Source organism: Marmota flaviventris, chromosome X (genome assembly GCF_047511675.1).
Source record: "Marmota flaviventris isolate mMarFla1 chromosome X, mMarFla1.hap1, whole genome shotgun sequence".
Lineage (NCBI taxonomy): Eukaryota > Metazoa > Chordata > Mammalia > Rodentia > Sciuridae > Marmota > Marmota flaviventris.
The window spans coordinates 116,887,803-116,959,578 of NC_092518.1; the positions used below are offsets into that span (position 1 = coordinate 116,887,803).

Sequence of the window (71,776 nt, forward strand, 5' to 3'; positions counted from 1 at the left end):
AATGGGAGCTCACATGTATCTGGGCACTCTTATCAGCAGGATGGTTGCTGGAAGTTCCCAGACACCAGATTTTCCTATTCACTGGCTATGATGCCAGTTTGGTCTATGCACAGTACATGGATGGCTTCTGACAAAAAAAAAAAAAAAAAAAAAAAAAAAACCCTGCAAGGTATTGGCATGGAAACTGACATGAAGACCAGTGGAACAGAATGGGGGACCCAGAAATAAATCCATGCACCTTCAGCCAACTGATTCTCAACAAAGTTGCCCAAAAAAACCTACATTAGAGAAAGGACAGCCTCTTCAACAAGATGGTGCTAAAGATTGAAACTTGACCCCATCTCTCATTTGGTACAAAAATCAACCCCAAATTCATCAAAGATCTCAATATAAGACCTGAAACTCTGATATTGCTAGAAGAAAACATCGAGGCAACACTTCAAGACATTGTTGGCACAGGTAATCATTTCCTGGATATGACTCCAGAAGCACAATAAACAAAAGCAAGAATTGACAAGTGGGATTACATCACATTGAAAAGCTTCTGCCCAGCAGAGGAAACAATCAACAGGGTGAAGATAAAACCCACAGAATGGTGGAAAATCTTTGCCAGTTATTCATCTGACAGAAGATTAATATTAAGAATACATGAAGAACTCAATAAACTGCAAAATCAATCAATCCAATAAACATGGAAAATGACTTGAATAGACACTTCTCAAAATAATTAGTACAGGTGGTCAACAAATATGTGAGAAAAGTGTTCAACATCTTATCAAGCAAATGCAACTGAAAACTACAATGAGATTCCATCTCAATCCAGTTAGAATGGCTATTATTAAAAAAAAAAAGAAGGGTGGGCCATGGCCCAGCCAGCAAGAGTCTGGGAACAATGGCTATGATGCACCTGACAAGACTGGTGCCTACTGCTGCAGGAGCTGTGCTACATGCTGCTGGTAGCCTCCTGCCTCTGCCTGGTGGAGATACAGAGATTGACAGGACAGCCTACATGACCTAGGTATAGGGCATCATCAATGGCATATATGATTATACACAACTGCAGGGTGACACTGGACCTCTTGCCTACCTGGCTAGCTTTCTGTACATCTTTATGGGACTATACTATGCCACTGGCTGGGACATTGATATCCACATGGCACAGAACATTTTTTTTTTTTTTTTGGTACTGGGGATTGAGCTCATGGGAACTATACCAGAATCACATCCCCAGCCCTATTTTTGTATTTTATTTAGAGACAGTCTCACTGAGCTACTTAGGGCCTCACTTTTGCTCAGGCTGTCTTTAAACTCACAATCCTCCTCCCTCAGCCTCCCAAGCTGCTGGGATTACAGTCCACTGTGTGCCACTGTGTCCAGCTGCACAGAACATCTTTTCTGTGCTCTACCTGGTCACTTTGCTACTTGATTTCTTAATCTACCATCTACTGCAAGGTATCTCCCTTTGTCTTTTTCTTCAAGTGCTTCACTTCTTACCATGTCCATTGCATCTTTGTGCTGTGGCTCTTCAATGACCCAGTGGCCATGGCACTGTTCTTTCTCAGTATCAACCTCTTCCTGGCCCAGTGTTGGGTTAGGGCTGCTGCTGTTTCAACCTGGTTGTAGAGATGAATGTACTACTCTTCACCCCTGGATTGCTATTCCTTCTCCTCATGCAGTTTGATTTGTGTGGTTTCTTCCCCAAGTTGGACACCTGTGCTGTCTTTCAGGTGATGCTGAAGTTCCCCTTCATGCTGGAGAACCCCATTGACTATCTATCCCACTCCTTTGACCTTGGCTGCCAATTTCTCTTTCATAGGACAGTGAACTGGCGCTTCCCCTCTCTGAGGTCCTATTCCTGTATCATACTTTCCACCTGACCCTGTTGGCTGCCCATCTCACCATGCTCTTGCTATGTGTCCTCTGCAGATGACACAGGTTGCTGGTGTTGGAGCACATTTTGCTCTCCAGGAATACATACCTGTCTATGTCCTGCTGCTCTGCATGTATGCCATGTTGTCATTCTGCTGCAGCTCTGGCTGGGCCCACAGTCTTTTCCCAAGAGCATCCAGCACAGCAAATAAGTCCCCTGAAATCCACCCCCTTCCCTCCAGTCCACTCTGGGGACCCGGGTGGGATGGACTCTGTGCCTTTTCAAATAAATCTTTCCAAGTCCAAAAAGAAAAGAACATATGCTGGTGAGAATGTGGAGAATCAGGAACAATTATAGGAACACTTATACACTGTTGGTGGAAATGTATGTACAGCTACTATGGAAAAGAGTATGGAGTTTCCTTAAAAACTAAATATAGAACTACCATACAATCCAGCTATACCATTCTTGGGTATATATACAAAGGAAATGAAGTCTGCATACAAAACAGATTTCTGCATACCTATGTTTATTGTGGCCAAGGTGTAGAATCAGCCTAGGTGCATGTCTATAGATGAATTCATACAGAAAATATGGTATATGTAAGGTCCTTGCTTAGTATCTGGACGGCCATCTTAAGTGACAATCGCCATTTTAAGAAAAATTTCTCTTTCCCACCCAAGGGCGTTTCTGAGAAAGGCTCACCACTCCCTCATACTAACCCCACCTCATGGTTAAGCCCTCATTAGGACCTGCTGGGCTTTAATCCCTGAGCTGGCCCCATAAAAGTCCCAAATCCCAAGCCTGTGTTGCCTCTCTCCATCTATGGAGAGATGGCCTTTATTTGTCAGCTCTGACAAATAAACTGCCATGTGTATCTCTGACTGGTCTCCATCTTTATTTCTCGCTTGCCCTTTTCCCAGTTCCTCGCTTTCCTTTAGGTATATATACACAATGGATTATTATTCTGTCATAAAGAAGAATGAAATCTTGTTATTTGCAGGAAGATGAATGGAACTGGAGGACATTGTGTTAAGCAAAATAAGCCAGGCACAGAAAGACAAGTATTGCATGTTTTCATTCACATGTGGAAACTGCAGAAAAAAGGAACACCTGTATAATCCCTATAACAAAGGGGGACAGTAAAACACCATGACCCTGAATCATCTCTATCTGTTCCCCAAATTCTTACCAAGTTAAGAGAACAATGAAAGCAAACCTGGGCTGGAAAGTCTGAGATGCATATTACCTTAAAGGATACTGGCTTTCTCTTATGCACACAGGGAATTACGGAAAGTTAGCACTATGTGTAGAAAGTTACTTTCTTAAATGTACACCAGGACAGTTGCTTCTCAGGGTGTTGGTCAAACAAATGAACAGAGCAAGCCAATGCTGATGACATCACAGCACCGGCAGCATAACATCTAAAACCCATCTCTGAGTGGAGATGGGTGCAGAACTGAAGGCATTGTGGAAAGGATATGTGTCACTTGTCCAGTCAGCCACCACTAGACAAAACACCCTGATGGAGATGAGGCACTTCTTGGCAAAGCACAGTGAGGGACAGAGGTGCTATATGTCAGCCTGTCACCACTGAACACTTCTTAGAGCAGTCTAAGCTTTCAAGTCTAAGCTTGTAAGCTTTCCCCAATACACCAAACCAATAAACCATCTATCTCCCATGCTCTCTCCAGAAACTTTCTTTGGCCTATACCACTGCCCTGGTACAATTAGGCTCTGGATAAGATATGATGGAGAAGAGAAGAGGGACTACTAGGAATTGGGAAGGAGGTCAGGGGGAATGGAAAAAAGAGAGGCTGGGGAGAGAGGGTAGAAAGGTGGATGGACATGAAAGTATGAAAATACCATGGTGAATTAAATTAATTTGCACAGTTAATGTATATAATATGCATTAATAATTATAGTTTCAAAATATATTCCAATTCTTTTTTTTTTTTTGTTGTTGTTGTTCTATGAAATCTCATCTTGAATCAGTCTTTCTTTGGTTTTTATCTATTACTCTCTGGAGAGCCAGGGGACTTTTTAATGGTATTAGAGTCATCTGTCTGGTTGTCTCACTACAGTGTGAGATCTCCTTGGGTTTCTTTTAAATGTCTTACATTCAAAATGATTTTATATTCTCTAGCACCAAACACAGCATTCCTGAATTTTAAATGAATTGGTACAGGCACTTTCCTAAATATCTACCTCTTGGTAGTTTCAAAGCTGAGGCTTTCCAAAAAACTGAGGCATTGTGAAGACCCCCTCTTCAAACCCTAGAAATGTTGCTCAGAGTAACAACAATGAGTTTATTAAAAGGATAGTAAAAGGAAAGGCGGGCTCTCTCAAGGTAGAGAGTGGGTCCTCTCAGAGAGGAAAGACACAAAGTGCCTCTCCTGCACTCCAATTTTATTGGGGATCCCAGGGAAGTGTCCAGAGAGTCTCACTCAGGTCCACCTCTTGACTTTTGACTGACAACGGTGTGACATAAGACTTTCAAGTCCCCACTACCATGAAAATTCTATGTTACCTTGCCCATGCTGAGAGTTCTGATTAGACTTTTGTAGTTGTAGATGGACACAATACTTGTATTTTATTTATTTATCTTTATGTGGTACTGAGAGTCAAACCCATTGCTTCACATACACTGGGCAAATGCTCTACCACTGAGCCACAACCCCAGCCCCTGATTGGATCCTTAACCATAGAATTTTCCTTATCTTCCAAAATTCGGTCAGTGAAAAAGTTCACGAAATTATTTCCCTTCAAAGTAACTTGGGTTCCTCTTATCAATGTTATTTTCTGCCTGTCTTTCCTTGCAGAAAACAGGTAATTTGTTGAGGAATGTGACATATCCTGTTCATGTAGGCCAGGCAGGGATGCAGGTAAATTTCTTTTTGGCAAAGAAAGCATGTGGGGGTCAGCACAGTGGACCCATTTTATAGAATTTCTCTCTCTCTCTCTCTCTCTCTCTCTCTCTCTCTCTCTCTCACCAGGGATTGAACTCAGGAGTACTCGACCACTGAGCCACATCCCCAGCCCTATTTCGTATTTTATTTAGAGACAGAGTCTCACTGAGTTGCTTAGCACCTCACTGTTGCTGGGGCTGGCTTTGAACTCACGATCCTCCTGTCTCAGCCTCCTGAGCCCCTGGGATTACAGGCATGTGCCCAGCAGTTGTCTCAGATATTATGCCATTTTTTTGCAGAAAGGTGGAGAGTGACCATTATGTAAAGCTTTAAAAAAATTTTTTTAGTTGTTGATGGACTTTATTTTATTCATTTATTTATATGCAGTGTTGAGAATCGAACCCAGTGGCTCACACATGTGAGGCAAGTGCTTTACCCCTGAGCCACAATCCCAGACTGTGTGAAGCTTTTTAAAAATAAAATTGTGCTCATATTACTTAAAGATCATTTATTATTAAAGTTTCTTTGGTACAAGTTTAGAAAGCAGAAAATACTTATGATATACATTGAAATAGAATAGTCTAAATCAACGCATATCATTTTTTCATGACAGATAAGCAAACACTTTTTTTCTGATCTGAAAATCAAAGTTAACACATTAGGTGTTATAGATTTGTGCATTATAGTTGAAATATTATACTTGAGAAAATTTACTACCATGTTACAAAGTATGGGTTGATAAATTTTAATCTGTGTCCAAAGATTCTGCACCACTATCATTGGTTTTGTTATCTGAGACTCTGTCCTTAGCACGAAGCATACAAGATGTGTTTCCAGTTATTCCTACAGCACAAACAAATCAGGTGAGTTGGCTTTCAGGAACATACTAACAATGTGGGTGTGCTGAGAATTCTAGGCTTGTGGCTCACAGTGCAGGAGAAGACAAATGCAAATCCATATGCCACTGGTCAATACATTGCTGCTCTGTTTTCCTTTTAAGCAGTGTGACAAGCTGAACTGTACCATGAAATGATTATGTGATGAAAGGATCTGAATCAAGTTTTGCACTGAAAAAACAGGATGTACCAATTATGTGGTGGTACTTATTACATGCTGAAATATGGTAATCCACGTACTTCATCTATCATTATCAATTATCAATGATGAAGATAATTCTATTTAAGCTGCTTTTTTGCTGTATGCTTAACTTTTATCTTTTTGCATTTCCTCTGCAGAATACTTTATATTCTTAGCGAGAAGAAAAGGCAAAATTAAGAAAGATCCAAAAATGATTGGCATTGTGTACAGCTTGGGAATGCAGCATTAGGTTTTTATCTTATTTAATCAGGCATTTTAACAAGTGTCCTAATAGATCAGTAAAAAGAGAATCACTTACACAATTAAATTACACAAAATTTTATTTTTCCCAGAGTTAGTAATCATAAACTTGATATAAATCACCTCTCTGTAAACTATAACAGCTACTACTCTTAATTAAACAAGCATGACTATAACACTTTGAGCTTGTAAAGTTCAAAGATACCAAAGTTTGACCAAATTCAACCAGCTTCTCCTTTTCTGGCATCTTCTAAAAAATGGGAAACCTAAATTTTATCTTCCCCACCTCTTTTGTAGTCAGTAGGGTTATATGGCATATATCTGAAAATTAAAAGTAGAAAAATGCTAAGTTTTATGCAATGGTTCTTGCTTTCTTGAAAACAGTTCATATACTACCTTCCCATCATTCCTGCAGCTTATGGCTCCAAGAAAAACAGTCAAAACACTGAGGATGGTGAAGCATCAGAAGAGAGGGAGCCTGAGGCTTTAATACTATTGAACCACACTGTATAAGCCCTGAACTAACACTTCCAGACTTCTTGTGCAACATAAGTCAACTTCTATTTTTTAAGGTGTCATTCATTATTAGATGAACACAATCCAGTTATAGTAGTATGTATGTAAAAGGTGCTGCTATTAGTGGTGTATTTATTAGAAATATATCTCTCTAATCTTGAGAGAACTAGTTAAAACCTTGCAGATGGGAGAATTATTCATTAATGAAAAGGTTCATTGTGTAGGTCATTTTTGTAACCCCTTTGATAATGTTTAATGGTTTTCTTTCCTTAATAAGCTAATTCATATTTCTTTTCTTTCCTTCTTTCTTTTTTTTTTTTTTTCCCTTTGGTACCAGGGATTGAACCCAGGGGTACTTAACCATTAACCACTGAGCTACATCACCAGCCCTTTTTACATTTTATTTAGAGACAGAATCTCACTAAGTTTCTTAGGGCCTTACTAAGTTGCTTAGGGCCTTACTAAGTTACTGAGGCTGGCTTTGAACTCACAATCCTTCTGCCTCAGACTCCAGAGCCACTAGGATTACAGGCATGCTCCACCATGCCTGGTAAAGGATATTTCTTATTATCCTAGAAATATAGACAAAGCTGGTGAAGGCTCAGCTAAATGCATAGCCCTAGATGGAAAGAAATCTGGTAAATGTGCTTTTACCTTTCCAATATATGTAGCCTGGCAAGATGACCCAGAGAAAGGTGATGAATGCCAACCCACAATGTTCAAAGTCAGGATAGAGGGTGTGGGTGTGTGTCTGTCACAGTATATACCAAATGCTAAAATGCTCGATTATTTTAAAATTAAGTCTAATTAAATAGAAGTTTTAATATTTTTTTTCTCATTCTATTATGGAAATCACTGTTTATAAGCCAATGTTTTAGACTAACAATAAACTATGATTACAAAATCTGGAAACTAAAAAGAGCTTTTATTCTTGAAAAAATAATTGAAAGTCTCCAAATGCCACCATTGTAGCTTTAATAAATCTCTTGGAAACTCATGTGACAAATAAAATTTCTAGAGAATTTTTCAACTTTATATTTCAGTAGTTTGGTAATGCAAGATCATCATGCATGACATTAAATGGTAATGTATGTTCAGCAGAAATATACTAATATGATTTGAATGAGTAGATTCTATAACAGAAGAGAGGATAATAAAAGGATATGAATAAATTTCTAGTCTCTGTAGGACAACAAGATTAGTTCCACTAGGAAAGCCCAGTATGACTATTTTTTTTGTTGTTGTTGTTTTTTAGGTAGACACAATATCTTTATTTTACATTTATGTGGTGCTGAGGATTGAACCTAGTGCTTCAAGCATGCGAGGCAGGCACTCTACCACTGAGCTACAACTCTAGCCCCAACTATTTTTTATATAATTGTTTAAGTAAACTCCCACTTCTTCAAGCCCATAGAATGACATTTCCATTGCTAATTTAAGTCTCTGTTTCACATTTACATTTGCCTTTAGCCTGAAAGAGATAGATTTTTAGGACTGTAGAGATGAAGGCCTAGGATGCAGCTCTGTGGTAGAGTGCTTGCTTAGTATGTACAAGGCCCTGGGTTCCATCCCCAGGAAAACACACACATACGCACACACAAACGATAGAGACTAAATTCTAGAAAAGAATGAACAGCATCACCAAGAATAAAGCAACTGGAAAGCATGCAAATTTGAAGAAAACTTAATGTCCCCTTTAGATGAAGAGTTTGGTAGTCACTGTCACTAGAACAGGGACTCCACTGAATCCAAGGTGTGGTTCCAGAGATGGAAGATGAAAAGTTGTTTTAGGACAGTTGAGACTGACCAAAGGTTGATTGCAGTAGGCAATTGATTATGCATTTAAGGAACTTCAGCAGTACACTTGGGTAGGAATGGAGATGGGATTGGAAGTGATATCTGATGTCATATGTGTGAACAATTCAATTTAGCAGATCTCAATATTTATAGGGTTTCAGAACAACTTGAAGAGTTGAATTTTAAAATGTAGGTAACAGAGTGACTGTATTTCTGATTCTATCAAAAATATTAAATTTAGAATCACATTTATATTTCTGCTCTGAAGTGTTTTTAAGTGGGAGAGAAAATGTTCTAAAATTAAGATTGTAGTAATGATTGCATAACACTGAAAATGTACTTTAAAAACTGAATTCTATACTTCAAACAGAATTATATGTTATGTGAATTATCTCAATAGCTGTTTGAAACAGGCACAGCAGGCCAAATTTGGCCCAAGGACTATAGCTTGTCAACTTCTGGTCAAGATTATTGTCTTCCATCCCTTTCCTTATTGTATTATACTATGAGCATTATATATTGGGACATAGCACCCCATTCATAACATGCTATTTGGAAGCTGTACTGCAAAATGCTGGTGACCCAGAGACTTTGGGTTGTAGATCCTCATAAATTGCATGTTACTTTTGAGTCACCTGCAAAAACCACGAATCTAACCCAGCTCACAACTTCTTGCTTTCAGGAGTCTTTTAGGAAGACCAGCATGACACTCCAATGAGTATGAGATAACAAAGGACCCCGCGTTCCAAATTATGACAAACCGCCTTAAAATTAACACATCTCTGAGGCAAAAGGACAGATGTGCTGGACCTGCCTATGAAAGCAAGTGCATTGTGGGCTGTGCCATTTACAAAGGTGAAGGGAACATATCCACCCCAACTGATGCTCCCCAGGGACTGAAGTGATTCCCTCTGTCCAGAGAGAAGTCTGGAAACAAGGCTGTGACTGATTCACACCCTGATTGGGCTGACCAAATCCAATGTTGTTCTCTTCAGTCAAAATCTCCATCTCAATGAATGCTGTCACCTCCCATTTGATTCTCCATCAAATGGGAGGTGGCAGCATTCATAGAGATGTATCCACGCACCTCTCAGTTCCAACCTTGGCCTTTCTGTGTAATTCCCACTGGTGTGAAGCTGCTTTGGAATGATGACTTCCCCAGGGACCTGCAGCTGCCACAGCTCCCGCTGGCCCTTTCTCTCCTGGGAGTTCCTGCTCCATGGGTCAGGAAGCCCAGGGGGCAGTGACAGAAGCCAAGTTCCATTAGGGCCTGGGATTTGGTCCTGTTGGCTTCACTCCAGTGCCTGGCATGTAAAATGGGATCGACAAGAATTTGTGAGTGGAAACACAGCCTCCACAAGCTATTCCTGACTACCCCACTCCCTTAAAATGGAGAAGTAACCACTGGATGGTTGGGAGGTCCCACTAGACCTGTAAAACAAACCCAGAAGCAAACCCTGTTTATTCCGGGGGCCAGGGAGTTACGGTGGAATTAGGAATCCCAGGACTGGGGCTGAGCTCACAGCCACTTCTCTGTGATGCTGAAAGCTTTAAAACGACGCAGTTACCTCGTTAGATGCTCTCTGAAGGCAAGGCAGGAAGCTTCATGGAGTATACCTGTGGGATTTAGGTAACATCCTTCCCTCTGGGCGAGCAACCCCCCAACACACACACACACACACACACACACACACACACACGCATGCGTCAAGGGGCTCTGTGTTTGACCCCTGAACCATGTCTGTAGGCAGGATGCACCTCTCCCACAGAGTGGCTCAAGGGGGCTGAAGGGTACCATATGGGCAATGTTTTTGTTTAAAAAATCCATTGAGGACCTAATGGCATGCTAGAAAATTTTATTCCCAGGGAGTGAATGATGAATTAACCACAGATGAGCATTATTGCCACTCAGGTAATTCATTTATTGAACTTAATAACATGCAACGTGCACTATTGTACATGCTGGCTGGTGGGTTAATGAAAACAAACAAAAACTGCCCTCTTTTCATGGAATTACCATACTAGTATGGGAAAGAAGGGACATAGGTAAACACTAAATTTAATAGGTTGAGATGGTGTCAACAGATGGAGAATATTGTGGAAAAATAAAATTTGGGCAGATAGCCGAAGGAGGACTCAAAACTGAAGGCAAGCTGTGACTTTAAATCCTGCCCATTAATGGGCTGGCCCTGCAGCCTCTTAAGTACTTTGCCTCCCTGGGTTACTTCAAAGTCATACGAGACCACCCACCATCAGCACAGAATCCACTCCTGGCCATGGAAAGCCAAGAATTCAATCACCCCCTGCTTGGGCTGACTAAAACCCACTGTTTCACTCCGAGAGCTCTCTTTCACATTGGCCAAAGAGGAGAATTAAATGGGTAGTGGTGGGATCCACAGCCCATGCATCTGTCAACATCCACTGTGGCCTTCCGTGTAATTAATAGCAACGTTACTTCTATCCTACAATCAGGAACCAGTTTTAGCATCTTTTTGAACAGATTAGGCACATCTCTAAAGTGGGACCATGGTCCCCAGGGAGCTACCCAGTAAGTCTACAAGAAAAGGCTAATTTAATGTATTGTTTGGGCTCACTAAGCTTAGCTTTTCTTTAATGGTTTAATACCAGGCCCTTTACTGCCCATGGGAATAAAGACCAACAGGAAACAAAGGGTTTTGCTTTTACAATATGTGCACAGGGGTCATAGAAACTGCTCTCCAAATATAGCAGGACTGAACGCTCTCTACTATGACCACGTCAACGATGTCATTTGGTTGAGGTACGTAACCGGCAGGAAGCTTCAGAGAATCCAAAGTGAAAAAGATGGTGTCGTCCACCACACCATGTCGCCCATGTACACTGCTAATGCAGACCTGTGATGAGAAATGATGGGAATGGTTGTCTAAAAGCACAGTCCATCCTCACCAGCTCTGCACCTCCTCACTCTGCCTCTAACCTGTGGGTCAACTCCAACCCTGGCACTGATTTCCCAACCTGCCTGGCACACTGGCAATGCCAGGGGTGCTTTTAAAACACACCAGTGCCAAGGTACCACCTCATGCCAATTAAATTGGAATCTCTGGGGATGGTCCTTGTGTCTCTGGTGAGAGACCTTGGGAGACCTTGAGCTAAATATTACCCACAATGGCCATTAACCTCTATAGTTAACGTTGAAAGAGTAAACAGGATTGAGTAAAAAAGGTTTGTGGTGGTAAGCAGACCATAACTTTTTCTGACGAATTTTTAAATTTTATTCATTTATTGGTATGTGGTGCTGAGAATCGAACCCAGTGCCTCACACATGCTAGGCAAGTGCTCTACCACTGAGCCACAACCCCAGCCCAGACCATAACTTTATCTACTTTCTCGGCCACATTCCAAGCTCCTCCCTAAAATTTTACTATTGCACAAAATGAATTTAATTTATCAACTAATTTTCAGTTTCCACTAACCAAATCACAGCCAGCTCTTATTGGTGATCTCAAGCCCCACTCCACTCTTTCCCAGCAATTCCCAGCAACACAATATTTCTATTTTTGTAGCACTTGGAGTATTTTAATACCTCCCAAATAAACAACATCATTTAGATCATAATTATATGTGTGTTCTACATTATTCTCTAATTATTTTCTTTCACAAGTGCAGCCTTTTCTTTTCTTTTTTTTTTTAAAGTTTTTTTCTTTTTTTAGTTTTTCGCGGACACAACATCTTTGTTTGTATGTGGTGCTGAGGATCGAACCTGGGCCGTACGCATGCCAGGCGAGCATGCTACTACTGCTTGAGCCACATCCCCAGCCCCATGCAGCCTTTTCAATAAGAAAATAGGCTCCTTTTTGGCAAGGAGTAATATTTTATTTTAGGTTTTCCCACATATCTAATAGAATTCTGGGCAGCAGAAATTATCACTAAAGAAGGATAAGCAGAAACAAAAGGAAAAGTACAACATGCAAACATACTACCTTGTTCACATGTTTGTGTCTCAGAGGCTTCACTGAGAGGGCTTTCCTGCTCTTTGTGTCTGGATGGATGGCAAATTCAACTTCTACTCTGTCACCCTTATATGGCTCAAAATCTAAAATAGCCACAGTGAGAAATCAAGTTAGAATAGCTTTTATTTTTGGTAATGTTACATTTTATAGTAATTTTGAAACTGCTATACCCTAAAATAGTTTCTATTTCATCTAAGGGACATTTTGAATTGAACCTCAAACCACTAACTTCTAATCTTCCAATCAAAAGGGAAGTTTGTAATCCTTCAGATGTTGATTTAACGAAGTCAAATGAGAAGAGGTGTCAACTGTGCATCTAAATCAATCTCTGGGCCTTGGTTCTTGAGATATCAAATGAGTACTACAATCATAGCAGTACTTACCATATAGTTGCAGGGACAATGAATCAATATATATAAAACTCATACAATGGTGCCTGGCACCTAATCAGCACCAAATAAATGATGATTGTGACTTGTAATAGCATTAGCCATAGCATATATTGCTATAGAAACAATTTTATCAGTTGTTTTGGACAGATAAGCATTATATACTTTATATCTTACAGTTACAAACAAATGTATACATATGTGTACAATAAATTGAGTCACAAGGTAAGAAGGATCAGGGAGGATTTGGTGCAAATATAATTCTCTGGGGCTGCGTTGTGGCTCAGTGGTGGAGCATTTGCCTAGCATGTGTAAGGGCCTGGGTTCTAACCTCAGTACCACATAAAATAAGTGAATAAAAATATACCATAGTAGCTGTAATAAAGTTATTAAAAATAATTCTCAAACACTGGCTACCAGAAATGTGTATTGGTATAACCACTTCAGAAAACTGGCAATTATCAACTAAAGTTAAAACATTTCTGAACTTTATGACTCAGCATTTCCTAGTTCTTTGTAGTCTTTTCTCATTTTTCCGCAATTTCCATTATGACTAAATTTTAGAATGCCCCATGGCATGCATTAGACCTCTTCCCTTTTGTTCTCTTTTATTCTTATCTCTTCACATTCCTTTTTGTGTGGCTTTATAGGATATCTTTGAGCTGATAGCTCCAAAATGCACATGCCTGAAGTGCTAATCAACCTCAGTTTCATACATCCAATTCTTACTCAAATCATTATGTCTGAAGCTAAATCCTTGCTAGTCTATTCATATACCTAATTTTGCTCCTCAACCTCTCCATACCTCAGAAATGGAAACTCTTCCCTTAGCATAACTCAAACTTAAACATTTAAAGTAAATTGTGACTTCTCTTTTCTTCATACCAAGTGTCTGATGATTCATCAGCTAATACTTTCACCTCTATTCTAAAATATTTTCCAAATCAAATCAATCCTTAGAGCCTCAACTATTACTTACCTTGTCCAAATACCCATTATGACTCACCAGGACTATTGTGATAGACTCCTAACTTGTCTTCTCAAAGATATCTTTGTCCCATAGAGACTATTCTGAACACCACAGTCAGGATAAACATCTTAAAATATAATTCACCAAATATCACAATGTCAAATTGAGTTAGCTTTGATCTATATCAGTTGCCATACTTGGGTGAAAAAATATAGCCCAGAGAGGCCTCCATATATAGTAAACTGCAACCTCACTTGATGTGTGGACAAGTAGTAACTTAACAGAATATACCTTGGTTACCAAGCAACTGAACCTCAAACCAATCACAGCAACTTTAGCCTCAGCCAATCCCAGGTCAAAGGCTGCCAAATTATGCCCAAATAAGGAAAACATTGAATTTTACCAGTCAGGTCATCTCTGTACTCATTCCTTTCTTTTTTCATTTTCTTCTGTTTTTTAGAATAAATATAGCTTATCATATTGGAAATAGAGGCATTCTGAGTTATCATTAGTCCAGAATGCTGCATGGTTTGAGAATATTTCTCTTGCTCAAGTAAACTATTAAATTTAACTGATATTAGGGTTTTTTTCAACAGTATTGCTTATAACCTCCCTAAAAGTCAAATCCTTACAATGACCTTCGAATCCCTATGTGGCTCATACTCTTATTCCAATCAGATTTCAGGCATACTTGAGCCTCTGAAGGACTGCTGTCTATTAATCAGCCCACCGTTTTACCATGGGAATGATTTTGTTTTTGGTGGGGGGTAAATGGTTCCTTTTCATTTTCATTAGAGTTGTATGGAAAGTAGGCTGTGAGTTACTCCATGATGACTTGAACAATTTTCAGACTGTGCCTAACCCTGAGTTATTCCATTTTATAAAGTAGTAGTTTGCCATGAGTTACTCCATTTTGAGTACAAGTGCTAAGGCAGAATGACTCTATACCGTGTTTGTACAAGTAAACAACCACCCTCTGCCCAGAACAATCATAAGGCACAGACTGATAAATAACTTATTCATGCCAACTCATCAAACTAAATCAGGAGCATCCACACATGTGGGTAACCCAAATCATATTCCAGATGCCAGACACATGAGCTTATCAACTTCACCAGATGTAACCCATTCACCTAAGACCTATAAAAGGAAAAGTCCCCCATGACTGAACATAGTGGCATCCTGATCCTATCGATTTTCCTTGCCCAGGAAATTGCCACAGTGATGAACTTCTGATTTTCTGTCCCTGGACTTCAGCTTCGCATGGTTTTTCTTGCCGTTGATGATGATGCATGGCCTACTCTAAGCTGACACTTTGAAGCTGCTGTTTGGACCCTCACCTTAACAACTTTGTGGAACTGGTCCATTAAAACCCTTATCTGACCAATTACAGTGAATCTTGCACTCATATCTGCTCTCTGTCTTTGCTCTTGACACAGCATCCTATAACCCTGAGGCTGTCTTAACTCTTTCTTAATCTTTCTGTGATCCATGTATATCACTTTCTGAAGTGTGACTTGAGTTTTTATAGACATTGGAAATTAAGATTGAAATGGATTAAAAGAATTTGTGATTATCCAGCTTATGACTGTCAGGTGTTCCACAAGAATTCAGTGAATTGCCACTGCTGAATATATAGCACACTATATATTCATAGTATAGCCTGTGAATTTGTTGTTACTCTATAAATTATGACATTGTGCAAAAACACAAACATGTTTGGTCTATACTGATGACACAGCTCACTCAGAACAGTTGAAAAATTAGTAAAATCAGTTGGAAATATTTTAGGTCTCTACTAAAGTTTTACCTTTTCAGTAACTGAAATTTCAACCCATTGCTCCTTAGATTTCTATTATTCCTTAAAGTATGACTCAGCAGTTTTAGTTCTAGTTTTAAGTATATAAGCTACATGACAAAGCCATAGTTCCACAAACAGACTTGTACAAAGAGGTTTTGGTGGGATTTTTTCAGAATAGCTAAAAGATACTATCAGCCACATGACTTTCAATAGAACAATTGAGAAACCGATGCATTAAATATAACAGAATGGACCTATAGACACATATAAAAACATAGATGAGTCTGAAAACATTCTTCTTAATGAAAAATGTCATACATAATATGATTCCATTTCATAAAATTCTCAAACAGGAAAATTAAACCTATGGTAGATAAAATATAGAATGATGTTTCCCTGGGAGTGGGATTAAGGATTGACTATGGAAGGTTATGAGGGTAGTATTTCATTACAAGCACTTGTTAAAACCCAAAGACACTCAGAACAAAAAAAAAACTAAAACAAATGTTGAACTTGAGTTGTTGATACACATACTAGAATTCATAGTACACAATATAAATGTATCTAACTTTCAACAAAATAAAAAAATATAACATAGATTGGTGAATAGATGGGATGATGAATACATGGATAGATATGTGAAAAATGTGATAAACAAGTATAATAGAATGTTACTGACAGAATTCAGGTGGTGGTTATATGGTTATTCACTGTGAAAATATTTCAAATTTGATGTATATTTGAAAACTTTCTTAATAAAAAGAATTTATCCAGGACAGGGAACATCTATTTCCTTTCCATTTTCATTAGAGTCGTGTGGAAAGTAGGCTGTGCCCTACTTTTTTTTTACTGTTACAGATAACAGAAATCTCACTAATATGGTAAAATCTGAAATACAATCATGAGTAATATGCCTCTCATGTCCATATTCATTTCAGATACAAGGCAGCTAACACCCACCTTCTAAGGAGTACATAAAATATGCTTGATCATAAAACAGTGTCCTTAGACATGAGTGACTATGGAAAGCTAACTCTAACATCTCACAAAGTGATAAGAGAGGTATCAGAGGCTCCTGGCCCAGCCAGCCCCTTAGTAGACTTCACTCCATGGTCTATGCCATGGCCTAAAAAAGGCAAGATTTTTGTCAGATCATCAAGCTGGCAGGATCACTGGGTTATTTGGGATACTGCAGGTTAGGTTTACATGAAACACTTAAGGGAAAGAACAGTATAGATGTCTTAATACATAGATATCAGTCCTAATGCTCTTACTAGGGTGTAAATTTATAACTATTTCTTTATTTAATAATTTGGCAACCTTCCTGTTGTTGTTTGGATACTAGGTATCCCCCCAAAGCTCCTGTGTTAACAAAGGGACATACAGAGGTAAAATGATCAGAATATAAGAGCTGTAACCTAATCAGTTCACTCTAGTTTGAATGGAGTGGCTGGTAACTGTAGGCAGGTGGGGTATGGCTGGAGGAGATGGGTCACTAGGAGCATGCCCTAGAAGCATGTATCTGCCCTGCAACCTCTTTCCATATCATTCTCTGCCTTCCAGCTGTCCTGAGGAAAGCAGCTTCCTTCTGCCATGCCCTTCTCACATGATGTTCTGCCTCACTTTAGGCCCAAATTAATAGAGTGAGTTGACCATGAACTGAAACTCTCTGAAACTGTGAGCCAAAATAAACTCTCCCTTCTCTAATATGTTCTTGTCAGGTATTTTGGTCACAGTGATGTCAAGCTAACACACTTCCTTTAAGTTTTCAATAAAACCTTTTGGCAACAATGAGCTTAAGAAAAGTGCACGCTTAGGGAAAATGAGTAATTAATTGGCTTTCCAAAGAGGTTGATGAATACATGGCTTGTGCAATACATCCGTGTTATGGGATTAATGTTTGTATTTCCCCTCATCCCTAAATTCATATTTTGGAGCACTGAGCCCTGGTGTGGTTGTTTTTGGAGACAGAGACCCTAAGGAAGTAGCTAAGCTTAAGTGAGATCATAAGGATGGACCCCTAATTGGGACTAGTGTCCCTATGAGAAGAGATACCAGAGAACTTGTTCCTTCTTTTTCTCTATGTATGCATGCACTGAGGAAAGTCATGTGAGGACATAGTAAAAAGCCAGCTATCTGCAATCCTGGAAGAGAGCCTTCACCAGAAACAAAACCCATGGTAGTCTATTCTTGGAATTCTAGCCTTCAGAACACTGAGAAAATAAATTTCAGTTAAGCCCAGTTGATGGTTTTATGTTATGGAAGCCCAAGCAGATTAAGATAATCTGTCAACATTTCTCCTCTACTGTGGAGGTTGTAGTGATATCACTAAACCACAGGAAAAGCAGAGGACCCAAATGTGCTGAAGCATTTACTTCATAACTTATTAAATATTTTAAGAACATCATGCCCAAAGAAAACAAGTTATCATGAGAAACTACAAAAAAGTACATTTATATGTAATTCTATGATCCATGACTTTTAAAGTCTGCTATAACATAATTTCAACAATTTTATTCCAATATTTCTTAGGTACATTAGAAAAATGAAGCAACAGCTGTGACTAGGTTAGCTCCACTAGAAGAATTCACAAAGAGTTATATGATGGCAGATGTTTTAAAAAGGAAAAAGAGTTAGGTAAATTCCAGTAATGGAAGTTCTTTCTGACAAAAGTGAAATATATGACATTACTAAGAATGCTATTGTAAATTCAGTTAAAAAGTCCTATAGTGGAGGTAAAACTGTTTTTGTACTGCTAATGCAAATACAAATTTGGAAAAAGGCATCATAGTAAACCATGTGGTTCTTAGGAATTAAGAAATTGATAGAGCAGAAATGTACTTAGAATTGGTTGTGGTACAAACATAATTCATTACTTCATGCAAACATACTATGTATGGCATTCAACTAATTGAAACTGAAGGTATAGTAATCAAAATGTACAAAATGAGTGTCCATGTATTTTATATATTCAAAATAACTGAACTACAAATCTTTTGGGACTGAATACAAAAGTCCTCATGCATGCTAGGAAAACACTCCTTCACTGAGCTACATCCCTAGCCCAGATTTCAAGCATGCTTGATCTTCTAAAGGACTACTGTGTAAGTAAGCCCAACTGTCCTACTGTGCAAGTGTTTTTTGTTTTGAAACAAGTCCTTTCAAATCAGTAAAATCAGTTGGAAATCTTCAACTGAAAATTCAACAAACAGCATCAGAATTCAGTTTTGAAGTCTTTGGAGAATTATAATTATGGATATGAAATTTCCAAAGAGAAAAATGTTGAAATTTATCTATAAAAAATGGATAAGTTGTGGGGCTGGGACTGTAGCTCAGTGGTAGAACACTTGTATAGCATGTGTGAGGCACTGGGTTCAATTTTCAGCACCACACAAAAAAAGTGGATAAAATAAAGGTATTGTGTCCATCTATAATGATGATAAAACATTTTTAAAATGTAGATTGTGAAAAAATATATACATCACAGCTCAAATTGTTTACAAATTTGAAATTAGATGGTTATATATTTATGACCCCAGGCTTTTAATTCAGGACACATGTCACATAAGAATAGAACACTGTGGTAAGACTCTCTTAATGTAGCTCTTATTTGTCATTGGAAAATATAATTTTTCATTTATATTGTATAACAAAATTGAAGGAAATTAAGGATAGCAGTGAATTTGTTGTTGTATCTAAAATTGGCAAAATATTTAAAAGTTCTAAAATTTCCATTAACATATACAAATACTTTCTCTTTCAGAAGCAATTTTAGTTTTGAAAAATGTAAAAGTAATACTAGTTTTTAATTTGTTCTTTCTAGATATACATGAGAGTAGAGTGTATTTTGATATATTATACATATGTAGAATGAGTAAAACTTGTTCCAATTAGGATTCCATTATTGTGGTTGTACATGAATTGGATTCACATTAGTCATGTATTTATATATGAGGACAGGAATGATATGTCAGATTCATTCTACTGTCTCTCCTATTACCATCCCCACATCCTTCCCTTCATTCCCCTTTGTCTAGTCCAATGAACTTCTAATCTTCCCCTCCCTTGTTGTGGGTTAGCATCCACATATCAGAGAGAAATCCATATGCAGTAGAATGAAATTGAACTCCTATCTCTCACCCTGCACAAAGCTCAACTCAAAGTGGATCAAGAACCTAGGAATTAGACCAGAGACTCTTTGCCTACTAGAAAAAAAAGTAGGCCCAACTCTCCATCATGTCAACTTAGGAACTGATTTCCTCAATAAGACTCCTAAACCCCAAGAAATAAAATCAATAATCAATAAATGGGATGGTCTCAAACTAAGCAATACTATTTTAAAGGTCCAAACATCAAACCAATCTGTCCAGGTATAAATATGTTAAAGCCTGATTTAATTTAAGTCACCTGTAAAACTCTCTTTAGTCTAAAAGATGACTCAGGTTGGACAATGGAGGTCATGGCCACCTCAAGCATATCTGTAGCTACAGGAGGGGTTGCTCAAGAGAAGCTATGAACTTTGGTAGAAGAATAAAGACATTGCCAACATGCAGCCTGGCAATGAGGTAGCTAAGGGAATTAATATCCCAACATTTCCCTGCCTAGTCCAGTCTCCTACTTGTGCTTCCCATTAGCTAAATACAACCACACAACTATTGTCACTAAAGGGCATATCAAAACAGAAAATCTACCTCTGGACTGAGTAAGATGCTAAACAATTAGTTAGGCAACCCATGACCCAAGGGAAAGTCCAAAAAGCAATAAGAAAACTGCATGGAATTTCCTTTTATTCTTTCTAGTGAGTACTTGAGATAGTTTGTTCTGGAAAGCAAAGAAATAACCATATTTATAACCCCAGGATTTTAATTCAGGACACATGTCACATAAGAATAGGCAGATGTCATAGAACTATATTAGTGCCTAACCTGAAAAATAAAGGGGGAGCAAATAGCACATTGTCTATATGGACTGTCATGGTTTGAATATGAGGTGTCCTGTCAAAGCTCCTCTGTTAATGCAAGAATAATAAGAGGTGAAATGATTAGATTATGAGAGCTATGACTTAATTAGTTCATTGTAGTTTGAATAGACCAAGTGGATGGTAACTGTAGGCAGGTGAGGCATGGCTGAAGGAAGTGGGTCACTGGGATCTGTGCCTGCCCCATCCCCTCCATTTTCTCTGCCTTTTGGCCACCATGAGCTGAGCAGTTTTCCTACCACAATGATGTTCTGCCTCACCTCAGTCCCAGAAAGTGGAGCTGGCGAACCATGGACTGAACACTCTAAAACTGTGAGTCAAAATTAATCTTTCCTCCTCTAAGTTGTTATTGTTAGGCATTTTGGTCACAGAGATACAATGCTGATTGTCACATGGTTCTTCTAACTCCACCTTTTAGTCTAATTGACTTATTTCATTTTAGCATTCTTCATTAAAATGCTTAAATATTGTATTGTATATTAATATATAAAAATAGTCTGAAATCCATTACTGGTGTTAAGCATTTCCATGAATAATGTTCATGGACCCAAGACCTTAACTCTAGTCTGAAATATGGAGCTGGTGATCACCACCATTTTGAGCAGGCAAAACCAGTGGGATCATGGGCTATGAAGCAACAATTAGAGGCCTCTTCTGTTAATGCACAAATATCAAATGCACTCAATCCCTCCCTCTCACACTCCTGTTATACACAGTCTGCAAATGTCCCGACCGGCAGGACACATCAACGTAGGCAGTGAACCTAAATGGGGAGGAATGAAGGGACAAGAGACACAGAAGGATGACAGCAAGACAGGAGTTCTGATCAAGCTGCAAACTTTTATTGTTCACACAGGGGTATTTATGGGCTGGGAATGGGGGAGCTCTCTTATCGGCAGTTGCTGGATGTCTTCACCAAGGTGAGATAACTGCAGGATGTTTCAGGAAGATAGGTGGCCGCAGGATGTCTCAGGGAGATAGATGGCTGCAGGGTGTCTCCCAGGCAAGATGTCTCCCAGGGGGCTGTTTCTTGTAATTGTCAGGCTATTCTTTGAAGGAGAACTCCCTTCTAGTCCCTGGCATGCAAATACCCCACTCATTCTTCAACCTACTTACAATTGGTTTTATTAGTCTATACCTTCCTATTGGAGCTGACTGCATCTAGGATACCTGAGACGGTTCTTCCTTTATTTTTTTAAGTAAATGACATTTTTTTATTAGATAACTTATCAAAAGGATATGTTGATAACTTATAACTAAGTACATGTATGAAGATACAAATGGTGTGAATATACTTTGTATACAACCAGAAAAAGAAAGAACAGATATGTACAAAGGCAGATACCAATCAAATTATGTATATTTTCAATTGATTTCTAAGGAAGCAATATGGTTTTGAAGTTATTATTATTATATTGCATTACCAAACAATAACTAAATACATTTGCAGACTAAATATTAAAGTAATGCAGTATTATGTGACATTCTTTTATAACTTGCTGAGAAGGTTCTTAACAGGATTCAAACTGAGTGTGTAAATTATGTACTTAACACAAAATCAGTTTTTACCTGGATCCTACAAAGAACACTGACATTGGCATTGACAATTATATTCTCATATCATCCCTCATTCAAGGCATGCCATACATACTCACCACACTCCAGTCATCCTGTCCTGTCCTCCCTTGTGTTCCTAGGTCATGTAAAGATTTTTCTACTGCAAGACTTTTTTTTTTTTTTTTTTGGTACTGGAGACTGAACTCAGGGGTACTTGACCCCTGAGCCACATCCCCAGCCCTGTTTTGTATTTTATTTAGAGACAGGGTCTCACTGAGTTGCTTAGTGCCTTGCTTTTGCTGAGGCTGGCTTTGAACTCATAATCCTCCTGCTTCAGCCTCCTGAGCTGCTTAGATTATAGGTGTTGTTGTGCCACTGTGTCCAGCTTCTACCTCAAGACTTTTACATAAGCTCTTCGTTGGTTTGGAATATTTTCCAGCTGGCTCCTTCTTACCCTTCAGGTCTCTGTTCAAGTGTCACCTCCTCTGAAAGGCCTTCTCTGATCTGCTATCTATAGTAAATCCCTCCCCATCCCCATTTTACTATCACAGTACTTTGTTCAATCCTGAAGAGCAGAAAACAATCTATAACTGTTGGGGCATGGGCAGGAGTGGGGGAACTTTACTTGATGATTCTCTATATTCTACCTCATTAGAATTCAAATGTTATGAAAACAGTATCTGGAACAAAGTAAGAAACTCAAATATCTGCCCAATAAACAATAAGGAATTGACTTATATTGGCTCTCCATGATGTGGGACAAAAACTATTAAAACTTTTTCTGTTTTCCTTCTTTTAGATTCCCATTAATTTTTTTTTGTTTTTGTTTTTAGCTGTTGATAGACCTTTATTTATTTATTTATATGTGGTGCTGAGAATCAAACCCACTGCCTCATACATGCCAGGCAAGCGCTCTACTACTGAGCCACAATCCAAGCTCCTAGATTCCCATTATTTTTAAAATTGCATTTTCTTATGCTATTTTCACTGGGTTTCATAATCAGATTAACAGCAGCTCTTCTGATCATTGTATGCATGACTGGCTGGGGGCTCAGGACTTTTTTTTTCAGTGCTGGGATGGGCAGGACTGCTTTTTTGGCCACCCTCTGTCTAACCTATTCAGGTCTACTACTTTGATTGACTGAACTGATTTTGTAGCAGTAAATACCTCCACCTATGCCTACAACCCCATCCTTTCTTTATGCTCATGGACCTTGTTCCCTTAGTCATTCCTCCTCTCTTTTGCACCTTTGATCATCCCCTTGGCATGACAAACATGTTCATGTCTTTCCCATCTTGAGAATTCTCCTAGTGAGGCTACCATTGACGGTGCCTTTCTGTTGGCATGGTTGCAGAAACCAAGAAATGGCCTTTGGAGCTTAGCAATTACATAGGCCTTTCCTTACAGAATAGATGATTTCTGACTATACAGGTCATAAAATTCTAGCCGCCACAATCAATCATCCTTGTAGTCTTCCTGGGCTAACAACTAAGATGAAGTTCTGGCTTTTACATTCCAAGAAAAATAGAACAGAAAGCTACTTGGTGTAGCTGAGACAATGTCCCCCTTTGTACCAAAATTAAATGGCAGATGATTAGGTCTTAACAGCTATACATTTTGTGTTTCTATTTGTTTTTCAAAATCTGTCCTGGCAGGGGATTCCAGAGGTATTGAGTCCAGCTTGGACAGCACCTAACCCAGGAAACCTTCCCCAGTTCTCCCAACTGCAGTCAGTCATGGTCACTGTGCTGCTCATTAATGCTATTCTCATCACCTCCTTTTAATGGATCCACATGCTTACTGTTCCCACTTGAACTATGAGCTTTTCACACACAGGGCTTAATAAAATCTGCCTTTTCTTTTTCTTTCTTTCTTTCTTTGTTTTCCTTTGGTGCCAAAGATCAAACCCCACTGAGTTACATCTCCAGTCCAATAAAGTCTGCTTTATTTTGGTCCCCTCAATTTCTAGAACTCTTTCCAGAACTAAATTAAACTAAAAAATTAACAAATCATTGATTTATTCATTAAACAACTAAATGCTACATCCAATAATTATAGATAGAATTAATAAAGGTACAAGGCTAGCTCTAAACATTTCTTACAAGCCTTTAAAGTATTTAAAAATAGTATCCCTGCATACCTACAATACTTTGTTAGATAGAAATTCAATATCTATGTAAAGAAAAATCACATAAATATTAGTAACTGCATTCAATAAATAAAAATGCAAAAGATGATGGCATGGATTTTTTTTAAACATTATATATCTGTCCCTTGCTACACATTATTTTCAAACTCCAAAGATTTACCTCAAACATTGAAGTGATAGGAGCCATGAATATTGGAAAAGTATTTCTTTTTTTATATGTTTATTTCTTAGTTGTAGGTGGACACAATATCTTCATTTTACATTTATGTGGTGCTGAGGATCGAACCCAGTGCCTTCTGCATGCTAGGCGAGCACTCTACCACTGAGCCACAACCCCAGCCCTGGAAAAGTATTTCTAATATTAAAATATTCTCATCAAATAAGCATGTTCCAAATTTGACCCTGGAAATAATGCCTTTAACCATCTTCAAAAACTTAAAAATGGTAAAACCTAATTTTCACTTCTAAAAATCAAAAATTATACCTTTACAGAAAACATCTACGGAGAAGTAAATTGTGTGATTAATGTAGTCAGAACCACCCATTAGAGTGGTAATACAGCCAAATGAAACTTGTTTACAGGAGTCTGGTGGTCCATCAATATGACATTTATCAGAGAAAGCATCCATCTGTAAAGTAAAAAAACAGTTACTTCAAACATAACACAATTTTAAAAGCTAAAAATATGTGCTTAAATCAATGAAGTTCAAGAAATAGTTTTTGAAAAATTATAATAACATTGATGAATATATTTAAGTTGACAAGCACATTATAGACATGAGTTGATAAAATAATGCCCAATAATCTTTTTCCTGTATTCTTTAGAGCAGCTTAGGAAAACTGAGCAAAAGGTACAAAAGTTAGTTCCTACATACTCCCTCTAATCAACCCTAAGTTTCTCCTATTATTAGCATTTTGAATTGGTATGCTACCTTGATTACAAATGATAAACCTATATCAGCACTTTATAAAGTCCATAGCTTACATAAGGGTTCATGCGTTGGGTGGTACATATATTTTTTAAAAAATATTTTTTAGTTGTAGATGGACATAATATCTTTTTTATTTTTTTATGTGGTGCTAAGGATCAAACCCAGTACTTCACACATGTGAGGCAAGTGCTTTATCACTGAGCTACAACCCCAGCCCAGTCATATATTTTTAAATTGTGTTTTAAAATGTTATTTACATATCCACTATTTATTTAACACACTGATAACATAAGATTCAAAACAAAATATGTACTGTTTCTACTCATTAGGAATTAACAAAGGGGAATAAAAGACAAAAATAACTAATTCAAAGTAAGTCATGATAGTTGGTAAAAAAACAAATTCAAAAATTGGTTTCTGGGAATTTCCAGGAGGAAGAGAATTTCAAATGAAGACTATAGGAAATTACTTGAAGGAAGTGATTTTGACCTGGGCTGTGAGAGGGGAGAAATATTTCACTTGATAAGTTGAGGTTGGAAATGGGGACAAAGACAGGGAAGAGAGAAAAAACAAGTCAGGGAAAACAGGGAGGAAAACCCATAAAATTCCAAGTAAAGTTGGGCGGGGGTTCTACAAAAGAGATGTCAAGGGAGCTGGGGCTGTGGCTCAGTGGTAGAGCACTTGCCTAGCATGTGTGAGGCACTGAGTTTGATCCACAGCACCACATATAAATAAATGAATAAAATAAAGGTCCATCTGTCAGGGGCTAGAAGGAAATTCTCCTTCAAAGAATAGCCTGACACTTACAAGAAACAGCCCCCTGGGAGACATCCTGCCTGGGAGACACCCTGCAGCCATCTATCTCACCTGAGACATCCTGCGGCCACCTATCTTCCTGAAACATCCTGCGGTTATCTCACCTTGTGCAGACATCCAACAACTGCCGATAAGAGAGCTTCCCCATCCCCAGCATATAAATACCCCTGTGTGAACAATAAAAGTTTGCAGCTTGATCAGAACTTTTGTCTTGCTGTCACCTTTCGTGTCTCTTGTCCCTTCATTCCTCCCCATCTAGGTTCGCTGCCCACGTTGATGTGTCCTGCCGGACGGGACATTTGGCGCCCAGTGTGGGGCTCGAGCCTTTGACTGAGAAGGAACGCCGTCCTCCGGGAAGACTTGGCCAAGCGGGAGCGCGAGATCGCCTCGGCAGACATGACCGAGAGACAGATCCAGGAGGAGAGTGAGGACGACGCAAGGTGAGTGACCCACCATGGGACAAGCAGTTTCCTCACATGAGTTGTTTTTGTCAGGCCTCAAGGAGGCCCTCAAGACGGGGGGGGGGGGGGGGGGGGGGGGGGGGGGGGGCAACGTGTTAAGAAAAAGGACTTAAAATTATTCTTTTCATACATAGGAGAATTGTGTCCATGGTTTCCCCTTGATGGTAAAAGATGGCTTAGAGTAGGAGACTGATTATTATGAAGATTATTATTATTATTATTATTATTAAGATTATTATGAATGCTTTGGCCCAGAAAAGGTGCCTGTTCCCACCTTTTCTTACTGGAACCTAATTAATTCAGGAAAAAAAAAAAGCTTAAAAGAAAAAAAGAGAGATATTTTTTGGCCTTTATGTTCTAGAAGTTTGTGCTAAGAGTGAAAAAAAAGGGAGAGAAAATGTGATGTTTACCTGGAGAGAAATAAGTTTCAATTTTCCACTGTTTTTGTCAATACTCAGAAAGTATGTACGGACCTTTTTACTACATGATTGTCCTATGAATCAGAATGGCTGTAACTCAGCCACTGGGGACAAGAGACTTTAGCCGCTGCTGCTCGCTATGGGGTCCTAGCCCCTGCGGCCAACAGTGCTTTTAACCCTTGAATTACTTGACCTAAATGCCAAACACAGACTAACTTAAGATCTGATGGTAATGCTAGCGTTTGCTGCTAAAAAACCTTTGGAGCACCCACGTGCCACAGAAAAAAGTGCAGGATGTACACGAGCTGCAACCGCAGGTCAGCAGAGACAGAACAAGCTGCTACCGCAGTAAGATCTTGGCCAGGTGGGGGAAAATGCAGACAAAATCAAACAAAATGCAATTGGCTAGGAAAACTTGGGGAACTTTTGCCCCGAAAATGGGCAGCGGACTCCATGTTGTTTGCATCACCATGGTAACCATGGGGTGCCTGGCCAGAAGAGCGGGCTTCCTGGTCCCACCTCCCACACTTTCGCGGGCTTCCGATTGGTTCTTCCACAGTCACTCAGACAGGACTTCTAGTTCCGCCTTCCAGCCACTAATCTGTACTACTGTGTTTCAGATTTCTACCGGAGCTGTTCAGAGCCTGTATTTTTAAGAATGCCTACCTGTAAATGCTAACGAAAGATATCTTTTTCAGACAAAATTTAATTCCACAGCTTTCTATGTTGCAGCCCTAAATTTAAGTTAGTTCTGAGTTAAATAACCTAACTTTTCTCTATAGTTGTGTTACTAAATAATGTTCTATTGATGAGAGATATCAAACATGCTTCTTTATATTTTACTTTTAATTTTGGAGGTTATGAGGATGCATTTGCTCGCCACAGGAACAAAGCCGGCAATGTTCCTGTGATGACCAAAAAATCCTTATTCTCATTCCTAACTATAAAAAATAAATATGTATACTCAACAAGGATTTTATTTCAGTTACATCAAGTGACGTCACATAGAAGAGTGCACTCCTAGTTAAAAATAAATTAAAATGGATCCAAATATTTTAAGACCACGTGGTTACATAAAATTAATACAATTATAAGTTATGTTCTTATTCTTAATATATATATTTTTAAGATATTTAGATAATCTATATTTGTTAATCTATAAAATAATTAGCACATGCCTAATTGATTAGTTAATATATATTTGCCTAATTGTTTTTCTTCAACAGAAAACCCATAATTTATGTTTTGTATTTACATTTATCAGATACTCTGCCTTTTCAGTTACAGATATTTGAGATAAATGTGTTTACTATAAATTTGCTTTTAAGTGAAAATACAATCTTCAAGTAGTTTCTAATTCTCAAAGTTACTGTTCAAACTCATAAGATGATAATTATAATTATGTCTACAAAATATCTAAGGATTTTAACTATATTTTCATTGATATTTCTTATCAAAGTACAATAATTTGTTTATAGATTCTAAGGTTTTCAGAAATTGTTCCAAGTATAACAAAAAAAAAAAAATTTTCTAAAAGAAAAGGATGCTTCAACAAAGAAAAAGCACACATGGATCCTAAAAAGAAAGAAATCATCTTTGGGTAAAACAAGGTCTTTATATTCATATTTCAATGATAAAATTATTTTCCTAAGTAAAAAAGATTTTTATATTGCTATCTAAACAGATGATGTAAAAATTTAGAAAGATTAAAAAAGAGATTTATATATACTACACTGACTATAATTAATTTAAGGGTATTTCAGGCTATTTTTCCTAGTTTAACTATACTAATGTGAGCTAAGATTTTGTCCATATTTTGACATGATAAGCACCTATTAAAATGTAAGTTTATTTCTTTAAAGAAAGATCCTTATTGCCTAATAATTCTTACTGTTTAAGACAAAGATTAATTTTGGTAAATAAATTCACATTGTTGATTAAACATTTAAGTATATTGAACTACTAACTTAAATCCGATTTTAACAATTGCCCTTAGAGACTAAAATTAATTGATTCTAAGACACTGTGATACTAATTTTTACATATTTTGTTTGTTAGATAATCATAAAATTAAAAAAAAAAACAAACACAACATTTTATGAAGATTAAGGTTCTCCAAATTAAAGTTATATATTAATTTTAAACAATAAAGGTTACAAACTTAAAAAAATTCATTGATATTATATAAGTTCTCTGACTAGATCTATTGTCCATAAAAAATACAGTAAGATTTATATACTGCTCCCTACACAGGAAATAACCTTAATCATATTTTTTAAAGACAATTAAGAGATACCTATTTAAAGGATAATATTCTAAAATACAGAGATTTTGGGATCGCCTTAACCATGCATTATTTGCCCTTAATTTTCTTACCCTAGACAGTGAAGGCCATTCGGCCGCAGACAGACACTGGCATCCCTAGTCCAATTCTGTTCGCCCACCTGTTATGTGGCGCGATCCCCTTACAAATAAATGGAAAGGCCCAGATCCTGTCCTCATCTGGGGACGAGGCTCAGCTTGTGTTTTGGACCAAGAGCAAGCAGCCCCAAGATGGTTACCAGAACGCCTGGTTAAACAGGTTAATGACTTCCCTCAACCCAGGGACGGAGGCCCTCCCCCTGAGGACAAATTTTCCTCTTTTGCAGATGCAGCCAACAATCTGTGTGAGGATCCTGCTTAAGGCACTTCTGCTGAACAGGTTTGTATACGGAGGCCTTGACCCTCCACCTTCCAACACCAGGGAGTACCTTTTTGGCCCCCCCTGCGAATGCAGGGGAGGATCTTGGACTCAGGCTCCCACTAGTTGGACCCAGATTGCTGACTGCGTGATTAAGGTGGCTTACCTCCATGCCGAGGTTGAGTTCATCACCCTAAATGGGTATGTGTTAACAAGCCAAAGATTATTCCCCCCAGTACAAGTAAAGCTCTCCAAAATTGTTCTGCAACTTGTATGCATACCCAGGCGATGCATGTCTCTTGTTATGCGTCAGCCTCAATTTGTGTTAACAAGCAGGGAGAACAATTTTTTGAAGCCACCCTAACTAAAACTCATGCAGCAGAGGGGACCACTATTCATTATACCCCCCTCCTCTTTGACCGGAGGAGAAGGCATATACACCAAGTTACAGTCAGCTGGATGCCAAGGCACTGTTGGTAAACCCTCCTGCTGGCCCATTAAGGCCCCTACAGGGGTCTCTGATGGTGGAGGACCCACTGATGCTGTCAAGCATCTTCAGATAATCAAACTTTTGAAACCCCAAATCCCTGAGCTCACATATCATCCCTTAATGCTGCCTAAATCCCAGCTCCCAGATTTAGATACCAATACATTAGATATTTTGGAAACTACCTTCTCCTTGCTTAATAATTCCAACCCCACCCTTGCTGGTGATTGCTGGCTCTGCATGACAACAGGGGCAATCATGCCTATGGCAGTTCCTATTAATTCTATCATAGACAATGATAATACATGCCAACCTGGATTTCCTTTTAAAGTACAGCCTATAGGCACTTTTACATCATGTCTTTTAGGCGCGATGCAGAATAATACCTATGATATTGATGTTGGAGTTACTTCCTTTGGAAATTGCTCAACAGTAAAAAATTATTCCTCACCCACCCCATCTCTTTGTCCCCCCAATGGCACAGTTTTTATGTGTGGAGGAAACTCAGCCTTCCCCAGGCTTCCAGCGAATTGGACCGGTGGCTGTGTTCTTGCCTTATTACTCCCTGATATAACTATTGTCCCAGGAGATGAACCTCTACCCATTCCTAGCCTAGACACCTTAGTCAAAAGACACAGGCGGGCAATACAGGCCTTACCACTCCTTGCCAGCCTTGGAATAACAGCTGCTGTGGGCACAGGTACAGCTGGCTTAGGCACGGCTATACACTCTTACCGTCGCCTATCTCAACAACTTATAGATGATGTACAAACTCTATCAGGAACTATTAAAGATTTACAGGACCAAATAGACTCCCTGGCAGAAGTGGTCCTTCAAAACAGACGAGGCTTAGATTTGCTGACAGCTAACCAGGGAGGTATTTGCTTGGCCTTAGGGGAAAGATGCTGCTTTTATGCCAATAAATCAGGCATAGTACGCACTAAAATTAAGCAGCTTCAAGAAGATCTAGAAAAGAGAAGAAGGGAACTATTTGAAAATCCCCTCTGGACTGGGCTTAATGGATTTTTACCCTACCTTCTTCCCTTATTAGGCCCTTTGTTGGGTTTGCTTTTATGGTGTCCATAGGACCCTGCATTATAAACAGGCTGGTACAGATTAATATTTTGGCCTCTAAGCCCATACAGGTCCACTATCACCATTTGGAGATGGAAGACCGCGCTGCCAACATTTAAAAGGATGTTCTACCCTTCTTTCAGGCTTATTTCTTAAGTTTACATCCCCACAGATCTCTCTTTCTTATATAAAAGTATAAGTAACAGCTCTGACCAACCATCTTCTGCCCTTGCCATAAGGGTTCGCTCCTCCATGGGCCCCTCCGCTTGGGGGAGGACTCACCCATGGAGTGAGGATATTAGGCCATAATGACGGAGGGTGCAGGAAGGACTGCAGGAGGATGGATCCACGGATCCCAAAACCCAGGACCTCTGAGTGACACGCTCTGGTGCATGGCGGTTGGCATGCTCCCCCCTCAAAACCGTCTCCTCCAAAAACATGCCAAGGCCACGAAATCTCCTAGTGAAGACGCTCGCTCGGATCAGGAGATATTCTAAGGCCTTCTAGAGGAACAGAGCCTCTATCACCCCCTAAAAACATGGCCGGTAAGGTATGGTCAGATATTTTATATAAGAAAGGGGGAAAATGTCAGGGGCTAGAAGGAAATTCTCCTTCAAAGAATAGCCTGACACTTACAAGAAACAGCCCCCTGGGAGACATCCTGCCTGGGAGACACCCTGCAGCCATCTATCTCACCTGAGACATCCTGCGGCCACCTATCTTCCTGAAACCTATCTTCCTGAAACATCCTGCGGTTATCTCACCTTGTGCAGACATCCAACAACTGCCGATAAGAGAGCTTCCCCATCCCCAGTATATAAATACCCCTGTGTGAACAATAAAAGTTTGCAGCTTGATCAGAACTTTTGTCTTGCTGTCACCTTTCGTGTCTCTTGTCCCTTCATTCCTCCCCATCTAGGTTCGCTGCCCACGTTGATGTGTCCTGCCGGACGGGACAGTGGCTCAGTGGTAGAGCACTTGCCTAGCATGTGTGAGGCACTGAGTTTGATCCACAGCACCACATATAAATAAATGAATAAAATAAAGGTCCATCAATGTCTTAAAAAATTTTAAAAAAGAGAAGTCAAATTAAGACCTTATCTAAAATAGCCTTTCAAACCTTATTTATTGGGATTTTAATTTTAATTTTATTTTATATTTTGTTTTTCTCATTACACAAATAATTCATGTTCATAATGCAAAATGTAAAAAAGACAGAAAAACAAAAGTCATTTGCACATAACCAATAAATTTACTACTTATCTAAAGATAACCAATGACCACATTTTGATTCCTACCTTGTACCAAATGTTCTGACTATGCATAAACAACTATTAAACATTTTTTTTTGTACTAGGGACTGAACCCAGGGGCACTTTACCACTGAACCACATCCCCAGCCCTTTTATAAAATTTTTCATTTTGAGACAGGTTCTCAGTAAGTTGCTCAGGGCCCTGATGAGTCGCTGAGGCTGACCTTGAATACATGATCCTCCTGCCTAGCCTGCTGAGCCACTGGGGATTCTTCTTTTTAAATACCACCAATTATTGAACTCCACTCACTTGTTTTTCTTAGCTAGCAAAGCCCCAATCCCAGAAAGGGCCAACCACCCAGCTATTCTCCTCGTTTACTCCAACAGTGGAACACTGTAAAAATGAAGACATGAAATCCAGCTGACTGAACTCACAATGAAGAACACAATACTCACATGGATGCTCAATACCACCCAAAAATCTTACACTAGCTCCCTAATAAATATGCCTTCCTCCTTACTCTTTGGAATTATCTATACCTCAAAGCTGTAGCATCATTATCTTAGATTTTAATTACACAAGTATTTTATATCCATTAATGAAAAATTAATAAACACAGAAGGAAGGCGTACTCCTTATTTCTCTGAGAAAATAAAGGTCATGGGACAGGAACTCCTCTAATGAACCTCTCAGCACCTGTCAGGGCTTTCTTTGCCCTCACTACTATAACAATGGAGGGACATGCCAGCCCTTATCAAAAGCCAGCACCTCCACTGTGCACTTGGTACCACTCTTTCCATGAGGACTTGGTTCTTACCATTATTACTTCTCTTTCTCCTATATTAAAAAATTTTCCCTCTCTAAGGAATCATCATAAAAATATAATGGAAACTCTGCTATCAAAAAATAAATAAATAAATAAGGGGCTGGGGTTATAGCTCAGCCGTAGAGCACTTGCCTCACATGTGAGGCCCTGGGTTGTATCCTCAGCACCACATAAAAATAAGTAAAATAAATAAAGAGATTATGTTCCTCTTAAAAAAAAACTTTAAAAAAATAAGACAAATAAATCTGCTTTGATCTTATCTCCCCTTGGTCCTCATTTCTTTGCTCCTGTTCCAGAAAAAGATATTATAGAAATCGTCTACAAAAATAGGAAAAGCCTGGAACTCGACCTTACTATTCCCTGATAAGTGCTTTCTATATTCCTGAGCAGGGGTGTTTTTGGGATTTGTGGTAATTAGGTGGATGAGGAAATCAGCCTTAGGCAGGATGACAAATGACAGGAAGAGAAGGCAATGGAGACAATGGAGACAAAAAACTCGGGTCAAGTTTCCAGCCCACAAAAGGAAAGGGGTAACTAAAAGAAAAGGCAATCTTGAGGATGGGACTTGTATTTTGTAAACTAAGATTTGAATATGTTCAAATGCTGATGGATACTTCTCCTTAAAAGAGGAAGAGCTTAAAAAGACAGGAAGAGACACTCATTAAAGAAAGGTTTTAGAGAATGCAGATGGAATAATCTAGAATACATGTAAGGAAGACGGGTCCTAGGAAAAGGAACATCTTTTCCATTCCAACAAGACAAGAGGAGAGAAAAGGTGAAGTAAAAAGGAAATTTATAGGTTTTGTGGTTAAAAATGAATACTGGTGGGCAGGGACAGTGGCACACACCTGTAATCCCAACAACTCAGGAGGCTGAAGCAGGAGGACTACAATTCTGAGGCTAGCCTCAGCAATTTAGCAAGACCTTGTCTCAAAAAAACAAAATTAAAAAAAGGACTAGGGACATAGCTCAATGAAGCACTGAGCACTGCTGGGTTCAATCCCCAGTACTACAAACTAATACAAACAAAAACAAACTCAGTGGCAGAGCACTTGCTTAGTATGCAAGAGGCCCTGAGTTCCATCCACAGGACTGCAAAAAAAAAATTATACATGATAACTAAATGACATCATTCCCATAAAGTAAGAATGATTCATTACTAGGAAAATAATTTGTGTTTTCCCCCCTAATAATAGCTCAAGTACAGGGGGTAGGGTGGGGCTAGATGAAGATCTTGAGGGTACTAGAAAAACATTTGAAATTCATAATTCCTAATTTTCAAAAATCTAGAAATGCAATACAAAGGACACTCCCTTCCAAAATTAATGTAATTCAAAGCACCTCTCAAGTACCATGTATTTCAATAAAATGGAAACCAGGTAAAGGCTATAACCAGTCTTTCTTGTTATTTTAAGATGCTTTCTTGTTATTTTAAGATTTTTTAACATTTCTGAAATCAAGAGGACAGCCATAATCTATGCATAATTCAAATTTGCATTATTAAATTAGTGGTGTGCCTTAAATTGATGAAATTCTGTTGCAATGGGCCAAACAGCGTTGAATAGGCATAAATACTGCATTTTCTAGATGTTAAGATTGCCTTTTAAGATGCTGAAATTAGCCAGGTGTGGTGGTGCACATATATCTCAGCATCTTGGGAGGCTGAGACAGAGGATCACAAGTCAAGGCCAGCCTCAGCAAGGTAGCAAGGCCCTAAGCAACTTAGTGAGACTCTGTCTCAAAAAAAGGTGTGTATGTGGGGGGAAGGGCAAGCTGGGTATGTGGCTAGTGGTAGAGTGCATCTGGATTTAATCCATAGTATAAATAACAAAAACAAACAAAAAAGATCCTGAGATCAAGGGCTGGGTGTGTAGCTCAGTGGTAGAATGCTTCCTACCATGTTCAAGGCACTGGATTCCCTTCCCAGATCAAAAAGATCCTGAAATACTATTTCTTAAACATGTGAAAAAATTAACTGCCTTGTTGATTTTAAAGTTACAGTGGTAACCTATAGAATAAAGAAAAAGAATGTGCACATGAATGTAAATTAATACAATACTAATAAAAGGGAATGGAGAAGTGCATAATGCAAGTTAGCCAAATTCTATATCTTTTATGATGCAAAGTCAATAAATACTGGCTAATATTGGCAAGTCAATAATAAAAGGGATGAGAATATTAGGTGTACTATCCAGAGGCCTGGGAGAAGAGGGTTTCTATTTCTAAAAGTTAAAAACTGCCACTCAAGGAGTAGAACATTTGCTCACCATGTGTGAGGTCCTAGGTTCTATCCCCACTACTGAAAGACAAAAACAAAAACAAAAAACCCTGCCACCCTACTTCCTTAACAAGACTACTATAGAACAAGAATTAAAATCAAGAGTTAATAAATGGGATGGATTCAAACTAAACTGCTTCTTCTCAGCAAAAGAAACAATCAGTGAGGTGAATAGAGAGCCTACAGCTTGGGAGCAAATTATTACCAGTTGCACATCAGAGAGAGCACTAATCTCTAGGGTATCAGAACTCCAAAAGCTAAACTGCATAAAAACAAATAACCCAATCAATAAATAGGCCAAGGAACTGAAAGACACTTTTCAGAAGATGATATACAATCATTCAACAAATATATGAAAAAATGTTCAACATCTCTAACAATTAGAGAAATGCAAATCAAAACTACTCTAAGATTTCACCTCACTCCAGTCAGAATGGCAGATATTAAGAATACAAACAACAATAAGTGTTGGTGAGGATGTGGGGACAAAGGCACACTCATACATTGCTGGTGGGACTGCAAAATGGTGCAGCTAATATGGAAAGCAGTATGGAGATTCCTTGGAAAACTGGGAATGGAACCACCATTGACCCAGCTATCCCACTCCTGGGTCTATACCCAAAGGAATTAAAAGCAGCATAGTACAGGGACACAGCCACATTAATGTTTATTGCAGCACAGTTCACAGTAGCTAAACTTTGGAACCAACCTAGATGCCCTTCAGTAGATGAATGGATAAAGAAAATGTGGTATATCTATACAATGGAATATTACTCAGCAATAAAAGAGAATAAAATCATGGTATTTGCAGGTAAATGGATGGACTTGGAGAATATAATGCTAAGTGAAGTTGGACAATCCCCAAAAACCAAATGCCGAATTTTTTCTTTGCTATAAGGAGGCTGATTCATAGTGGGGGTTGGGAGGGGGAGCATGGGAAAGTTAGACAAACTCTAGATAGGGCAAAGAGGAGCAAGGGGCAGCGTGGGACAAGGGGGTAAAAAAAGATGGTGGAATGAGATCTACATCACTACCCTAAGTATATGTATGAAGAAGGCAGGAATGATGCGAATAAACTTTGCATACAAGCAGAGATATGAAAAATTGTGCTCTATATATGTAATATGAACTAAAATGTATTCTGCTATTATATATAACAAATTAGAATGAAAAAAAAAAAAAAAAACCCTGCCACTCAATTGCATGCATTGCATGAAGCTCTGGGTTCAATGCCCAGTACTGGAAAAAAAGTTAATAGTTAAAAACCAAGCCCCATGTGATGGCACATGCCTGCAGTCCCAGCTACTTGGAATGAGGAGGAAGAATGGCTTGAGCCCAGGAGTTCTGAGCCAAATCTGTGTAACATGGTGAGATCTCATCTCAATTTTTTTTAATTAAAAAAAATAAGTAAATTTAAAAAATAAAAAAGTAAAAACAACAAAAAATACCATGTCTGAAGAATAAAAACTAATCCAGGAGGGCACAAAAGGGGATTTTTACTTTTCATATTATATCCTTCCTAGAGTTAAAATTATTTATATATTATTTCATGCAAATATAAAACCCCTCATAAAATTTTTTTTTGGTACCAGGGATTGAATCCAGGAGTGCTTAACCACTGACCCATATATCCAGCCCTTTTCTATATTTTATTTAGAGATAGGGTCTCACTGAGTTGCTTAGGGCCTATCTAAGTTGCTGAGGCTGGCTTTGAACCCATGTTCCTCTTGCCTCAGCCTCCTGTGCCGCTGGGATTACAGGCATGCACCACCATGCACAACAAAACCACTCAAATTTAAAGAAAGTTTAAATTCAGTTGACATTCACCATCTAAATGATAATAATGATAAAGTATGTCTCAAAGAATTTAGTAAGTTTGCCATTTAACAAATTATATAACAAAAACCAATACTGAACTATATAGAAGGGCAAAATTAATACACACACACACACACACACATTTAGTTGTAGATGGACATGATACCTTCATTTTATTTATTTATTTTTATGTGGTGCTGAGGATCAAACCCAGTGCCTCACATGTGCTAGGCAAACACTTTACAACTGAGCTACAACCCCAGCCCTAGGAGAGCAAAATTAATTTCAAAATACAACATATAACGATGTTGATAATGATTTAAAATTCTCCTAAAATTAATAGTTTATTTTTACAAGTTAAACAAATAACTTAAATAAAAAGTATGTTTATAGTAGAACAAGACTATTAAAAATCTCGGAAATATGCAGTCCCCATTCAAAGGAAATTATAAAAAAATTCCAAAGCATATGAAAGGAGAGACATGCTTTTGGGGGAGAAGACTATTATCGTTATGTCTGTTCTCCCTAAATTAAATCTATAAACTCAAAGTCATTCCAATTAAAAAATCCCAGCAGGCCAGGTGTGGTGGTGCACGCCTATAATCTCAACAGCTCTAGAGACAAGAGGATCATGGTTTAAAGCCAGCCTTAGTAAAAGTGAGACCCTGTCTCTAAATAATATACAAAATAGGGCTGGGGATGTGGTTCAGTGGTTGAGTGCCCCTGAGTTCAATCCCCAGTATCTCCTCTCACAAAAAATACCAGCAGATTTTGTTGTGATTGTTGCTATTATCAGTAGTAGTAGGGGAGCAGAACACAGTGATTTGTAAAAATACAGAAAAACCAACATGTAGTAATGTTCAGGAAAATTCCCCAAACAAACAAAAGTTCCACAGGGAAACCAGGTTACCAAACACTGAAATATACTAAATCATTTGATCATACTTGCAAGACAAGGTAATACAGTCAAGTGACCATACTAGGACATCCCCAGTTTCAAATGCCTATGAGACTATAGTGAATGATATGCCTTTGAACTCAGTAAGGTGAAATTGTATTATTATATTAAACTTATGGGGCCAACAAACCATTAGCAAAAGAAGATCTGGATTTTTCTTTCAATTGCTACACCTAAATCAATTCCAGCCAGAGTGAATATTTAGATATAAACAAATAAATAACTTTCAGAGGAAGGCTTAAATGAGATTTGTGTGAATTATGAGATATAATAGGCCTTTGAAAGGATCCTTATTGAACTCAAAGACCATTTAGAGAAGATGAACACACTTATAGCATACACAAATTAAACTCCATAAAATAAAGTTGGACTCTGCTTCTTGTTTTCTGTCCTGAGCTGCTTTTCTCTGCCACACTCTTCTTCTGTGATATTCTGCCATATCTCAGGCCCAGAGCAATGGAGTTGGCCAACCATGGACTAAATCTCTGAAATCAACTGAAAAACATCTTGTGACAGGAAAACTAAGATCAGGTGTATATCATTTGACCTCAATTCAGAACCTTTTCCTCCCATGGGAATCTACCTGCCAGTTTGCAATTACCCATCCTCCACTGGAAAGGAACCCACTCACCAGTCTAAAAACACCCATGACCAGTCTATGTAGACCACTTCTAAATCAGTTTCTTGGCATGATGGATTTTGGACAAGAGTCCTATATCTTCTTATTCAGTTAATTTTTCTAATAAAGTTATCTTCTTTATCTAAAAACAAATAAAACAAAACAAAAAACCCCAAACCATCCAACCAATCAACAAAAAAACAAAAACCCAAGTTGTAAGGCAGTCTTAGAAGAAGTACCTGTAAAACATTCATACCATAAATTTCCTAATAGATCTCTAATTTCCCTAACATTACAAATAGTTCTAATGTCCCTGACAAATAAATAACTGTTCTTATTTGCTCTACTTTGACCAACACTTAAAGAAATGCACATGAAATTATGAGGTTGCTTTTCACTTCTCAGATGAAGAACAAAGATTTTGAAGATTGACCATATTTCCATCCTTGCCAATGCTGTCCAACAGGTCATCTCACAGCCTGCTGCTGACAGTGTCAATGAGTATAATAATATGCAAAAATTGAGTATATACATACAAAATAATAAATATCTGAACCGGGGTGCTGGCTTCCTAGCTCTGCAAATTTACTAGATATGTCAAGGTATACTTGTAAAACTAGAGAAGCTTATGGTAGATAAATCATATCTCAGTAAAGCTATTTTTTAAAAAAGATTAAAATCATGTCTGTTTACCTAGCAATTACATTTCAATAAATGCAGAAATCCATCACTTGGGTCAAAAAGGGAAGTTGCAGGATAGTAGAGACTCTAATAATTATCATTGTTAGTCATAGTTTTAAATGCTGAGCAACAGATATAATTTATACTTTTGCAAACAGTAGTCATAACAAAAATAAAGATGCCCCACACAATCTCATAGGTTAGACTTTAAGTTCCACTCTACATCTATATTAACAGGCACCTCAAAGAGGTTGAATAAATAGAAGCAAGGTTGAAAGAGCCGAGGAATCAACACAGTTCAAAATTCATGCAAATCTTACTTTGATTGCTTTCAATCCATGAGATGTTTTATCTTCTTCCACAACTGCAGTAACCTTTTGTCCAGCTTTCACAGGCAAAATATTTTCAGTCACATCAGTATTGAAGTAGTAGATTGACTCATCAATCCAGCCATAATCACTACAGAACTTTGTCACAACTCCCTGCACAGTTTTATGCCTGGTATCGTCTAGGAGATGGGTAAACAATATAAGAATTTAAACATACAGTAGGGCTCAATGGCAAACACATGTAATCCAAGTGACTAGAGAGGCTGAGGCAGGAGGATCACAAGTTCAAAGTCAGACTGAGAAATTTAGTGAGGCCCTAAGCAAATTACCTAGACCCTGTCTCAAAATAAAAATAAAATAAAAGGGGCTGGAATGTGGGTCAGTGGTTAAGCATCCCTGGGTTCAATCCCTGATATATAATATATCAGGGATTATATATATATATATATATATATATATATATTATATATATAATATATATTATATATAATATATATAAATATATATATATTATATATAATATATATATATTATATATATTATATATATTATATATAATATATATAAATATATATATATATATTTATATATATAAAATTCAAACACACACACTACAAATATGTCCTACTAGAGAATGATCTAAATCTAGGAATAAAATGAGCTATATTGAGATACAGATGATGTGACAGTAGAGTGCAGTGGTTAAGTGTACAGGATTCTGCAGGCAGAAAGCCCAGGTGGAAAAGCTGGTTGCATAATTTCTCTGTACAGCAGAGTAAATCCACATTCAAGGCAGCTGTGTGCTAAAGTGAATACCGAGTCTGAGATGAACCTGCCCAATTTGAATCACAGCTCTTCTCTTACTATCTAAATAAGACCAACACATTTGCTAACCTCCCTGAACTCGTTCTCATCTGGAAAACCAGGACATGAACAATATCTAATAGAGTGGTTATAAATATTAACTGGTACTTACTTATAAGTTGCTTAGAACTGTGAATGCCTCTCACAGGTTAAAGTGAAAACATGAGTTGTTATCCTATTTGTATCTAGAAAGCCTTTATGTATATAGAAATACACATATACAAATATACATATATACAAATACACATATATAAATATATATGTATACACACAGTTTTATTTTATTTTTTCATTTCTTCTTTTAGATATACATGACAGTAGAGGTTATTTTGATATATTATACATACATGGAGTATAACTTATTCTAGAAAGCCTTTAAGCAACCATTATTGTTATATGGTTTCATCATTATCCCCAACAGCATCCCAAGCAATATCTGGGAATTCTTAAACATTTCACCTGACAAAGCACAGAAAGAGATGTGGAGGTGGAGGGAAAGAGGAAGTAGTGAGGACTTAAATGGAGCAAATTACATTCCATGCATGTATGATTGCATCAAAAGGAACCTCACCATTATGTATAACTATAAAGCACTAATAAAAACAAAAAAATTGAAAAAAAAAACATGTCACATAAAAAAAGACATGTGGGGATTTAAGTCTAGTCCAAATGTTTACCTGGATTACTCAGATTTTGTTTTTTGTGGTTGGTGGGTACCAGGGATTGAACTCAGGGGCACTCGACACTGAGCCACATCCTCAGCCCTTTTTATTTAGAGACAGGATCTCACTGAGTTACTTAGGGCCTCGCTAAGTTGCTGAAGCTGGCTTTGAACCTGTGGTTCTCCTGCCTCAGCCTCCCAAGCTGCTGGGATTACAGATGTGCACCACTGCGCCCAGCACAGATTTATTTTTTGTCTGAACAAACACCACTAACAAGCTACAGATTGGGATTTGAACCCAGAGATTGTGCCTGAAGATCCCAGGGAGTGAACCACAGTGGTTTAGGTGCCTTCACAAAGTCTTGGGTAATTTGATAGGATGGCTGGGAGAAATCTTCATTATAATAGGTTATGGAAGCCAAGAAAATGCTGAAATTTTGGGAAAAAAAGATAACCAAATTTGTTACCTGAAATCATGAATTATAAGAGAATGGACAGACAAAGGAGACAAGCATCATTCAAGCACAGGAAAGCTTGTCAAGGACTCTTTATGCATCCCAGATAACAAAAGTAGAGGTAATAATAGATGCTTCAGTGAGAGATGTCAGTTAAACACAGAGAAACCACCTTCTCTGGCAAGCTTTATTGTGACCCAGTCATCTCCTTTTGGGGTTCACATTGGATTGGCAAAGAAGCCACAGGACATCCCAGCCCAGGAAGGCAGGGCCGTGCCCAGAAAACACTACAGACCAAAGGGGAGTCTCTTTCACCATCCTCCTGAGGACACTGCATTTATTTTTGTGGAAGAGCTGAGAGTGAAGGTGAGAGATGAGCATCAGGTTTGAATTCTGCTGGGCCGCACATTAGCTGAATGCCCTTGCTTTCCTGTTTGGGCTGTATGGACATGGCAATACTAGCACTACTCTCATGGGGGTTTTGTAGGTATTAATGACAAGCAGCCCCGATAGCCCATACAAGCGCTGACCACAAATTAGAATCAATATAATTCAGAGCACACAAGCGTCCACCCAGTGAACTGTCACACGTTTGATTGGACTCTTCGCCACATGTACTCGGTGCCAGACTCAGAGAAGGTTTTTAGAATACAATATTGAACAAGTTAAAGAAGGTCTCTGCCTCCTACTGGCAACAGATATATATGATTCATCCATTTGATTTCGAATTCATACCCACTAGGATACAAAATCAAATCAACCTCAAATACTACTGTAAATATAAAAAGAAATATGTTGCACAGTCACACGGTATCTACACAAGGTAAGTTCTCAAAGTATCTGGTGAAATGCAAGGATGGGGAACGGGCCTCCAGGGTCTCTGTCTGCCTTTTATACCCTTAGCCATTTTGGACCACAGGTCAGAGGGCCCAAGTCCATCCAGCAGGGGGAACTCTGGTTTTCAGGGATGCCCTAGTACCATAGGTGGCATGCAGGGACTTTCTAAGTCTGTGATACCCCAGAACAGAGGTAGGGTATAACCCTGTGGGCTGGTCCCTTGGGGGAGGGGATAAATGAGTTACCTTCCAAGAGCCTCTGATGCTGTGCCCTCTCTACCTCCGAATCAGCTTTCCTTCGGAAGAAGGCAAGAGCCTGGGAAATAAGATGGTGCATGGTGCTGTCGCCAGCAGAGCCTGACCACCTAGCAACACTAGGTGTGAGGTTGGCTTTCATTTAGGTCTATCCACAGCAGCTGTTGTGGGCAGCACTTCTTCTCTTCACCAAGTAGCCCAGCTTCTAATGCAGGCTCCACTCAAGTCTGGAGTGGATCACCACCTGTGGAGCTCTGGAGAGCAGCACCCTTGGCCCAGCCAATGGGAGAGTAGTGCATTCAGAGCAAGCCATTGAGATGCAGAGAGATGGTGGGTGGGACTTCGTGGCTCCTCCCCTTTGCAATTCCTTCCATCACGTGCTGGGGGAGGGGCAGAAATGGGGTGGCCAATCTGAAACCGCTAGGCCTTGGACTCTTTTGTTCACTTCTTAGTGTAGAGGTTCTCATCTGTTGGATTATTCATCCAAGGCCTGCACCTAGCTTGGAAGGTGGAGCAGGTACATTACCCTAAAGAAGGAGGCCGTCTCCCAGACTGTCGCTCCCAGATGCCCAGCCCTCATTCTTCATTGCCTCAGGGTCCTTTTCTCTTCCTTTACCTCTGGGTTCCCTGACATGCTCCTCAAACAGCCCCACTTCCCCACATTTACTCTACCCCACAAAGGGTTTAGTGGTCAATTCTAAGCAAGAGCTCTCTGTAAAGCGGGGCATGGCAGCACACATCTTTAATCCCAGTGGCTGGGGAAGCAGAGGCAGGAGGATCTCGAGTTCAAAGCCAGTCTCAGTCATGGCAAGGTACTAAGCAACTCAGTGACACATAAAATAAATAAATGAATAAAAATACCAAAAACAGGGAGGAGCTGGGGATGTGACTCAGTGGTCCAGTGCCCCTTAATTCAATTCCTGGTACCAAAGTAAAACAAAACAAAACAAGAGCTCTCTGTTCAATGTTGATGCCATAGATATTATAGAAAATCCTAACTTTCACATGCAGTTGGGCCTCAAAACACAGGCTGAGCACTATATCTGCTGGACTGATCCTGACTTTATAGCAAGGCACTCATTGTAGAGTGAGAGACTTGTTTTGTTTTGTTCTTTGGTACTAGAGATTGTAATCCAGGAGCACTTTTTACCACTGAGCTACATCCCCGCCCCTTTTAATTTTTTTTTTATTTTTAAGACAGGGTCTATTTAAGTTGCTTAGGCCCTCGGGAAGTTGCTGAGACTGTCCTCCAGCTTGGAATTCTCCTGCCTCAGCCTTCTGAGTTTCTGGGTTTACAACATGCCCCACTATACCTGAGAGACCTTTTAAAGTACAACTCATCAAATTTATCTAAGATATGGATAGCTAGGGGGCAAGTGATCCAATGTCATGTGGGGAGTTTGGATTGTGTCATTCCTATTTTCATTGGGGGCTTTAGTTTTCTGTTTGCAGACCCAAGTGATTCAAATGTGTCTGAGGCTGTGAAACACTTTTAGAGGCAGGGCATTTACTACTCAAAGTCCACCAATAGATAATTCAGTGAATATTATTCTTCCAATACAACCTTGGTTAGTTAGGTGTCCCCATGGCCCTGGACATGGCCTATGATAGAGTCCTTAATCATCCTCCCTGCCTCTTCTTTTCTCACCAGCATCCATCCCAAATTATAGGCAGCTACCTAAGTCAAAGGTTCTTCTTCTGCACCTGGAGCCCCTATTCCTACGGCTTTGCCCTGCTCCCACACATCTATTCTCTGGTGCAGCCTAGGCCTTATCTCCACCCTATTTGCATGCTGGAAGGTGTCCTGATAAAGAGGGGTGGAAGCATTTACCCACCTGTGATTCCTTATTTTGGAGTGCATGCCCTGCAACCTTACTCCTTCACCCCTCTCCAACCTCCCCTTGAAATGGATATTTTCCTAGCCTCCGAGATTCCAGTTTTATTGTTTGGGCTATTATTTGGCAGAGTCTCAACTCCAGGACTGCCCTTAACACCCACGGCTCCTTGCCCCCTCAGATGCATCACTTTATCAGCTTGCTCTCTGAAGATCCTCTCTGCCTCATCAGCCAACAAATCCTGTAAAATTCCTCCCTCTCCAACTCAAATACAATCACATCAGCTATTTTTGTCTATTTCTTTTGTTGATTTTGGTGTTTGTTATGGTTTGGATCTGCAATGTTCCCCAAAGGTTCAAGTGTTAAAGGCTTGGTTCCTTAATGGAACGTTTTCAGAGTTGGAACTTTCAGGAAATGATTAGATCACGAGAACTCTGATCTCAGCAACAAATTAATCCACTAATGGATTAATAATTTGATTACATTAGTGGGAAGTGGTAGAAACTTTAGAAAGTGGGGCCTAGTTTGAAGAATTAGGTCACTGGGGGTGTACTCTGGAAGGGTACTTTTTGTCCCTGGTCCCTTCCTTTCTCTCTGCTTCCTGGCTGTCATGAGGTAAACAGTTTTCTCTGCCATGCCCTTCTGTCATAATGTTCTACCTTTCCTCCTTTAAGTTGTTTTTCCTTAGGTATTTGATCACAGGGATGAAAAACTATCACAGTGTTTTATCTTAGAAGCCACTGCCTAATCCAAGATCACAAAGACTTTCTCTTCTATTTTCTTCTGACAGTTTGAATATTTTAGTTCTTTCATTCTTTTGGCTTCATTTTATATATGACAGCCAGGTGCAGTGGGGCATGCCTATAATCCCAGTGGCTTGGGTAGGTGAGGCAGAATGATTGCAAGTTCAAAGCCAGTTTCATCAATTAATGAGGCCCCAAGAAACTTACAGAGAACCTATCTCTAAAATATATATATATATATATATATATATATGTATATATATATGTGTGTATATATATATATGTATATATATACATATATATATATATATATATATATATATATATAGAGAGAGAGAGAGAGAGAGAGAGAGAGAGACAGAGAGAGAGAGACAGAGAGAGAGAGAGAAAGGTGAGACATTGGTGACCAAAAGGAGGCAGATTAAAAAGGCTGCTGAAGGAGGCTTTATTGAGATTTTGCTCCCAGGCAGAATCCTCAGACCAGTAGAGTGAGTCTAAGGAGAAGTGCATGGGGCTCCACTGGACTGGAATTTTGGGGGGGCTTAGGGCAGGAAGGGAGGGCTTGGGACAGGAAAAGGGATTTTTAGAGTCCCTTGTCCTACTGGGGTTGGTTGGGGGAGCTGGCTAAGATCCAGGATTGTCCAGGAGATCCCAGTGATTGACAGGCAGATCACTCAGTGTCTGATTGGTGTTTCTTTCATGCACGGGTTGCTTGGTGCTTTGTTCTCCAGCCACCTCCATCGACTTGACATAATACATATCTATCTATCTATCTATCTATATGATAGAAGGTAAGGGTCAACTTTATTCTTACGAATATGAATATCAGTTATCCCAGAACTTATTGTATTTGGACTATTTTCCCCACTGAATAGTTTTATCACCTTTGTAGAAAATCTGTTGACCATAGATATATGATTTTATTTCTGTACTCTCAATTGTATTCCATCAATCTGTAAGTCTGTTCTTTTGCAGGTATCACATTGTCTTAATTACCATAGTTTTGTATTGAATGTTAAGTCAGAAGTGTGAGTCCTCAATCTTTCTTGTCTCTCTCTTCTTATTAGTACTGGGGATTGAACCCAGGGGTGCTTTACCACTGAGCCACATCTGAAAGGACACTCTCAGAGTCCACACAAAGTACAAAGACCACACCACGCACAGGAATCTCACTCAAGATGATTTATTGTCAGTAGCACAAGGCAAATCGACAAGGCTGTCCCAGGGAGGAGAGCAGCAATGTGTTGGTACTTACAGAGAAGCTTTATATGGGCATAAAAGGAAGTAAAGAAATTTCATAAGCTGCTTGGGAGTTGTGTCATAAACTGGGATAAGGTTGATAATTTAGCAGCACATGTTCTTAAGGGAAGTTAAGCAGCATTGCCTCAGAATTGAAACTTTGGAGGCTCTAAATAAAATGGCTCCCACCCTAAAATGGCAAATCTGATGCCAATAACATCCCCAGCCCCCCTTTTTATATTTATTTTTAAGGTGTAGTTGTACCAATACCTTTATTTATTTATTTATTATGTGGTGCTGAGGATTGAACCCAGGGCCTCACACGTGCTAGGCGAGTGCTCTACCACTGAGCCACAACCCCAGCCCTCCCCAGCCCCTTTTCATGTTTTATTTAGAGACAGAGTCTCACTGAGTTGCTTAGGGCCTCACTAAGCTGCTGAAGCTGGCTTTGAACTTGTGATCCTCCTGCCTCAGCCTCCAGAGATGCTGGGATTACAGATGTGTGCCACCACACCTGGCTTTCTTCTCTTTTTCAAGATTGTATTGGCTATTATTGGTTCCTTGTATCGCCATAAAATTTTTAGGATTATTTTCACCTTTACGTATATCTATAATGCACCGATTAAAAATGACACACAGAAGAAAAACTGGTAGGGTAGAGGAAGATTGAAAGAAGTACTGGGGACAGAAGTGAAGCAAATTATATTCCCCACATGCATTATTATATCAAAATGAACCCCACTATTTTGTATAAATCTGGAATTTTGGATTGTATTGAATCTGCAGAACAACTTGAGAAATATTGCCATCTTAAGGCTTCCAATCTATAAATATAAGAATGTCTTCTCTTTTATTTGAATCTTTAATTTCTTTCAACAGTTTATTATCATTCTCAGAGTACAAGTTTTGTACTTTTTGTTAAATTTATTCCTAAGTATTTTATTCTATTTGATACTATCATAAATTGAATTTTCTTAATTTCTTTTAGTTTGTTCACTTCTTATGTATAGAAATAAAATTGAATTTTGTTTATTGATTTAGAATTCTTCAACCTTGTTGCTTTCATATATTAGTTCTATTTTTTTGGTGCTGGGGATTGAACTCATGGCCTTGTGCATGCAAGGAAAGCACTCAGTACTAACTGAGCTATATCTCCAGCCCTATATATTAGTTCTAATAGTTATTATTAGATTCCTTATGATTTTATGCAAGTAAGATCATGTCTTATGAAAAATGTAGTTTTTCTTTTCCCTTCTTAATCTGGATGTTTTATTTTCTTTACTTCTGCACAAATAGTGCATGAGAATTATACTATTTACGACACCCTTATCAACACAGGGTAAATAATATTTGAAAAGAAAGCAAGAAATGGGGAGACAGGCAACTGAGAAATTAAAGAAGGAGACCAGGGCTGGGGATGTGGCTCAAGCAGTAGTGTGCTCACCTGGCGGAGCGCTGGGTTCGATCCCCAATACCACGTAAAAATAAAATAAAGAAAGATGTTGTGTCCACCAGAAAAAAAAAAAAAAAAAGAAGAAGAAGAAGACCAGGCAGAGATTGTGGAGCCTCAACACAAAGAAAAGACCACCAACTCCAATTTTAAATCAAATTAAAGCAAGCTTGTATTTGTGTACACAAAGAGAGCTGATCAGCGGCTTGTCTCTCCTAACATGGGCTACAGATCAGCACCCCAGCTCTCCAGGAACAAGGTTTTATAGCATGGGCTCAAGAATTGATGAGTCCCCCTTCCAGACTCCTAAACCTGCTGAGGCACAGTAACAGGGAACTGGCCGTTGATCGTCCAGCAGCCCCTATCGTGTCTCTCTGGGAGGAATACACCCCACCCAGACCAGCTTGAGAAGTGGCAAACCCCCTCCCCTCCTCGAGCGTGGGTCTCCTCCTCCCCCTCTCTGGGTCCAAAACCCTGGCGCCTGGTGACCCATAGCTCCCAGGGCCCTCCGGGAGGGCCCCTCACCGTAGGATTTCGGTGACGACCGACCGTATCCTCGGCCTGAGGTCTCCTTCTAGTGGGGCGCCCCTCCAGTCAACATAGCACACCCTTCCTTAGAGCCCCAGGAGCGGGCGGGCGGGGCCTCCTCTCTGGCCCACTCCCCTCTCAAATGCCTCCTCCGCAATCTGGACACCCTCAGCCTAACCCCACGGAGATCAATCCCAAGATTGACCAAAACCATCGGCCCCCTATATGGGTCCTTAGACCCCGCCATTTTGCGGGATCTCTACAATTATTGTGTGCCATCGAAAAAATGGGCAGAGATTTTATACATCCAGGCTTTCTTCCTCCTTCGCTGGAATCCGTCTCTCTGTACCTCTTGCAACCCAAAGCGTGTCCTCTTGGTTTTAAACCCTCCTCTCTTTCTGCCTCCTCATCCACGGATTTCCATCCAGCCAACGAGCCACTGTCATATCTTGCCCAAACCCCTCCCCCACGCTCCTCTTGCCTCAACTGCGCCAGTCCCTGCCCCTTGGCTCCTCCTTCTTCCGGCCCTGTCCCCACTTCCTCCTTCAGTCCTCCCTCACCTGTTCCACGGGCAGTCTGTCCAGCCACACCCTACTTCAATTATGGCTCCTTTGAGAGAGGTTGCTGGGGCAGAAGGGACCTTTAGGGTCCACGTGCCCTTCTCCATAGCGGACCTTTCACAGACTGGAAACCGCTTGGGCCCCTACACCACCAACTCTGCTTCATACATAAAGGAGTTTCAGTGCTTGCTCCAAGCCTAGAGTCTCACTTTTCATGACATTTACCGGATCCTGGCCAATACCCTTGTCCCAGAGGAAGCAGGCGGGTCTGGGAACAAGCTTGTAATTATGCTGATGAGGTCCATCAAAACACCTGGCCACCCCTCTAGGCGCCCAGGCAGTTCCTGACCAGAACCCTAACTGGAACTAGGATAACTTGTCAGGATTAGCCCTGAGGGACAATTTTCCACCTGCCTAGTTGCCCAACTTAGACGGTGGTAAACTTTGAAAAACTCCAAGAAATCATTCAGGACAAAAATGAGAGCCCTTCCACCTTCCCAGATAGACTGACTAAGGCTCTCAAGCAATACACTAATTCAGACCCTGAGACCCCAATGGCAGTCCTAAGGACCTACTTCTTCTCCCAAAGCCACCCTGACATTCGGGCGAAACTTAAAACTGGAATGGAGACCCCTGACCCCTCAGACTGAAGTCCTGGCCACAGCCTTTAAGGTGTGCCACAACCGGGATGAGAAGGCCAGAGAGCAAAAAAGCCTGATGCTGGTGCAGGCTCTATGGGGACCTACCCCACGGGCCCCTTCGTTTCCGGCCCAACGCCCACCACCCAAGATGGCCCCTGGGCCTGAGAGTGCCCCAATCCCAGGCCGCCTACGCGTCCATGCCCTAAATGCCAATTAAGGGGTCACTGGGCCATGGACTGCCCTGGCCCGGAAGGGGAGCCACATCCGCCCCAAGCCCAGACCTAGATCTTTTGGGGTTGGCAACGGACGACTGAAGGGGCCTTGGGACTCCCTCCCCGATGACCACCATCACCTTTCAGGAGCCTAGGGTCACTATTATGGTGGATGGGCGCCTGATTAACTTCCTTTTAGACACAGGGGCCACTTATTCAGTCTTGAGAGCATTTTGGGGACCCACTGTTCCATTCTGTTCCCCCATTGTCAGGATAGGGGGACAAACAATCCTTCCCCTGAAAACCCCCATGCTTTCTTGTAGGTTTTACCACCATCCTTTCTCCCACTAGTTTTTGGTATTGCCCCAATGCCCCATTTTCCTATTGGGAAGGGACATTTTAGCCAAATTCCATGCCTCCATCACACTCCACCCCAGACTTTCTTTTATCCTGGCCCTTGCAGAAGCAATCCACATGTCCGTAGGCTCCCTTCCTTCTCACCCTCCAGAGGTAAACGCTCAAGTTTGGGACACTTCCACCCCCTCTCTGGCTCACTGTGTCCCTGTCAGAATTCATCTTAAGGACCTCAGCATTTCCCTTGTCAACCTCAATACCCTCTTCCAACTAGCAGTCTTCAGGGCCTACAGCCCATTATTAAGACCAATGGCACAAGGGCCTAATAAGACCTACCCACTCCCTTTACAGCACTCCAATTTGGGCCGAAAAGAACCAGTCCAAATACCTCCTCAAGCCAGGCTCCTTTCCTGCCCACCAGGCTCCAGGACAACTTCCCCGAGCCGACTGGTAGTTGGATTTCACACATGCGCCCAGGGTCTAGAGGTATCTCTATCTCCTTGTAGACACCTTCTCAGGATGGGGGGAAGCTTTTCCAACCACCACCAAAAGGGCATCCACGGTCGCCTCTGTTTTGCTCCCAGATATCATCCCAAGATTTGGGGTCCCTACCTCCTTGCCATCAGACAATGGCCCCGAGTTTACCTCACAAATCACACAATGCATTGCTGGGGCTCTCCACATTCCCTGGGATCTACACATCCCTATCACCCCACCTCTTCAGGAAGGTAGAATGCCATAACCGCACCCTAAAGGAGACCCTCCCCAAGCTCCCCCTCGAACCACATCTCAACTGGGTCAAACTTCTCCCGGTCACCCTGTCTCACCTTCGGGCACTCCCCAAAGGCCAAGTCAAATGTCCCCTTTTGAGATGATGTATGGAGGCCCACCCCTGCCACCTGGGAGGACCCCTTCACCCTGCATTCTTCCAGAACATCTCAGTCATCCCCTTCTTAGTTTCATCGGAACACAGATTTGGAAACACCAGGAAACTCCATGACCTGATCCCTCCAGGTCACGTCTCTCTTTCCCCTTGACCCTAGGCGACTGGGCATATTTCTCTCCTCCTTCTGGTGACATGCCTACCCTGACACCTAACTGGAAGGGCCCCCTAAGGGTTGTCTTGTGCACTCCCAACGCTGTCCGCCTACAGGAGTCCCCAGGCAAACTGATTTCATGAATTCACATTTCCAGGCTGAAACTGGCCCCACCTCCAACCAAGAGAGCCCAGACTGACCGTCCACCGTCCTCCTCCCACCTCCTCCACCATCCCTGAGAATCCTCTAAAGCTCCACCTCTCACACCTGAGGATTCCTTCTCCCCTTCTCACGCCTGAGGGTTCCTTCCCCTTCCCGAGGAGGACCTTCCTCAACCCGAGAAACCCTCACAACAGCAGGCCTCACTCTCGTTCCCCCCTGCTCCTCGCCACCCTCCTGGCACCCACCTCCTCACTCCTACTCCGTCTGCTTCCTCAGACACCCCAGATGGCCCTCTCCCTGGGATTTCTTGTTTGGGGCCTTTCTCCCACGCATCATAAGCTCCTGCAGAACCGCGCAGGCAACATGTCTAACCAGACCTTTAACCAGCCTCTCCTCAGGGATTTCCAGCTACTTGCTCCCTCGGAGGACAGTGAAGGCCTCACCGACGGCTGTCGGAGTTCACCGTGGTGGATGTGGAGCTACACAACGGAAACACGACTGGGAACGTCACTAGCCTGTCACCCAGGGTTTCTAGGCCCATTCGCTCTCGTGTGCCTCCTCCTGGCCGCTGGTCTTTTCTCAGCCAGTCCCTCTCACTGGACCTCCAGCCAGAAGCTAATGTGGTGTCTCCTCCTCCCTCTTCTCCTTGCCTCGGGTACCTTTGGTGTTCTTAGGCTCACATGGAGCACAGCTGGTTCATGGAGTTCATGGAGGCCCTCCGACAGGACAGCTGGCTGACTCCCCCATCTGCAGGGACAAGGACTGGATGGAGACTATCCATGACCTATGGCTTCCAGGAACTTCCATCGATTTCAGCCCCGAGGAAATTCACATCTTCAGCGCCCTGGCCTTCACAGCTATGCTTCTCTTGTCCGCGCACCCTGACCATCCCTCCCTTCCTTCACACTTGTCATCCCCCTCCAGCAGGAAAAAGCCAGAGGATCTCGTCACCCTGCTCCCAACACAAAAACAAAAAGGGAGGAGTGTTGGGTTGTGGGAGACTCCCCCTTCTTGGAGAACATCATGGAATCCCTTACCCCTCCCCCTCCTCTCTGAAGGACACCAAGCCGAAGAGCAAGAGTGCCAAATTCAAAGGTTTCCTCCACCAATCCCCACTGGACACAGTGTCCGCTCGCTGTTCCTGAGTCACCCTGCCAATCAGCACCTGCCACGTCCCCTACGCAACCCTTCTTAAGCCCAAGCTTGCAAGCTCACACTCTCTGCCCTCTTCCTCTCTCCTCTTCCTCTTCTTTCTCTCCTCTCTCTGCTCTCTTTCTCTTTCTCTCTGCCTCTCCTTTTCTTCCCCTTCAAGCAGCCCCCACAATAAAATCTCTTGGTTGAATCTCTGTCTTGGGTGAGTCACTCACCTTTCATTCTATGTCCTTCAATTTTAGCCATTTTTGGCAAAAGTACATTTCTTATTTTTATATAATTGTAGCAAAATTTATTTATTATTCAAAAATTGTTTTCTTGGGCTAGGGATGTAGCTCAGTTTTAGAACATTTGCCTAGTATATACGAGACCCTGGGTTCATTCCCCAGCATTACCAAAAAACTAAAATGAAAACAAAGAAAAAAACACTTTCCTTGGCTAAGGGTCTCACATATGAATTGCAATTATCACTAAAATAATAATGCTGATTTTGAATTCCAATAAACTAGATTCACAGACCCCAACTAACCTGTCCCAGAGTCCCAGTTCCCTTCTCCCTCAACTACAGGTTCAGACAACAGGACCAGTCACAATTATGTAGTTCCCTGTTCTCTGAAATACTGGATTTTAGTTGGTTACCCTTCAAGATGGTTGTGAGGCAGAGGGCAAAGGTCAGGCAGTCAGTGTAGGTAATGAAGGCAGTCCAGAAAGATTCGTGAGAACCCACAGCTTACTTAAAAAGGAATTTAAGTCCCCTCTCTGATTGTGATTCATTTTTCTCCCACTCTTTCCTACTCTGGGTCCCATCTATTTCCCCCAAAACGGAAAGTGCATTCTGGCTTAATGTAATTGTAAAATGTATTCTTTTGCCTTTTAGATTTCTTTTTGTCTAATGTAATTGTTAAATGTGTTCTTTTGTCTTTTTAGTGTTGCTGTTAGTGTGTGTTTATAAATTTGAAAAGATTTGGAGAAAGTTCAAAGAAAGCCTTCCCAGGATGAGTGGCATAAAATGTACTCTTTGACTTATTCATTGAAAGGGGAACATATACTTCAAAATTAGATTAACAAGGATATAACTAGGTAGTTACACAAAGTATGACTTCCAGCTCTTTATATAAAAAAATTTCAATTTGTAGATGCATCTCTTGCTGGCTAAAAATAAGGGAAATTATTGATATCATTCTCCATATCAAGCCTCACATTTAAACCATTTGGCTTTTATTGGGCCTTTGCTGTGGGAGACCATTCTCAATGATGTTTAAGCTAAATTGTGTTTTTGAGATATAAATTTTCTTCTTTTTATCAATTAAGTCCTGCCTCTGCAAATACAAATTTAGGATTAAGAGTTTTTTAAGCCCGCAGAGGAAATATCAGATCAATAGTCTAAAAAAAGGGTAAAGGAGACGTTGAAAAATAAAACCTTTCTACCTGTAATCACTACATGGAGTGTTGAGATGGGTGGGATCCCCTGTACAGTGTAACCCAAGGCGACTATGACAAAAGACACACACTAAACCAAAAGGAGTTAAGCACAAATTAATTATTGGATCAAACATGGGTAAAGTTTGTTGTAATTTTTTTCAAATGTATAGTTCCAAATAAAGATGAATAGGGGAGTCCCATGACAAAATGACACTGTGGCAAAGGCCACTCCACTGTGGGGTAGCTCATGTGAGCATCCACACCCACTTGGACAAATCTATATCATATCTGGGCCTCCCCAGTTGTCTATTGATTAAATAGATCAGTATGTTGTTGCAGGCCACACGGGGTTTGAACTGTGGATCTGTCTTCTCCACCATGTTCGGTTCAGGTGGGTTGGAAGTATCCATGGCATTTTCTTTGTCCATGACTGGTGGACTCTACCAATGGCTTCACGAAGACAGCACAACTGATAAAGCCTGAAAAAGATAAAGAAACCTCCATGATCAACAGGACCAAAGGTCTTTTCTTCTCACTCTCTTACACACACACTCACACACACACACACACACACAGAGCCATCCAGCAATGGTTGTAAGAGATAGGTTTGGGGCATCCTCTGATTTGCGGTACCAACTTTATCAGTTCTTTCTTTCTGTCATATAAATGGGTCCATACCTAGTATCTGTTTTCTGATCCATTGACACCTTTTCACAACCCATTTCAATTGCTAAATGTGTGAGTTCTCACGAATCTTTCTGACTGCCTGACTGATGGGACCCTTCATGCTGTTTGGTAACTGTGAGCTCCCTTGGCCAATTCCGCTTCATTCCAAGTTTGGTGAAGGCAGGAACTTGTCTGACTTGCTCCCTGAATCTGCCAAGGACAGAGTTAAAGAGAAACCACCACAGACATCTCAGGAAGGAAAGGATCTGAGGCCAGGAACTAAGTACTGATGAACCTGTTTAAGGTCTCGAAGGGCAAAAAGCCAGGGCTAGGAAAACAGAGAGGAATCAGGAGAGGGCAGGTAGGCCTCCCAAGGCCAGGTCTGTCCTGAGAGCTCAGAACTGGCCACCAACAGAGCAGATGGAGTCCAAAACAGCTCAAAACGCACCCCCCCACACCAGCCGGAACTCCACTGCCAGCCCCAATGCCACAGGGAGCTGCCCATGAATCACCCCCAGAAGCCTAGAGCAGTACTTGGTTTGAATCTGACAAAGTAGCAAGGCCAGAAGTAGGTGCCCAAGGTGTTCTCAGTGTTTGGTTTCTAGGAGAGATGAAAGGATTCATCCTCGGTGACCCAGAGCTGAGATGGGAGGTGAGAATGTGCTATCTACAGCCTGGGCCCCTACCCACTTCCCTCTGGAGAGTCTATCAGTTGGAAGGAACAACTGTCCCCTGCCCTCCCCAGTACCCAGCAGGGTTGGAAGTCATCACATAGATGATGTGGGTGGTGGCCCAAAAGATACCATTGTATGTCAGGATGTCTTACCTGAAGACCACTGTGGTTTCTCTGGAAGAGAGTTATTGAGGACGTGATAAGATAAAGATAAGGATAAGGAGTTAGAGGCAGCTGTGATATGGAGCAGAGCAGAGCAGATCAAGAGGCAACCAGGATAAGTAGTGAGAGGCAACTGTCTCTGTCTCCGTGGTTCACTCAGGTTCTCTGAGTCCCAGAGCCTTATTGGTTAAGCCTCATGAAAGTCTCTGTGAGGCACAATGGGCCTTGGAACCTTGGAACCACAGAAGTTGGTGGGATCTACATACTGGCCTCCCCTGCCCCTGAGCTGGTTCAGTGATGATTAGGTGAGTGGAAAGGGCCATGAAAGGAGGCCGACATTATCTGGATACGGGAACATCTGCATTAGCTATTCCCTTGGTAGAACATTTGTTTCCTCATCCTCAGAACTTTTCCCTAGCTTGTGCAAAATCTTCCCAACAGACCTTCCGAGAACAGGTCTGTATGCAAAATCTTCCCAACAGACCTGTGTGCCTCACCACATCCATGACATCTCAACAGGGCCCCTGGGCAATGCTCAGTTATTCAGTCCTGTTTCAATCAGGAGCTTAGTTCCTGGTGGAATGCCACAGTTGTCAACCTCTGGACCAGACTTGGTCATGACTGTGCAGTCATGCTTTTATAAGACACCATTCACATCAGTGGGTGTTTAGATGGAGAAACATTGGGTGTTGAGATGAAGAGTCACCCTTCTGAAGCCAAGGTACCTTCCAGGTCTCTGATGTAGAACAAGTGTACTGTTAGCATTAAGGAATGACACAGGTGGACATCTTCTAGAGGTAGGATGTGGATTCCTGCAGGCTGTCACAGGGCCAAGGGTGAGGACCAGGCTGTGAACTAAAATGACTCTTCTGGGAATAGGCAGCTTGTCCCCACACTGGTGGCTTCCTCTGTTTCATGCATCACCAAGGGAACTGATGCTTATAAGAGGGACCCAGGTCACACATTTCTTTCCTTGACTGGCAGGGAAGACTTAATGGTCCAGGTTTCCTTGTAGTGCACAAAGAAACCCATAAGCCCCCTCTGATAGCTGAGATGGGTGCTTACAACTAATTGGAGAGGAACAACAATTTAGTGTGGGGTATTTGGTTAACAATCTGCCAAAGGAAGTGGCAGATTGTCTTTCTCTTTTCAAGGAATCACCTTCCTAGAAAACCAAGGTCATGACCTAGAAAGTGGGCCAGAGGAGCTTGTCTGATATCACTGAAATGCATTGAAAATGCATAACCTTCAAATAATTACACAACAGAAGAGAAACAAAAATCCTATTGCCATCGGTCACAAACGTAATGAAGCATCTATGAATACAATAAGGAAAATGCACATGGCTTTTAAGAGCTTCCTGTTTGGGCACTAAAAGAATAATTAATTTAATTATATAAATGCATTTTTATTGGTTTAGTTATACATGACAATAGAGTGCATCTTGAAATATTATTAAGTAGGATCCCAGTCTTGTGGATGAACATGATGTGGAGTTACATTGATCGTATACTCATATTAAAATAATATTTATAATATTTTTTTGTTCTGTAAAGGAAGACTAATTCTTGAAATGGTGCCCACTCAAAGCAATCACATACTTCAAGATGCTTTTTTTCCCTAAAAAACATTGTGCATCTTTTCTGGGGCACATTATGTAGCCTCAAAGTCAAAGAACTTTTCCAGAGAACTGGCATAGCATTCAGACTAGGTCACTACTGCAGTAGCTTAAAATAATCATTGTACTTTACAAAGTTAGAAGTCTGAGAATAGGAGACAGCTGGAGAGGAATTTGACTCAATGTGAGATAAACCTCTGCATAAAAACTGCTTAAAGGGGGGCTGGGATGTGGTTCAAGCGGTAGTGTGCTCACCTGGCATGCGTGCGGCCCGGGTTCGATCCTCAGCACCACATACAAACAAAGATGTTGTGTCCGCTGAAAACTAAGAAATAAATATTAAAAAATTCTCTCTCTTAAAAAAACTGCTTAAAGGGGTAAATGTCAATTAACTAATGTATCACACAAACAAGAACTCATGGAGTTACTAAGTATGAAATGAACATGTAACAAAGATTGAAAGGTTCATTTTTATCCCTGGATCATAGTAATGGTAAAGATGACATCTGAGTATGCTCTTCCGACTCTACTCTTCCATTTGAATGAAATATTATCGAGGTTTGATGCTTTTTTTTTTCTTTGTGGACTTCTTTAAAGCCTTTCATGGGAACTGAAAAAAAAAAAAGAAAAAGAAATGGTGTCCACTGTACTCTAAATTAATCTATAAATTTAGTGCAATCTCAACATAAATCACAACAAGAATGTGAATGTGTGTGCAGCTGGAAGGCCATGCCCTAGAATTATTTTGAAGAGAAAATGTGCAGGAATATATGACAGGGGTCTTCTCATACTGAATACCCAAATTCACTGTAAGGATTGGAAATAGAGCGAGCAATTGACAAATGTGTGTCATTGAACCAAAACAAAGATTTTCTGGGTCACTTGGGGTTTCTCCTAAAGGTAATTCTGGACTCCAGCCTTGCTGACGGGTGTTCTTTGTTGTGTCTTGTTTCTGCAGCCATCTGTGGAGGCCAGTGATCACAGATAAACAACACTGTGAAGTCAGTTCCAGCACCAGCTCCACAAGACTCAGGAGAAAGGCAGATGAATACCTGAAACTCAACCTGGCCTCTAAATCCCTGCTGAGCGTTTTACTAGGTAGACAACTGGGGAGTTACAGAAGTGATATGCACCTGGCACAGTGGCTGTGTAAACTGACCCAAGCCACACCAGGGTGGAGTTGGCCACTGCCCAAATACCACGTGACTCCTGCACTCAAGTTCCCTGAGGTTGATGAGAAGCCCAGGAAAATGCTGTGGTTGAACAAATCCTTCCCCTGACACAACCATTAAAACAGAAACTGAGTTTTCATTTCTTTGTGTTTGACATTTTTCATTTCTCATAGACTTTGTACTCGTGACACATCTGGGTGCTACTCCAGGGCCACAGGCATGTGAGCTTTGGCCACCAACCCTTAAGAAGGTGGATACTAACCTTGCAAAGTGTGGGGATTGGAAGCCAAGGGTGGGTCATGTTCAGAGCACCTTAAGGTTGGCTGATCGGACCTGTGGAAAAAACCTCCACCTCCAAATTACTAGGGTCAGGGCTTCCAAAAGGCCACTAGTGGCCATGGGGTGGAGTTGGGGCTTCATTTGTCACCCTGCAAGTTTGGTGGAATCAGTGGGAAGGAGTCCAAATCACACGTAAGCAGTAGTGGCTGGGGGTGGGAGGGAGTTCTCTTAAGACATCAGTATGGAGGCCATGTGTCTGGGACAGCAGGAGGTGCACACTCAATGATGTGTCCTCCAAAGTAGGTATGAAGGTAGTCCCCAGAAGAGGAAGAAATGCAATGAACAGAGCTTCTGAACTCCATTCAGATAAGGGCCACTTCCTGAGTCTGATCTGTGTCTATCCCCTGTTCAACAGACCCTGCATAACAAGACTACAGAAGGGGTGGAGGGAAGATGGGACCACGTCCAGGTGGAAGGATCAGAGCACAGCTCACTGCCTTTCCCACTGAAGGCTTCCTCAGTGGAAGGAAGTGAGAAACTGCAAACCTGAGAGGGGAGAGCTGTGATCATCACCTTGGACAGGACAGAGAAATGAGTGAATACTCACTGGGTGGGATACCAAGGCCACCAAAGGCATGGTATAGCTTGAAAGTGATGCCAAATGTCACTTTTGATAGAGCTGACCCTCTGATTGATAGTGAGCCATGGTAAAGAAGGAACCCAGCAGATGGACATGACTGGGGCACTGTGATGTCATGGGACAAAACTATTTGGTTTCAGCCTGTGCTTTTCTATGCGCCAGCCACACAGATATGGGAAGAAAGAAGTCCAGACTCAGAATAGCACTGATTTTAGGGACCAATAGAGTCCTTCTGTTGAACGTTTCATATCCTCAGCTGGGAATTGGGTAGAGAGGCATTCCTTTTGCTGTTACCTGTTCATTTTTGTATTCAATGGAGGAAAAGAAAAAGGAGGGTCATGAGGCATCAGGTGCAGGAGACAAAGAATGGTGGGGAGCCTCTCTGTCGAGGGTTGGTGCCCAGTACCACAGAGCATGGAATTTTACTTCCTGCCCCAGACTTCAGTGTGGGGGGATCAACATGCCAGGTGCCAAGTGTGAGTTGTCAGGAAGCAGCCCTGGAGGTGAGCCTGTGACTACAAGTAGCTTACTTGAGAAGGAAGCCCAGTCTGCACCTGTAAGGGGTCTGGGGGGGGGGCATGAGACATATGGGGACGGCATTCTGTTCAGGGGATTGATATCACTGTGGTTGGTTGGAGATTATTGGCAGGGGGACACCATGGGGGACTGTGTAGAACTCATACATCTCAGATTCACCACAGGCATCGCGTGAACAAGAGATGGGATGTGAATCCAAGGAGTGTTGTTATAGCCCATGAGCATGACCACATGCTAGAGTCCACAGTATATAATGAGAGGGTGCTCATTCTTCCCACACAGGTTGAAGGCCAGGGCATTGACCTAGTATGAAGTGTGAATGGGCCAGAATGATCTGTGAAGCACAAGGAGAAGAGGTGATCCTAGACCATGTGGTATTAGTCATCTCAGAGATCACATCTTCCCCAGCATCCCAGCTCTGATGTCCCCCCATGTGCTCACCTAGTAGCAAAGAATGCTCATTCACCTGTAGGGGCAAGAGCAGTAACTCTTGGAAGGTTTCCTGGAGGAGTATTGTGAGCAAGCTATGTCATTAACAAGGACGAGACATGTTTGTCTTTCCTCAATGTCAGAGTTTCTTGAACCACCATAAGTTCACAGACTGTGCCACTTTCATCAGCAGCAGTTCATTGAATACTTGTGGGTCACCTGGTGGTTGTAAGGTTGGTGAGCACAAGTTACTTTATTCCTGTCGTAATTTCTCATTTCTATAACAGTCAAGTCACACCTCACACCACACACGATGATGTATAAATAGGTCACAGAGAGACTAATTGTTAAGATGGCCACAGAGTTGCAGGATGCTGAAGGAACAGCACAGGCAGAGAGAGAGATGAATGCAAAGTCAAAGAGTCACTGTAGGTGGCCAGAGAAGATACAACCCAGCTCAAGAAGTTGTTTAGGTACAGAGCTGTCAAAGAACACAAATTATTCTAGGCCAAGGTCCAGAAAGACAGGGGTTTCAGAGTGTCAGCCTGGAGTGTCAGCAGCTTGGAGTGGACTGTGTGTGATCTTCACAGGCAGGAGAATCCACAGTGTGCTAAAGCCCAAGGACAGAAATTCAGTGGTTGGTCACTGTGGAAATTTTACTGGGAAAGGCTTATGATGAATGACCAGGTAATGGATCAGGGCACCCTATGTCCAGTCTCAGGATGCTCCTCCTTTTATGAGCCTCGAGTGAGGGGATTGCTTCATTTGGTGGTCTAGTGTGTTCCATAGGCTCATGGGCCTAGCTTTTCTGACATGCATTTGATGCCCCCGTGCATCCATGTGCTTCTCATTATTTCAATAGTTTCACAGGTAGTCATTTTATTAGCATAATTATGTGTCTGTTTTTTGCTCAGTTGTACTAGGCAGATGGTGGCTGTCTACTTGTACAAATAAAATACAGAGCCATTCTTCCTTGGCACTTAAAAGCTCCTGCTTTATAAAGTATTGTAACTCAGGTTTAGGCATAGTCTAAGAACTGCTGTTCTGTCCATCCCCAGTAACTCATTATATATATATATATACTTACAATCAGAGCAGGGCACAGCTTGGTCTGCACAGAGGGGTGCCACTGAATTCGACCTGCATAAACTGGGTGAGCCAGATTTCCCAACTCAGCAACAACAGGAAACAGGCCAAGATCTGAGTGGTAGATGTGGACACTGAGGGATGTGCATAGACGTAATAAGTGATGACAACATGGACAAAGTCTTGAACTATTCATCTGGGTCTTGAGACATGGGTGGTGTTCCTGCTTGTGGGCCTCGAGAGAGTGCACAGATTCCCTGTCTATCATTTCAGGCCCTCCAATGACCTTCATGGAGGGCGGGGCCATGGCTAGCTCTCAAGACCTACCAAGGGTGTGAGCAGCTTGGTGCAACTGTAGACTGGTCATGGTTCAGCTATGGTTGAGCCGTTGGGCTCCCCAAGACAGTTTGTCCCGTGGATGTGGGAACATAGGAGCCCCCTTCCCTCAGCCACTGTCACCGTAAGTTGAGTTCATTTGGATTCCTAATTGGTGGTTAATGGTGTGATGTTTGATGGACAAGCATATGTTGTGTTCTAACGTGTTTAACCGACGTGTCCAGTGGCCTTCCACGTGGACGACAGGGAGGGCCCTTAGCTCTCTGGGGCCCAGAGTTGTGCTTAAAGCAGTTGCAGGACCAACCTTTCAGGTCATTTTATTCTTGTAAATGTTGCTTTTTCACACACATCCCCCGCCCCCGCCCCCAGTCGTGATTCTATTGCGGTGTTTGAACTTAGAGATGCTGGTGTGGATGACAGAGCGGGTGTGGATGACAGAGCAAGTGTGGCCGGCAGCGAACAGTGGTCCTTGGCCGCCAGGGGGCCGCTGGTGCCTTTATTTCACAGCGGTGTTTACACGGTAGAGATTGGCAGCGCGTGTTGGTTTAAATCTTGGTCTTGGACGTTTTGGTGAGATTTGTTGTCGGAGACCTTATTATTATTTTGTTATTGTTGGTATCAGGGATTTGAACCCCAATGCGTCTTACCCCTGAGCCACATTCCCAGCCCTTTTTATATTTCATTTAGAGACAGGGTCTCGATGAGTTGCTTAGAGCCTTGCAGATGCTGGCTTGAATTTGTAATACTCCTGCCTCAGCCTCCTGAATCGCTGGGATTACAGGTGTGCACCACCATGCCCGTTATATTTCTGTTATTCTTGGCGTGAAAAGGAGGAAGATAAAACGTGAAGGGAGTGTGTTCGGCATTAGTTGCCTTTCAGTTTTCTTTTTCTTTACCAATGTAACAGTACTTTTCGTTTAATTTGGTTAAATTTCAAGTAGATTTTCTTTGTATGTTGTCTTCAAAATTAAAGAAAAAACAAAAATTCTGCTACATACAATGGTGCACACCTTACATCTCAGTGAAATTGGAGGCTGAGGCAGGAGGATCAGAAGTTCATGGCCAGTCTCAGCAATTTAGTGAGACCCTCAGGAATTTAACAAGACCCTGTCTCACAATAAAATACAAAGAACTGGGGATGTAGCTCGGTGGAGCACCCCTGGTTTTAAACACATTTTTTAAAAAAAATCATGGATATTTCAAAAATCCACATTTCAAAAATGAGAGTTTGGGTGGCCTGATGGCTTAGGAGTTGTTTACTTGTCCCAATGTTTGGCCTTCAGTACCATTGACACTGTTTTTGCCTCTGTATGTAACATGACAAGTTAAAAATCATTGTATTGACCAAGTTTTCTCCTTATGCCTTGTATACATTTTCCATAAAATGTTTGGTGTTATTTGAACTTTAAAAATAATGAAAATAATGGTGTTGTTTGCAAGAATTTGTTGCTTTAAGTCCCTGAAGGGAATCTACATATCAAGAATCCCATTTGTCATTTTATTTTACAATATAATTCTGAGCTCCCCCTCCCCTATGACATTGAATTCATTTGAATTTGTTTGATTTAGACTTGTGCTACATTTCATAATTATTGTTCAAATTAAAGCATTTTCTTGTGCATTTTTGGAAATGTTTTTTTCTGGCCAGGCACTTGAACCTTAAGATCCACAGTGAATGTTCCTTTATGGATCTTATCAGGCAGGTTTGGACCTGTTTAGTGTTTGAAACTAGATGTTCATCTCATGGAATCCACTAAATTTCAGTTCTGGTGCTTCTCATAAATTCTCCCTTTTAAGGTTAACTTTATTATCTAATTGTGCATTTGACATAATTTAGATCTTTAAATTCTAGTCTTATTCTATAACCATCAGTTTTCTTTAAAATAAACGTTTTCTTAGTCTTGATTTATAAATGGAGAACTTAATCAGTCTGCTGAGCCCTTGATATTTAGGACTGTGATTGTTTTTTACTGTATGTCTTTGTCATTTAACAGTTTAGGATTTCATTTTCTAGGGACCTGTGTTTTGCATCATTTCATACTATTAAGTGTAAGTCCTGGCTTTTTTCATAAGCATTTCATAACCACTGTGTTAAAAAACTCCCAGTATCTTTAATTCATAAATTAGAGGAAAAATACCTTTATTTGTCTTGCATTTGGACAGTTTACTTTTTTCAAGTAGCTATATAGCCAAAGCTTTTACCATTAAATTTGTTTTAATATCATTATTTTCTGATAAAATTTTGGGGTACCAGGGATTGAACCTAGTGTGCTTAACCACAGAGTCACAACCCTAGGATGGATGGATGGAGATATATATATATAATTTTAGAGACAGGGTCTTGCTACATTGCTTAGGGCCTCACTAAATTGCTGATGCTGTCTTCAAACTCCCGATCCTCCTGCCTCAGCCTTCTAAGCTGCTGGGATTACAGGCATGTGCCACTGCACCTAGCATGCATTTTTTTATATTGGTTCTTTTTAGTTATGCATGACAGTAGATTCCATTTTGACATAATTATACAAGCATAGAATATGTCTTATGGCCTAGGTCTTCCTTTCCAAGTATTCTTATCATTAAAAAAGATTTGTGTAGTTTCTGTTTAATGTTTACAGGTAAGGAGGATAGGAATGGTCAGAGGTTAGACTGGTGGGAATGTGAACTGCAGGAACATGCAACTCCTTCTCCATTAGCAAGAGTGCTGTGTCTGCTTTTTTGTCCACAAATGCTGACTGTGCCTCATTGCCTCATGTGCTACTGTATTGAATTAAGTAATAGGTGGTACCTGCCTATTTGTACTCATTTTTCCATTGGGTGCCATAGACTATATCTGAAAGGAGAAGTCAATTAAAGGGAAATACTTGATGTTTTGTTGGGAAACCTAAGCAGTGGGGCAAGTTGCTTCCCTTTGATAATGGTGATGGATGTATGGTGATAGATGAATTTTTTTCTCATTGATTCTTTATTAACTTGAAATTATTTAATGACTCCTATGTTGATGGAATAGTCATATTTTATAAATCTACTTCAGTTACATTTAGAAAAGTGAAAGATTCATTGATGACATTTGATATTTACTTTATTGTTATTTTTTTAATACACAGATTTTAGGAATTGGCACATTACCTAGTCTCACTAATCCTAACTTCTGGAAGAGCTATAGACTTTAAATAATATCAAAGTGTGGAATGAAGACACTTTTATTACATAGTAACTGCCCATAGTATTGCAGAGTCATACCAAATAGGACTCAATCATCAAATATATACATATGCCAGTGATTAATTTTTCACTATTATTTATGTTCTAGGATCTATGTTCAATATTATTTGTCAGTAGCATTATTTGAGATATGGAATAAGTAATGAAATTGCTCTGAATGGTAGTAGTATATTTTGTAATGTAAGCAATTTTTCAACTTACTATTTCACTGATTACTGACATACTAATATGTAGTTGTATTCTATGTATTCCGTGGTCTATTGTCATTATTCACTGACATGCTGTTAATAGGAGGACTGAAAACACATTTGAAATGTTTATTAGTTGTAATTGTGTCAGTAATCAGTAACAAAATAAGGAACACATAAAATTGATCCCACATCCTTACCAACATTTATTGTTATTTGTATTCTTGATAATTGCCATTCTGATTGGAGTGAGATGAAATCTCAGTGTAGTTTTAATTTGCATTTCCCTGATTGCTAAAAGTGTTGATAATTTTTTTTCATATATTTGTCGACTATTTGTTTCTCTTCTTTTGAGAAGTGTCTATTTAGTTCTTTTGGCGATTTACTGATTGGTTTATTTGATTTTTTTCGTGTTAAGTTTTTTGAGTTCTTTGTATATTCTGGATATTAATGCCCTATCAGAGGAGCAGGTGGCTAACATTTTCTGCCATTCTGTAGGTTCTCTCTTCACATTTTTAATTTTTCCTTCAATGTGAAGCTTTCTAATTTGGTGCCATCCCATTTATTGATTTTTAATTTTAGGTATACTCATACAGTATTGGTGGAACTACAAATTGGTTCAACCACTCTGGGAAGCAGTATGGAGACTCTTCAAAAAACTATGAATGGAACTACCATATATATGACCCAACTATCCCACTCCTTGGTATATATCCCAAATATTTTAAATTGGTATACTACAATAATACAGTCTTATCAATGTTTACAGTAGCACAATTCACAATAGCCAAGATAAGGAACAAACCTAGATGCCCTTCAGTAGATGATTGGATAAAGAAAATGTGGTATATGAACACAATGGAATATTATTCAACCATAAAGAAAAATGACATTATGGTATTTACTGGTAAATGGATGGAATTGGAGATTATCAAGCTAAGTGAAACAAGCCTGTACCCAAAAGTCAAAGGTCAAATGTTTTCTCTGATAGGTGGAAGCTAATCCAAAATAAGGGGGGATATAAAAATAGAAGAAATATCAATGGAGTAGATGAAGGGGATTGAATGGGATGAGATAAGGAAAGATATATATATATATATATATATATATATATATATATATATATATATATATATAAATATGCTACAGTGAATCTCCCCATCAAATACATCCACAATACACTATATATGTATATGTATATATATATATGTGTGTGTATATATATATATATATATATATATGTGTGTGTGTATATATATATATATATATATATATATTCCAGAGGCTGAGGCCGAAAGATCTTGAGTTCAAAGCCAACTTCAGCAACTTAGCAAGGCCCTAAGAAACTTAACAGGACCCTGTCTCAAAATAAAAAATAAAAAGGGCTGGGGATGTTGCTCAGTGGTTAAGCACCCTGGCATATATATAAATAGCATAAGGATCAGTAGAGTAGAGGAAAGGGAACAGGGAGAAGGAGGATGAGAGAGAAAGGGGAAGTACTTGGGACCGAATTAGAACAAATTATATTCCATGCTTTTATAGGTTTGTCAAAATGAATCCTAACATCCTAACTAAAAAGAACCAATAAAAAGAAAAAAGGAAAAGGGAGTAAAAATGATCCCAAAAATTTGTTCCCCATAGTTTTGTATCAGGTTCAAATGTCATAACCCTTATTGTGTTATTTAATATCCCTGTGCTTAATGGTTTATTGAGATGAATTATGGCTCAGTTTGAAGGAATAGGCTTCTGAAGAGCATGGTTATCTGACGTTTCACTTTGACTAATGCCGTTCACCTCTTCTCTATGATCTTGCACTCTTTTGCCTTACCTGTCAGACTGCCTGCTTGAAAACGCTGCCTATTTTCAGAAGTTACTCCGGAGAAGGGAAAGAGGACATCTGCTCAAGGCACTCACTTTTATGCTGAATAACTCTGTGATAGAGACCTGGTTTCAAAACAGTTCTTTTTATCAAAGTAACATCTTTTCTCAGTCATTAGAGTGAAGATGATACTGTTATACAAAACTTTTGACCTTGTTTCAATGTTCTGATTCCAAAATCACTTGATTATGATGTTTATTTCCATCTAAGTTTTCATCTGACTTTTATCCTTTTTGGAAACTCTTGCAGTAACAGGTGGAAGCAAGGTGGATGAACTGGACTGTCCAGATAAACCTTGCTAATGCAGGGATTGTGGAAGTGCTGTTTACGTGCCTTTTTCTGCTATTAAAAAAAAAAAAGACAAGTGATGAAGGTAGTTATAACCATCACTATTTATGTAAAAGGGGAAAGAGAAAGTTTTGGAAAGTGGTGGTGCAGAATGGTATCTGCCAGTCTTCCTCCACCATGGAGGGGAGGGCATTTACTTGGTAAGAGTTGTAGAGACAGGGGTCAACAAGGAAAGTAATTCAGAGGTCAATACCCTCTCAGTTCTTCCCCCTTCCATGCATTGTTATCAGGTCTTTGCTTTGCAAATGTTTCTGGGAACACATCATGCTTCATTCAGTCTCCAGTATCTGAGCCTCAATGTCTCAGCTCTTTCTCCCTATCATATTTGAGCCTCAGTTCCTTCCTTTGCACAGTGGAGATTGTACCTGATGTCTTGAATATTGTGAGAATCACATGCAATCATCTTTATGAAGGGCATGACACACAAGAGGTGCTCAATGAATTAGAATCCTGATTTCTGAATCCACATATTAGAAAAGAGTATTATGGTAATTGGTTTAACTCCTCCTGCCACTTCTGCAGCCCCACCCAACCTAAGCTCTTTAGACTTTGCCATAATATCATTTACATAATTCTTTCTCAAGTCCAACAAGCGTCCTCAGAGGTTACTAGGACATTTCCTTGGAAATCACACCACAAATCCTTTTGGAAATCGAGAGGAAGGCTTGACCTCAGACTTTTCCATCTTCTGAGCCACAGTCTGTTCTGGCCAGCTTGGACAACCCACATGGAGGCTGTCAGGGCTCAGTACCCAGCACCCAGCACCCAGCACCCAGCACCCAGCAGGACTTGCTGCCATCTGTAAACTGGGAACACATCATGCCTGTTACCTGGCAGTGCCAGACAGGTTTCTGCTCTGTTTTGATTCTGTAAAGTCACTTCTCTCCTGTGTAGTGATAAATTTATTTTAATTCATGTGGAAACATCTCACAATTTGAGAGGGAAAGAAAAGTGCAATGTAACTATGTACTATTCTGAGATATATATGCTCAGAGAGACTGGTAGCCTTTGGTCCCAGTGGATACCTCAAATGCCTCGCTTTTCTGTTGGCATAAGTTTCATTCAGAAGGTGGCATCTCAGACCATGAAGTTCACTCACCCAAGGTCAAATTCCATTTTTCTTGTCGAATACAAACTAAAGTGTCTAGTGCCCAGCTCATTGACATTCAGCCTCTTCTGGTTGATACTGGTAATAGATTAAATGACATGAAATCCTTAGAAAATGAAGGTCATTGTTATTTGCCACCCAGTGAAAAATGGAGGTCAGAGATACCTAGGAAAAGCTTTACCCAAAGTTATGTTTCTTAACCAGTAATGTAATGGTAACCAAGGGCAGTTTATTTGCCATTAAAAAGCAGTAAAGTGACACCTCTTCCCTGTATACCCTTGTCCCGTCTGCCCCTATGATGACAGTCATTTTGCTTCTCTTTATTGTGTTGGGGAGACAGTGAGGAAGACCTAAATGGATGGTTTCATGGGTATTTTGCTGAGTATCGACAGTCAGGAAGAGGTCACAAGGTAGAGGATTCCAAAGGAAGGTCTCTCTACTTGGTGACAATCTCTGGATATAGGATGTCAATGAAAGAGAAGGTATACCTCCTGAGTTTAAAGTGGGACCTGAGCTGGGCACAGTGGTGCACACTTGTAATTCCAGTGATTTAGGAGGCTGAGGCGGGAAGAGCACAATTTTAAGGCCAGCCTAGGCAAGTTAGTGAGATCCTATCTCAAACTAAAAATATCAAAGGCCCGGGGATATAGCCCAGAGGTAAAGTGCCCCTAGGTTCAATCCCCAGTACTGTCACAAAAAAGTGGGACCTGGCTCTTGTATCTTTCCCAGGATTTCATGCCTAGGCCAATGTTGTCAATTAGTCCCATCAAGCATAGAGTCAAGATTGTGTACTTACAGCTCAGTACAGTGGCACACATCTGGAATCCCAGTGGCTTGGGAAGCTGAGGCAGGTGGATTGCATGTTTAAGGCCAGCCTCAGCAATTCAGGGACACCCTGTCTAAAATAAAAAAAATAAATAAAAGGCTGGGGATATGGCTCAATGGTTAATACCCTTGGGTTCAATCCCTAGCACCCAAATAAATAAATAAATAAAAGTTTGTCTACTTGCTGGGACTGGTAATGTGCTGTCAACTCTCAGTGTGACATAGTCTAGGTCAAAGTCATATTTGCCTTAAAGTATTTTTCCATGCCTCTTATATACATGGATTATAGAAAGAGAATGTACCATAATGGATATTTTAAGGCAAGGTATTTGGAACTCTATATAGATTTTATACATAGAGGGAGGCAATTGTTTTTAGTAATATTTGATGAAATGACACAATATACATAAGGGCTGATGTGAAATGAATTTTTGTATTACATTTGTGACATGTGCTCATGTACAAAGTCCAGAGATTTCAGGATAGCACACTGAAAACTAACTACTGACAGTCATGTGCATAGAATTATACCCACTAGGACCATGTTGGAACATGGCCAGTTAGGCTTTTGTGTGACAGTACTTGTTTTTTAATTTGGACTCTCATTGTGGATCTTTATCAAGCAAGCTTATACTTCCCCACTCAGAAATTTGAAAAAAAATTTAGATGGCATTTTTATATGTGCATGCAAGAGTCATATTTCCCTCCTGGGAACTGAAGGCCTGTCTCTCCAACCTTGAATGCTTGCTCCAGACTTCCTAAGGTCTAATCTGTGAGTTTGGAGAATAAGGGCCTGACATGGGTGGGAGACTGAGGAACACCAGTGGAGTTTGTTTCTTGCTTTGTGGTTCACTGTTTTATGCATCCTATAGTGTTTCTGGGACAGCAGCAGTCATTTTGAGTCTCATACGAATGATGGTGATGGTGATGGTGGTGATGCTAAAGGAAATGAGGCATAGCTCCCGCTGATGAAAAGCCTGTGCTGAACACTGTGTGCAGGCATTTCCATTGGTTCCTCACCTAGCTATATAAAGCCCCTGTGTATTATGTATTGATATTACCTTCATTTTACAGGGGGCAATAAAGCATTATTGAATAAATATTTACCTTGCCATAGTAACAGAGCAAAAATATTATAGAGGTGGCAGGGACTCAGTCCAAGTTTATCTGACCCCAAATTTTGTGATATTTAATCACTAAGGTGCAAGCAGCATTTTCAGTAATGTTTTGTTGCCAGGAAAAGCAGTTGTTATCTGATCTTCTACCTGCTCTACATTTTCCAGTCGATATGGTAATCCAGCAGTCACTCTGGGTGTTCTTTTTTTTCTACAATCCTAAGGTAGCATTTATTATTTCTTAATTAATACAGATAATTACTTCCCTTTAGTATTTGATGTTCTGCCATAATAAGCAGGTTTATAATTGAGGTAGAAGCCTTACTGGAGCAAGGCTTTGGGTTGACTGTTCTCTGGGTGTTTTGCTGATGAAAAAATATAGAACACAGTCTGAACTCAATGGATTTCAGGACTGACTTCTCAGCTACTCTGTTCTTTTAATGAGAAGAACTGCAGAGGTTAGAGGCTCAGAGCAAGGGAGGACTGTTCTGATCAGGAAAGATGGAATGGGACATAAACCTGGCCCCTCACTCAGGAGCTCCCAGCCTCAAGATGGGACGAGGGCCAGGAGCAGCAGCACTGTGCAGAGCTGCTCTTGTAGGCTGAGGACACTGGATTCTGGTGGGAAACTTGTGACAGACATTATGTGTTCCAGAAATTGAGGCCTATTATGCTCCTGTACTCAGCTCTGTGCTTGCTTCTTCTGACCACCCTCTGTGTATCAGTGGGAGGAAATAAAACCCATGGGTTCTGTCCATGATGTAAGATGGGTGAAGTTTAGAGCCTGGTTATGCAGAAACCTCTGGGTCAGGTCTCCAAGCTGGTGGCCTAACCCCCTCCTATTCCCAGTTTTACAGGCCACAGACCACAGACTGACAGTGTCACTTCCTCTGTGTGTCCTGGAAGCCTTGGTGGCTTGGTGGTCCACCCAGGGGTCCTGGGGTCCTCCCAAGGGCTGACTGCATTGCCTGGGAGACCTTGCTGCACTCTCAAGGAGAGGGTGTGGCCAACACCAGGGGGAGAGATGTGGGCATCCCATATAGTGCTACAGCCACTGTGACTGTGACAGGATAAGGTGCAGCTGCAGTTTGTGGTGGGGGACACAATGGTCTCCCAGTGTCAAGTCCCCTAAGGGTTCAAGTAAGAAAGTGAGTTTGCTCCATAGCATGAGGAAGATACAGACAGTTCTAG

The 71,776-nt window shown here is 40.5% G+C and overlaps 1 protein-coding gene, 1 long non-coding RNA gene and 1 pseudogene across 2 annotated transcripts; 2 read left to right on the forward strand and 1 right to left on the reverse strand.

The window, feature by feature from the left end:
• The first annotated feature begins 892 nt into the window (after positions 1-892).
• LOC114101863 (dol-P-Man:Man(5)GlcNAc(2)-PP-Dol alpha-1,3-mannosyltransferase pseudogene) lies at positions 893-1,930 on the forward strand (annotated as a pseudogene).
• Positions 1,931-25,960: 24,030 nt separating this feature from the next.
• LOC139703079 (uncharacterized) lies at positions 25,961-31,953 on the forward strand. Its single transcript, XR_011705573.1, has 3 exons — positions 25,961-26,452; positions 29,541-29,593; positions 31,196-31,953. It is a non-coding gene; the product is annotated as an uncharacterized lncRNA (long non-coding RNA).
• Positions 31,954-54,547: 22,594 nt separating this feature from the next.
• Positions 54,548-54,730, reverse strand: LOC139703293 (embryonic testis differentiation protein homolog B-like). Its single transcript, XM_071606542.1, has one exon. The coding sequence runs from the start codon at positions 54,728-54,730 to the stop codon at positions 54,548-54,550; it is 183 nt and encodes a 60-aa protein (XP_071462643.1).
• Positions 54,731-71,776: the final 17,046 nt, after the last annotated feature.

What these genes read in the sequence shown, in the direction of transcription:
- LOC139703293 (XM_071606542.1), bottom strand. Translation starts at nt 54,730, where the DNA reads ATGGACAAAGAAAATGCCATGGATACTTCCAACCCACCTGAACCGAAC.